General features: G+C 38.1%; 1 protein-coding gene across 7 annotated transcripts; it reads right to left on the bottom strand.

The window, feature by feature from the left end:
• Window positions 1-18,104: 18,104 nt before the first annotated feature.
• LOC114402508 lies at window positions 18,105-52,329 on the bottom strand. 7 transcript variants are annotated; one of them, XM_028365108.1, is made up of 13 exons: window positions 52,200-52,329; window positions 51,296-51,545; window positions 43,705-43,914; window positions 28,857-28,937; window positions 28,669-28,755; window positions 28,478-28,573; window positions 28,294-28,347; window positions 27,741-28,167; window positions 27,555-27,656; window positions 26,481-26,748; window positions 26,254-26,305; window positions 26,110-26,149; window positions 18,105-18,576 (listed from the first exon to the last, which is right to left on the bottom strand). In XM_028365108.1, the coding sequence occupies exons 2-13, from the start codon at window positions 51,536-51,538 to the stop codon at window positions 18,419-18,421; spliced, it is 1,818 nt and encodes a 605-aa protein (XP_028220909.1). In that variant the 5' UTR covers window positions 51,539-51,545; window positions 52,200-52,329; the 3' UTR covers window positions 18,105-18,418. The 7 variants fall into 7 exon arrangements, with proteins under 7 accessions (XP_028220909.1, XP_028220911.1, XP_028220907.1 ...); XM_028365110.1 differs by having other exon boundaries at window positions 26,254-26,302; XM_028365106.1 differs by lacking the exon at window positions 52,200-52,329 and adding an exon at window positions 52,150-52,194.
• Between the last annotated feature and the right edge of the window lie 19,760 nt (window positions 52,330-72,089).

Below are 72,089 nucleotides of genomic sequence, written 5' to 3'. Positions count from 1 at the left end.
CCCCCAGGACGTTTATCTACGAGGCCCTACAAAAGGGTGGCGTAATTCCCCACGTTGGGCACGGAGAGGATTCCTGTTTGATGCATCCCGGCGAGCTACATAACATGGAAGCATGTTTAGCAGTGGAGGACCTGTTGCAACAGATGATAGATCAAGGCTGACTGGAAGTTGGCGATGAGGGGAGGGAAGAGCAGCATATATGTATGCAGTTCGTAGATGAGAGAAGTTTTGGAAGGCCTAAGCCTTTGGTGGTATATTTCACCAAAGACGCAGCTCCCAAAAAGCCTTGATACCCCTCGGTAGTTAAACCTGTTCCATTTCCATACCGAAACAGCCACGCAGTCCCTTGGAGGTATGCACCTCCAAGTGAAAGGAAGGAAGAGGCCACCAACATCAGCTCATTGTCAGCCAAGGTAACCAATATCACGGGGCTGAGCGGCGTGACCCGCAGCGGTCGTGTGTTTACACCCCCCGACCTGCCGACACAACCCGCAAATGTTAAAGGGAAGGCATAGATGGTGGAAGAACAAAATGACAAAATGACCCTCACTCCGAACGAGGATATTCCAGTGAAAGGTCTTCCGGAGAAAAGGGATGGTTGTGGCAAGAAGGAAGTATTGCTAGAGGAGGCAGGCGAGTTCCTCCACATTATTCAGCAAAGTGAGTTCAAGGTCATTGAGTAGCTCAACAAAACCCCGACCAGGGTCTCTCTTTTGGAATTACTCATGAGCTCTAAGCCTCATCAGACTTTGCTAGTAAAGGTCTTGAACGAAGCTCATGTGGCCCAAGATATCTCTGTAGAAGGCTTTGGAGGACTTGTCAATAACATCACCGCCAACAACTATCTCGCCTTCGCCGAAGAAGAAATCCCTGCCGAGGGGAGAGGACATAACAGGGCTTTGCATGTATCAGTCAAATGCATGGACCACGTCGTGGCCATGGTGCTCATCGATAATGGTTCCAGTTTAAACGTAATGCCCAAAAGCACGTTGAAGAAATTACCCTTTAACGCTTCCCATCTAAAGCCAAGTTCCATGGTGGTCCGTGCCTTCGACGGCACCCGCCGAGAGGTTAGGGGAGAGATCGACCTCCCTGTACAGATAGGCCCCCATACCTGTTAGGTTACCTTCCAAGTAATGGATATTAACCCGGCTTACAGCTGTCTTTTGGGACGCCCGTGGATTCACTCGGTGGGAGTCGTTTCCTCTACACTCCACCAAAAATTGAAATTCGTAGTAGAAGGGCATTTGGTTATTGTGTCGGGCGAGGAAGACATCTTGGTAAGTTGCCCATCCTCTATGCCATATGTGGAAGCCGCGAAGGAGTCATTAGAAATAGCCTTCTAATCTTTTGAGGTAGTAAGCATTGCCTCTGTAGATTCCTTCTTTGGACAACCTTGCCTGTCCGATACGGCGATGATAGTGGCCCGGGTGATGTTGGGGAATTGTTACAATCCCGGAATGGGTTTAGGCAAGAACGGCGGCGACAGAACCAGCCTGATAAGCACCAGAGGAAACCGTGGGAAGTTTGGGTTAGGCTATAAACCCACACAAGCGGACATAAGGAAAAGTGTTGCGGGAAGAAAGAGCGGAAGTCAAGGCTCGCAATTGGGACGAGAAGTCGAAGGGAGCCCGCCCTGCCACATCAGTAGGAGCTTTATAAGCGCGGGTCTAGGACACGAAGGCCAAGTCATTGCGATATGCGAGGATGACGCTCCGAGTGGGTCGGATTTGGTACGACCATGCCCTCCTGGTTTTCGACTAGGAAATTGGAAAGTGGAGGAGCGCCCTGACATTTACGCGACAAGCATAATGTAACCCTTTGTGGCTTTTAAACTCTACGGTTGGGCCTAGGCTTTAGAGTTTCCTTTTGTTAAGGCTTTATGTCTTTTGTTCCTGATTTTATAATATAAAGATCTTTCTTCATCTGTTCCTGCGTCTCTACCCATTCTCATTCATTTGCATGTTTATTTCTTTACGTTTAAAACGCTAGATCCGATGACGAGTCCCTCGAAGGTACTAATACCTGGGACCCGACCATCGATTTCAAGCAAGAAACAGATCAGACGGAGGGTGAAGAAGACGAAGATGTAGGACTTCCCCCGAAGTTGGAAAAGATAGTCGCCCATGAGGACCAAGAGATGGGGCCTCATCAAGAAGAGACAGAACTAGTGGACTTAGGAACCGGCAGTGGGAAAAAGGAAGTAAAGATAGGCATGGGTATGACCACACCCATCCGTGAAGAATTGATAGCCCTGCTAAAAGACTACCAAGACATCTTTGTCTGGTCATACCAAGATATGCCCGATTTGAGTTCTGACATCGTACAGCACAGATTACCTCTAAATCCTGAGTGTTCCCCAGTAAAACAAAAGATGAGGAGGATGAAGCCCGAGACATCCTTGAAAATAAAAGAAGAGGTAAAGAAACAATTTGCCGCTGGTTTTTTGGCTACTGCTCATTACCCAAAATGGGTTGCCAACATTGTACCAGTCCCTAAGAAGGATGGGAAGGTGCGAATATGTGTGGATTATCGGGACCTAAATCGAGCCAGTCCCAAAGACAATTTTCCTCTGCCGCACATCGATATCCTCGTGGATAAAACGGCTAATTTCGCTTTGTTTTCCTTCACGTATGGGTTCTCCGGTTACAATCAGATAAAAATGGCGTCGGAGGATATAGAAAAGACTACCTTCGTCACCTTGTGGGGGACGTTCTGTTCTAAGGTGATGTCCTTTGGACTCAAGAACGTCGGGGCAACTTATCAACGGGCTATGGTAGCTTTGTTCCACAATATGATGCACCGAGAAATCGAGGTCTATGTGGACGACATAATTGCCAAGTCTAAGACCAAGGAGGAACACCTTGTCAACCTACGAAAGTTGTTCGAAAGGTTTAGGAAATATCAATTAAGGTTAAACCCCGCTAAGTGCACCTTCGGGGTCAAATCAGGGGAATTGCTAGGTTTCATCATGAGCCAAAAAGGGATAGAGGTGGACCCTGAAAAGGTGAAAGCCATCCTTGAGATGTCGGAACCCCGTACCGAGAGGCAGGTCCGAGGTTTCTTGGGACGTTTGAATTATATTGTCAGATTCATATCACAGCTCACCGCTATTTGTGAGCCATTATTCAAACTTTTACGCAAAAACCAATTCGTCCATTGGAATGAGGATTGTCAAGAGGCATTTGGAAGGATCAAACAGTGTCTCATGAACCCTCCTGTGCTTATGCCGCCGGTACCCGGAAGGCCTCTCATCTTGTATATGACGATTTTGGACGAGTCGATGGGATGTATGTTGGGGCAACATGACGAGTCCGGGAAGAGAGAGCGCGCTGTCTACTACCTGAGTAAGAAGTTCACGGCCTGTGAGATGAACTACTCCCTGCTCGAAAGAACGTGTTGTGCTTTAGTCTGGGCGTCCCACCGTCTAAGACAATACATGTTGAGCCATACCACCTGGTTGATATCCAAGATGGACCCAGTTAAGTACATCTTTGAGAAGCTTGCTCTCACAGGGCGAATCGCTCGGTGGCAAGTTTTGCTATCCGAGTTCGATATAGTCTACGTCACCCAAAAGGTGATAAAAGGAAGTGCCTTGGCAGATTATTTGGCTCAGCAGCCTCTCAACGACTATCAGCCCATGCATCCCAAATTCCCGGATGAGGACATCATGGCCTTGTTTGAGGAAAAGCTAGATGAGGACCGAGACAAGTGGACATCATGGCCTTGTTTGGGGCAGTATTGGTCTCTCCAGACAATCAATGTGTACCTTTCACAGCCAGGCTGGGGTTTGACTGCACCAACAATATGGTTGAGTATGAAGCGTGCGCCTTGACCGTCCAGGCGACAATTGAGCACTCAAGGTGTACGGGGACTCAGCACTGGTGATCCACCAACTGAGAGGGGAATGGGAAACTAGAGACCCCAAATTGATACCCTACCAAGCCTATATCAAGGAATTGGCTGGTTCCTTTGATGAGATCTCCTTCCATCACGTTCCCCGAGAGGAAACTCAAATGGCGGATGCGCTCGCCACTTTGGCACCCATGTTCCAGCTAACATCGCACGGGGACCTACCGTACATTGAGTTCTGGTGTCGTGGCAAACCCGCGCATTATTGTCAGGTGGAAGAGGAGCGGGACGGTAAGCCTTGGTATTTCGATATCAAGCGATACGTTGAAAGCAAAGAGTACCCACTGGAGGCTTCCGACAACAACAAAAGAACATTGGGGAGATTGGCGGCCGGTTTCTTCATGAGCGAAAGTATCCTATACAAGAGAAACCATGGCATGACCCTCCTGCGATGCGTGGATGCCAAAGAGGCAAACCACATGATCGAGGAAGTCCACGAGGGTTCGTTTGGAACGCACGCCAATGGGCATGCTATGGCCCGGAAGATTCTTAAAGCAGGTTATTACTTGCACCCATGTAAGGAAATGCCATAAATGTCGAGCGTTCGCGGACAACGTCAATGTTCTGCCACATCCTCTAAATGTCATGTCTGCCCCTTGGCCTTTTTCCATGTGGGGGATAGACATCATAGGGGCCATCAAACCCAAGGCTTCGAACGATCATCGCTTCATTCTCGTGGCGATAGATTATTTCACCAAATGGGTCGAAGCGGCTTCCTACACCAATGTCACGAGGAGTGTGGTGGTCAGATTCATAAAGAGGGAGCTGATTTGTCGGTACGGACTCCCTAGGAAGATCATTACTGATAATGGCACCAATCTGAATAACAAAATGATGCAGGAAATGTGCGTGGATATCAAAATCCAGCATCACAATTCCACGCCCTACTGACCAAAGATGAACGGAGCCGTGGAAGCAGCCAATAAGAATATTAAGAAAATTATTCAGAAGATGACAGTGTCGTACAAAGATTGGCATGAGATATTGCCTTTTGCCCTACATGGGTACTAAACTTCGGTATGAACTTCTACTGGGGCAACACCATACTCCTTGGTTTATGGAATGGAAGTGGTACTCCCGTTTGAGGTAGAGGTCCCTTCCCAGAGGATACTAGCAGAATCAGGCCTAGAAGAATCAGAGTGGGCTCAAACACGCTACGACCAACTCAACCTTATTGAAGGTAAGCGCTTGACGGCCATGAGCCATGGGTGCCTGTATCAACAAAAAGGTGCGCTCGTGCAAGTTCCATGAGGGGGACCTTGTGCTGAAAAAGATGTCCCACGCTGTTAAAGATAATCGAGGGAAGTGGGCCCCGAACTACGAAGGGCCTTTCGTTGTAAAAAGGGTTTTTTCCGGAGGGCCTCTGGTGCTTACCAACATGGATGGCGAGGAGCTACCTTCACCCGTGAACTCCAATGTTGTCAAGCGATACTATGCTTAGGATTTGAGGCAATTGAGGAAGTCGCTGCATGTTCTTTTATTTTTGTGTGTTCTTCTTGGTTTCCCCTAGGGATTCCTATCCGCTGTAATTTTCTCGTTACAGTCTTTTAAAAGAAGAGAACATGGGATTGAGGCTTCAGTCCTCACTTTGTGCTTTAAACCATGTGCAGTTTGTGATAACCTAAGCCTTTTCGCTCAGTCCATGGGATGTCCGAAGCACTTAATTAAAACTGAACCTGACCAGCTTTCACTAAAAGGATTATTGCATTTGAAAACACTCATGCATACGCATACGCATGCATATTTTGTTATCAAATGTCGGGATGGGGCTAAAGGCAGAAACCAATCAAGGTAAAACGGTAACGTGGCCACGGTTTGCTGCGTGATGTCATTTCCTACTTTCATGTGCTTAGGGACGGACGCGAGTAGAGGCTAGGATCACGATCGATAGATCTTCATCTCATGCCCAGCTCTGGACAAGCGGGAAGCACAGCTGAGGGACAGCCTAGTATCCTTTAAACTCCCAGTAATTATTATTGTGGTGTCTTTAAGGTAAATATCGGATGCCTCATCTACCCTTAAGGGGGTTCGAGTAAGCGAACGTCGACCCGTAGAGAGTCGTACTTATGTCTTCCCTGAAATATATATATATATATATATATATATATATATATATATATATATATAATACAGGTTAGCTCACCTGGGCGAGCACCCCTGCACCTGGAAACATAACAACGAGGGAGGGGGAGTTTTTCTCCATCCAAAACTCCCCCCCCCCCCCGCCAACTTTCAAAAACGCCAAAGCTACAGGACTTGCCATTTTTGCGCCCCCAAGCCACCTTTTGTTGCATTTTGCTTTCATTTTTTATACTCCTACTCACTCCAACAAGTAAGTATCTCATTCTTGAGCTTTCTAGCTTTCCATTGATGTATCTTGGTCTTCTTTTGGTGCTCTAAATTGTGTGAATGTGCCCAAATCTGTGGAGCAATTTTGGCTTTGTTTCATGCTTGTTGGTTTGAGTTAGGGGGTTGTAAGGGATGGCCTTAGGCCTATGGAGCATTCTGAAGCAATTGGGCATGACACTTTGCCCCCATTCCCCAAATTTTCATGCCTAAACATGCGCCCACCAAGTGCTCGGTGAAATGCCTCAATGGCATTTGCGCATGGGTTTGTGAATTTTTGCTTGGGGATTTTACTTGTGCATATATGGATGCTATTTTTTAGTGTTCGGACAACTAGTAGGAGCTAGAATATGTGCCCGAATGTGATTGTAGGCCTAGGAACCCAAGCTCTTGATTTCAATACAAGAGGGCATGAAAGTGAGAGCATGTTGGTGAGGATTCCCCTTTTAGGCCAGCTTTTGGTTTGGGCTGCACCTTGATGTTTTCTTTGCGCCTAGATGCTGTGAACATGTTATTCACCATGTACATGTATATATAGAATAGGTAGCAAGAGACAAAGACCCTTCAAATAAAGCATGTATATGTTGAATAGGTGGTCAAGGGCTTTATAAATGTACACATGTTTGAATGTGGCACGAGAATGTTTCCCAAAATGAACATATGATATGGAATTGCCTTTCAAAGTGTAGATAGATGGCATGAAAATTCCTTTTCAAATAAATGCAAGTGTGTGCATGACATGAAATTGGCTCTCAAATGTTCATATATGTATAAATAAATGTGAATGAAACAACACAAAAAAAAAACTGTATTAATTTGTATGTTAATTTAAGTAGTAAGATACCTTGAATGTGCGTATGTAATTTTTGGTAGCAAAATACTTTGAATACGGACATATGTAATTTTGGCACAATACCTTGAGCATGCATATATGAATTCTTTTCAAAAAAATATGTGTGGGATATAAGTAGCTAGAATGTTTTGAATATCTTTGTATATTGATATAGATAGAAGGATATTTTGTGCGTATGCACGTTCATAAATGTTCTTCTTCAGGGAAATGTGTGCGCAAGTTTGTTCTAAGTCGAAAAGATTAGTATGTCGTTTTTGCTTTAAAATAGAATTTCCTTGTAAATTAAATTTCCAAATGTTTGTCCTCGCAGGAAATGGCTCCGAAAAAGCTTTTCGCGAAGAGGTCTAGGAGAGACGCTGCGGCTGAAGGGTCCAGTGCTGCCCCCGAGTTTGATAGCCACCGTTTCCGGAGTGTCGAGCACCAGCAGCGCTTCGAGGCCATCAAAGGATGGTTGTTCCACAGAGAGAGGCGCGTCCAGCTCAGGGAGGATGAGTATACAGATTTTCAGGAGGAGATAGCTCGTAGACATTGGACGTCGCTGGTGACTCCCACGGCTAAGTTTGACCCTGAGGTAGTCCTGGAGTTTTACGCTAATGCTTGGCCCACAGAGGAGGGAGTGCGAGACATGCGTTCATGGGTGAAGGGTCAGTGGATAACTTTTGACGCAGATGCCCTCAGCCAGTTCCTGGGTGACCCACTAGTGTTGGAGGAAGGCCAGGAGTGCGAGTTCAGTCAGAGGAGGAACAGGGCCGACGGGTTCGACGAAGAGGCCATTGCCCAGCTGTTATGCACACCAGGGCAGGATTTCGCCCGGACCGCTGCAGGGAGACGGGTGCGGATCATGCGCACCAACATGACCACCTTGACCCAGACGTGGATGACATTGATGCTCAGCAATGTCTTGCCTAACGATCATAACTCCGATCTCCCTCTGCCGAAGTGTCAGTTGGTGTATGCCATCCAGACACGGATGAGCGTCCACGTGGCCCAGGTGATTGCTGACGCCATCTATTTGTTTACAGGTATGCCACCCACCAGGCACCCTCTAGACCCGGATAAGTTTAACAGGGCCCTGGGGTTTCCGGCATTGATCACGGACCTCTGCCAGTCATTCAGGGTTCCCGTCACCCCTATTAAGGTGATCCGACCGCCGATCACCTGGGCTTTCATCAAGAAGTATTGCACACCTAGGCAGGCGCAGGGTGATGCACCTCAGGCCGCAGACGCAATGCCACCACCTCATCAGGCCGATCCCGCTTGATCACTAGGCATGGAGCGTTATCTACAGCACTTGGTTCGCCAGCAGGCGGCCAACCACCGGGGGTAGGTGCAGATACATGAGTGTCTCTACCTGTAACATCCCAATTTTTGTAATCTAGATTAAAAAGGATTGTTATTTATAAATAAATAGAGTTTTAGAAAAATGATGAGATTTTATAAATAAATAAATAAGGAGATATAATTATTAATTAAAATAATGATTTGAGAGAAAATAAAAAGGGTATTTCATTTATTTGTTTGATAGAAAATAAAATAGAGTTTGTTTTTATAAAATAAATAAATAAATAAATATAGAGTAAATGATAGGCTGAATACCCTAGGTATAAATAGTTATGTTAAGTCAGGTGCCTCTTTTTGACCTCATTTTCGTTTTTCCCCTTCTCCTCTCAAAACCCTTTCTTTTTCCCGCAGCCCACCAAACCTGTCTCAGAAAAACGACGATCTCGGACTCGTTCACCGTTGGATCGTCGTGAAATTTGAGTACCATGTTCGCAACCCAATTTCGAACATTCTCACTGTTGGGAATTTCAAAATCATATCTGAGCTTAGAGGAAAACCCTTCTCATTGTAGCATTTTAATTTCCCGCAGAAACCCAAAATTGTCTCGGTAAAACTATGATCCCGGTTTCGTTAACCGTTGGATTTTCATGAAATTTGGATATGTTGTTCGAAATTCAATTTCGCACACTTCCACCGTCGGGATTTTCAAGATAATATTCGTGGAGGGAGAAAACGGAATCGCATGAAGACAGTACAAGTTGAAGTTTCAATCTCTTATCCGTCTCTCTGACGTTTGGGAATTCTATCAGAGCAGTCGGAGGAATAACTGGAGGAATCTCAGGAAACCGCTAGAGATGTTACTATCACTGACTGAAGACACGTGAGAACATGTGTAGGGATCCTTAGAGGATTAAATTGGGGTTTTATTTTGGGATGTTTGTTAAATTGCAATTTTTCCTTTATGATTATAAATAAAATATTGATGTCCTAATGAAAATTGCTTGATAAACTGTGCTCTTGATATTTGTATATTTCGACCTATGATTTTGATATAATTGTGTAATATTATTTGAGGGGTTTTAGTCCTCATGTTGTGATAGTCTTTTATATAAATTGTTATATTGAGGTTATGAAATGATGATTCAAACTGTGAGTATGTGATAAATTGAACATGTGACAGATGATGAAATACATGTGTATTGAGTTATGAACTATGAACTGTGCAATCACACAATTGTAAGACCCTTTAAGGGCGACGAGTATTGTGATGGGATCCACTGTGGGAACCCGACGAGTTAAAATGATTTTGAAAACAATTGAGTGGATGTGTGTATTGCATAGTTCATAGGTAAAGTGTATATGATTCATGAGGTGTGATAACATGTTAAATTGAGATTATACCATTGTGATTGGGATTAAGTGTATGTGATAAATTGAGTATGTATATGATTGAGATATATATGTGCATTGAGTTGTGAACTATGAATTGTACAATCACACGATCATAAGTCCCTTCAAGGGCGACGAGTTAATGCTAAGTCCCTTTTAGGGCGACGAGTTGATGTTGAGTCCCTTTTAGGGCGACGAGTTAATGCTAAGTCCCTTTTTGGACGACGAGTTAATGTTAAGCCCCTTTAAGGATGACGAGTTAATGATAAGACCCTTAAAAGGCGACGAGTTAAAATTATTTTGAAAACAATTGAGGAGTCGTGTGTTTTGTACAGTTCATAGATAGAGTCTGTGTGCTAAAATATTTTCTGGGTTGGACCTGAATCAGGAGGGAGAGGCCCTGACGGACTCTTCGGAGTGTAGGCCTTGGGGGTCACACGGTTTGAGTGCTCCTTTAAGCCTATGTTGAACCCATATGGTTGGAGCATTCTCGCAAAACACTGTGACCCTGACTGGTCTCCCTATGATATTACCTAGTGAGAGTGACTTGACTTACTATTGTGTGGTTTGTCTTGTCATGTACTCCTAGGCGCCCGACGAGGTTTTTCACTGACATGGTACCACATTGCATATAGGCTTGAGTCTTAGCATAAATTGTCTCATGCGCTTGCTAATTGTTTATTATGAAATTGAGATGTTATTATGTCTTGATCAGAACGTGTGATTCTTGTGTAATGTGATTGATGATTGAAAAGTGTGATTGATAGATGAAAAGTGAATTTTGAATGACAAAGTGATGAAATAATGTGAGATATGCTAAGTAAATTGTATTTGGCTACTATATGTTGTTTTGTTTCTCTCTAGTAGTTAGGAATGTGATAACTCACTCCCGGTTTGCTGTTTGTGTTTGGATCCTGTGATGATCTTGAACCTTGTGTTTGGGGGAGCAGATGGCTAGGTGAAGTGCTTAAAGGAACCTTGTGCTGAAGGACATCGGGACACAATGCTCTGATAGGATGTGACAATGGGGCATGAGTTTTATATTAATTGCATAATGTTAGTCTATTTTATTTTATCTCACTGATTTAACAAAATATTTTTGTAAATTTTGACGGCCTTGTTTCGAGCCGAATATAATTTTTAATAAGTTTTAATTGATAATAGTGAAGTGAATGTGAACCTTTTACCCGTGTGAATTTGTTTACCGATATTTTTTATATATTTTATTTATTTATATGTCGGGGTAGAGGATGTCACACTACCAGTTCAGCCTCAGTCAGCAAGGGCAGGGTTTCACTCCTTTTGCATGCCCTACTCCAGAGCAGTTTGGGGCTGAGGTCGCATGGCCCGGAGACTGGTCCGAGGCCCAGGCAGGGAGGTGCCTGCAGGATCCCCCGGCGATGCAGAGGAGGCCCGTATGGATAAGGAGATGACGGACTTGCTCGGTTTCTTGCGAGGAAGCGGAGCCGCGTGATCGAGGTCACCACACCTTTTTATTGACATTACTGTTTTCTGTTAGTTTGCTATTGACATTTTCTGTTATTGTCTATATTGTTGTTGACATTACTGTTTTCTGTTTTTATCTATATGGCTACTAACGTCGCTGTTATTATTTTTTGTTTGGCGTTATGGCTTTCAGTTATTTCGTCATCGTTTTTTTGCGACTTACCATTTCGTGCGTTCTTTTCGTTTACCTTGCGGTTAGACGTAAGTAGGTAGTGTGCGACCCCGTCCGCACGATCTTTTTAGAGAGAAGAAGGAAAAAGGGGGAGAAAATGAATAAATGATAATAACTTAAAAAAGAAAAAAAAGGAGAGCAAGCAAGAAAAGAAAGAAAAGGAAGAAAAAAAGAAAATAATAATAAAAAGTTGTCTAGCTAAAAAAACAACATGCTTGTGAAAGGAGATAACTTTCAACTTTTCTTTGAAAAAAAAATTCATTGATCATAACCAGTTTTTGAAAAAAATGTGTATACACTTGAAGGATGAATGCTGTGAAAGTTTTCCCGAACGCCCAAAAATAGACTCGGATGAATGCACAAATTGATAAAAAAACATATTTTGGAAACACTGGGTTAACTAAAGTAGAGAAAATGAATCATGAGCCCTAGCATCACATGACCAAAAAAAATTTCGACACTTGAGTGTCCCCATAGGTGCATGCATGACTAGTTTTGTATAAAATTTCCTAATCATCATTATTGCATGTGTATCATGGAAATAATGTGGGACATCCCCTTTATCCCCGAACCGCTGGCCAAACCCTGACATATACCATGTCCAGTCGTTCTACAAGCCTTGAGCCAAAATCCCAACTTATCATAAACCTTGACCCAGGGTGAGGATGTCCATCCTTGCTCTCGGAAGAAAACAAAAAAGGAAAAAAAAAAAGAGAAAAGGAGAAAATTCCCAATCAAAAAAAAAATCAGAAGAAAGCAAGAGAAAGAAAATTCCTGATCAAGGATCAGAAGAAAACAGAAGAAACGCTGGTAATCAATTACCATTATAGTGTAATCGATTACACATCAACAGATGTGACTCTTCATGTTTAAATTTAAAAATCAAAACATTTAGAAACATTGGTAATCGATTACACAAGTTTGAAATGATATGAAAATGTTTTATCACAAGTTGTGACTTGAAATTTGAAATCTAACGTTTTAAAACATTGGTAATCGATTACATGCTTATGGTAATCGATTACAACTTTGTAAATCAGTTTGAAAAGAATGTTGGCTACTGGTAATCGATTACTGCCTTCTGGTAATCGATTACCAGAGAGTAAAACTCTTGGTAAAAGATTTTTCTTTGAAAAAATCTTTTGAACAAAATTGTGTTATTCAATATTTTGAAAAAACTCTTTTAATACTTATCTTAATCGAGTCTTCTCTTAATTCTTTACTTGAATCTTGAATCTTGAATCTTGATTGAACAACTCTTTGATTCTTGAAACTTGCTTGACTATTGATTCTTGACTTGAGTCTTTGGCATCATCAAAATAATCTTTGAAAGCATTGCTTCCACAAAAATGATTGCCATAGACTTGACAGATACAAATTATGCGATGCACCGACGAATCTCCTGATGGTTGACTTCTAAGAGGAAAGAACGTCATGCTTTGTTGTTGAGATAAGGATACAAGGATTACATTATACCTTGATGAAATGACATATCCCATGTCGGTTATATCCATCCACTTATCCATAGTCACCTGAATGAAACAAATATACAAGTCAAAATTAATTTTAAAGTTAAGTCTTAAAAATCAAAAACATAAATTACATACCTTGGTTAACCCATTGATCGAGGTCGTACTCGAATCAAATAAACATTAAAATGCAGTAACTAGGAAGTGATCCTAGGTCGTTTCCCAACGAGCAATGATAAACCAAATGTTCATAATATACTTGCAGTAACAGTAACAATTGGGGGGGGGGGTTATTTTGTGAATTTAAGAACAAGCAGATTGGAATACGAAATTAATAGTATTAAAAACGTGTTGTTTCCTCTTATTCATAAGCTATTCTCTTATCCTAGGTTGTGAGGATTTCACCCCTAGCAGTTAACCACTTAATCCAACCCTGATTTAATTTACTAAGCGAGAATCAATTTAGGGTTTATCAATATGTGATTAAGTAACACATACACCAATTAACCCCTTGTTCATTAAGCACGAACGTAATTTAAGCACAGAGGCAATTTACCGAACACGAAGCTTGCACAGATTAACAGAACCCATGTGGGTTAATTGGTGAAGGGAAAACCGATAAGAGAGCAACATTAAAAACAGAACCTCAAAGAGAATTACACTTCATCCTCATAGGGAAACAACACTAGAATTTTAGCCTTCCTCAAAAGCAGCAAACATAAATGAAACTAGAAGCAGAAACGTAAATGAAGCTAAAGGCAAAAAACGTAAATGAAGCTAAAGGCGGAAAAAGGAATAAAAACGAAATTGAAATTAGAAGCAGAGAATGGAAAATTGCATTTACGTGAACAGTAATATCAAGCTCAAAATGTAAAACCCTAAAACTCCTGAATAATAGAATAACAGAATAACCTCTTTACACGAATCCCAAGGCTACTATTTAAAAGGGTCACTCAAAGTCACTGGGCCCTATTACATTATTTTGGCCTAAAACGAAATAAAAATACTAAATAAAAGTTGAACACCATAAAATGAAATTAGACGAAATCTAATAAAATTGTCTTCTCTCTTCAAGTCCAATCTGGCTCGGCCCAATTGCTTATAATTATCCTAAAATTGAATTAAAAACATCAAATTAGTCAAGTGAGCCCAATTGATAAAACTAAATAATAAATTTAACAATTAGAGTAAATCAGTAATTAAATTAGTGACAAAAAGGGTTAAGAAATAGGAAAAAATAATGACACATCACCCATCAACAAGTAGTGACATCCTTAATTCCTCAAATCTCTCCTTGCCACCAAAGAGCTTCATATACTCATCTGAGAATTTCCCAAGTTCTTTAAGCAGATGGGTGTGGACCAATGACCATGAGTCTTCACCCATACCTAATAAATCGGCAACCAACCGATATCCACAGTTTCCATCAGCTTTGACATCAACAATGTTATGACTGAAGTCGTGGATAAATGGCTAAAATAGATCCAACATAGGCATGATTGTTCTTGGATTGGGCTGCTCAGAAGATGATGCACTACGCCTCACTGACAAATTGCTATTTTGCATAGAATCAAAAGCATCTACATACTCCCAGTAAGATGGATCGCGCTTTGTTGACCTTGGGTTTCTGTTCATCGGTTTCTTCGATACACCTTTTGTGTTAACCTTTGTTGGAGGATGACACGTCGAATTTTGATCAGGGTATGCAATTTCCCGAAGTTTAGTCTTCAGAGTAAACTTACCACAAAATCAAGTTCTTCAAATCTTTTGGATATTGTTTCCATTTCTTCCTTGATGCTCACTTCGAGCTCAGATAACCTTGGTCTGAAAAACTGAGTCTCCTCCAGAACATATGGATTGAATCCAGTGGGATGCAACCAACAACATATTTGGATAGCTCACAAGCACAAGGAAGACCGTGCGTGGTTCTCATCACACAACCACAACTAGAAGGATTCTTGCCAGCATACTGAACACGCTCAAATTCAGCAGCAATCTGATTTAAAACATACCTTGAAATCATTCCAAGAAGCCTATTGTATAAGGTTTTTTTGAAGACATGTCCAACGACATGTGTACTTGTTTCAAATGATGCTCTAATTTTCGCGTGCTGTAGCATCATCATATTGTTCATCGCATCCCAAACACTGCATAAGTCTCCAAGGCTATTTTGTAACACTCTTTTTAAAGCCTAGTGAGCAGATTCAACCCTACATTTCATATACACAAATAACAATAAACATAAACAACAATAAAGTTCCATCAATTCATCAACGTTAATAGAAATAATTGAACAATTTCATACTTGTTTGTTGTTGTGTTACCTAAGTGCATCACCTTATTCGTCCACGCGGTAACAAATTTTTCCTTGTGTGGGATTATCTATGTATCCTTGACATAGTCAACAAACATTGGTCAAGGTGAACAAACCATTTCAAACTTCTTCAGTCACTCATCAAACTATTGCTCCGAAGGACAATCAACAAGAGTTCCCCAAACATCCATGACATACTCCCAAGCATTTCTTTGACCAATTAACGATTTACATTTGGCCTTCATATTCTTGTTTATGTGAAAACTGCCCAACAAATTTGTACAATCAGGAAATACAGTTTTTACTGCATTCATCAATGTTGGGTCTCTGTCAGTCACAATAACTTCAGGGAGGACATCACGTCTTAAAAATATACCTCGGAAGCGTTCTAAAGCCCAAACCACATTATTAAGACGTTCACCCTCCAGATATGCAAAATCGGCAGAGAATGTCATCCTAGTTGGTGTCACCCAAACAAAATCGAGCAGTGAGAGTCTGTACCTGTTTGTTTTGTAGATATTGTCTATCAAAAACACCAAATTACATGCGTTGACTAACTTCACTGCATCAGGGTGACACCGAAAGATATCACGAACCACGCCTTCATCCTTTAATCTGTGCCAATGAATATACTGATCCCGTTCAAGAAACTTCATTAGATGTTACATTTTAGTATCACTTCCTCTTATGGAAGAACGGTATGCACTTCTTGCATTGTATATTTGTTTTATGTCCGTACAACTATTGACATTGTGCTTTTTCAGAGTTAGCAGAATGTTTCTTGGTTTGACCATTGACTTCGTCATATCAGCAATAAGTGTCTTTTCAGCTTTACTCAATCTTCCGACATATGGATGTCCAACTAATGACTTGGTCAATTCATGATTATGAATCCCACACATCAACTTCACTATCCAGCCTTGTCCTCCAACCACTGGCTTGCCACATTTCCTAGTCTCAATATCTCTTCTAACAAATTCTTTCTTCTTACACCTATACTCGTCACTCCTTTCACAGTCAATTAACACAAACGAAGTCTTTCCTATACTACTAGTGTTTGTGTCAAACCTTATACCTGAGAAACGGATCGAGCCCACCGCAAAACATCCTCTCGGCTGTTAAACACCTACTTACCAATCCAGATAATTTCAGTTTCCTACAACATATTCATTTTATTAAATCACTCACAATCATGAACATTATTACCTGAGAAGTATTGAACACATCCAAACAATCAACATGTGGTTCATTCACACCACATTCTTCTTCATTTTGATAATCCATATCCACTTCTTCAGACATTATACTTTCATACATCCACTGATCTTCATCCATCTTAACAATAAATAAAAAAAATTCAACACAGGCATACAACACCTAACCGAACTATACATAACATATAAAACTATACATAATAACCCATCATTAGTAAAAAGCCAAAACCCTATATCATTCTACACGTATAAACAATTCAAATAAAAAATGACAATACAAACAAAGTAATAATTAAAAAACAAAATTAAACTTAAATAAAAGTTATATAAAACTATGCATAATAACCCATCATTAGTAAAAAGCCAAAACCCTATATCATTCTACACGTATAAACAATTCAAATAAAAATGACAATACAAACAAAGTAATAATTAAAAAACAAAATTAAACTTAATAAAAGTTAAAATTTCAAAAAATATAGCTTGTTACGGATCAAGTTGATCCGCAAAAGACTTACGGATCAAGTTGATCGCACGATCTACGGTACACTAGAACACACACCCAACACTAATGTGTATCTTGTATGTCGCCGACGACCACCGCAACACTGAACACCAGTACCTTCACCTTCACCGAACCTAAATGTTGCCAAGGAACTGAAGAAAATATGGCACCAAAGAGAGAAAAGCGAGAAGAAGAGTGTACAAAAATGGCTAGTGTGGTTTTTTAAAAAGAAAACAGCTTTTAAAAGGAGAAAAAAGGCATGAGCAGTTTTGGCATTTTATAAGAATGTTGGGTGCACCAGCAATAATGTTGGGTGCACCTAGCAACTCCCAGTGAATGATTTTAAATAATAGTCTGCAACCACAATTGCAGCCACTATTGTTTTTGTGGTGCTTTTTGTAACCACATCAGCCCACAATTGTGCTGTGATTTTTAAATCACATGAAATACCACAAAACATCTGCAAAGTAGTTGCACTGGAACCACATTAGAGTTGCAATAGAGCCTAATACAGTTCTATTCTATTTGTTTTGTAAAATAAAAAATAAAGCTAATTTGAACTTCAAAGTGGCAATGGTCGAATGAGTATGACCTTATGGGATGTTAAAGAATACCAAATCTTAAAATGAGTGAAAGTTATGCTATATTATAGATAAAAGATATACCAATAATTAAAATAATTGTAAGATTCTTTCTTACATTAAGTGCAAGCATAATAATTTCAAGCCGCTACTGTAATTTGCATTGTAGCAACCGCAATACTCACAACCACAATGACAACAATCACTATCACAACTACAATTTAAAACCATGGTAGGTGTCTTTAATTAGGTGTCAAGTAATTAGGGTCTAGGTTTTAGGAACAGAGTTTGTTTACAGTCTAATCTTACACATTATAACGCGATAGAATAATTATAGATAATTACTCAAAGAAAAAAAAAGAATATATATATATATATATATATATATATATATATAATTTAAGTTATAATTTTGAGGGTGTTACATGAACCTTTTGATGCCTCTCCGAAGAATTCGTCGTATGAGATAATTGACCAGTCAGTTTTCAGTTAGAGATGACACTTTGGGGCACACCCTTTTTATTTGTCTCCTATCCTAACATTCTTTCTCAAATACCAATCATAAACAAAACAACACTTCATGAATTCCTTTTATTGAAGAAAAGTATTTACATTCAACAAAATACAAATGAATGTCATCTTGAATTGCACAATGAAATAACTCGAATGTTACACCGATAGTATACCATGTTTCTGTTTGTACTTAAGTGTAGTTCTTTTTCCTTCCCCCGATATTTCCATGTGTTCAATTATATCTATATGACAGTTACTAAAAATACAAAATGTCAAACTTTACTAGCCCAAATATCATACAATGGACATCTTACGATACAACAACGTACAATTTTGCTTTGCCTTTCAGAACTGTTTTCTGGGCTAGCAAGTTAAGCTTGTGCTTGATTCAAGGGTTGCCTTAGCAAGCCACAATAAGCCAGGATCATTCCGTTTCAACACCAAGTAAGCATTTTCCTTTCCAAGATTGTCAAACATAACATCTTCGCTGAAGCCAACCAAAAATAGAATTTCCAAGGCAGCTGTAGCAGTAAACATGAAAAAGATAATGACACCCAAATTTGAGCATATAAAATATTAGCATCAGCTGCTTGAAAACGTTATTTTAAGAAATTGTAATAATTGCTTATACATTGTTATCTATAGAAATATATTGTATGAGTTAGGATACAAGGAGAAATGAGAGTTAGATAAGATAGTTAAACTATTAATGAGTTAGTTAGTTAGAGAGTTTTATTTTATATATATATATATATAGGGGAAGAAGGATAAGAGACAGGGGGATCTCTCATTTTGTACATTGAGCATTAGTATTCAACAAAATGGAGAAATCCTTAGTGAAGGAAAAACCCTTGAAGGAGACCGTGTTTTGCTCTTTTCTTAGTATTCAACAAAATCTATCTTTTCTTTCCATTCTGATTCTTGGCTCCTAACAATTGGTCCAACTTGCTGGATCTTCGAGGGAGAGGCAATTTTAGAGATGGAGGAAGCGCAGGTTAAGGGGGAGCTGCCAACATTTGTGGGGAAGACCCAATTGGTTGGATTACTAAGGCTAAAAATTCTGAGGTACAAGAAACTCTTTTATTCCATAAGCTGTAATATGCATTCATGAGCATGGCAGGTGTTGCAATGCATTGATTCTACATTTAGAGCCAAAAGAACTCAGATTCAGATCAGGAATCATTTTTCACGGCTTTGATAAAAAAAATTCGGAGACGGTAACCACTTCTTTGAAAGATTTTGAGTATCTTGAAGCAAGAAGAGAAAATTGAGATGGAAACCTATATCAAAAAAGGGAGACTCCCATAGAGTTATTGAAGGAGAAGCCCGACATTTCAGAGTCAAAACATATGCGCAAGATATTGAATGAAGAAGTTGATTCCCATGCCACTCAGCAAGACAAAAATACATGGAAGAAAGTGGTCAGAATGCAATGAAGCATAGGCTAGTTCTTTGGACAAGAAAGGTGGAACTACCCACCTTTGATAGAAGCATAGAAGGGAGAACTGATTTAAAGGATAACAGTTTTTAGTGTGACAATGACCCATTGCAGTTCTTGAAATCAGAAAACATAAGTAAAGAAGGTTCAATTATCAAGAATCACACCCTTTGTGGTGGAGAAGAAACAAAAAATGACAGAAAAATTAGCAAGCGAGACAAAGATTGAAAAGGCTTTGATGGAGGAAGAAGTTGATCCATCAATAAAGGAGAAACACAAGGAAAATAGAGTGACGAATGTGGGCTACGAAGATGATTTTCTTGATAAACCAATAACAGATCTGATCAAGAAGGAAGTTGAAGGTGGAGATGCAACCAAGCCTCGTTTTCAAAATTCAGATTGCCATAAAAATATTGTTACAATGAAACAAATTATTGTTGAATCCAGATTTCATCATGAAGCGGGTTGGAGCATCAATGGCATTGGAATCTTGGAATTTCAACTTGCTGGGTGAGCCTTTAGCATTTGACTTTGTTATGTCCATGCATGAAAGCTCAACAATGGAGCCAAGGCAGAAGGGATGTATAGAGGCAGTCATGATGATTCAAGTTATACGGAGTCCACTCTCTCCCCACCACCACCGAAACTGTTGGACCTAAGTTTGTATGAAGTGGCCAATGGGTTCAGAGTTGATCCCCCATGGAGGGACACCAAGGAGGCCTACCCTGTTAGTGTAAATGATTCAGTTCTGAAGGATGAGAAAAAGGGGGTGTTTTGGAATTCTGCAAAGGAGGTCCAATATTTTACATCGTGGGTCAGCCCAAATGGACTGTAGAAATGGGATTCATAAAGGAGGAGAAACTTGGAGTTCAAACTGGGTGGAAGGATTTTGATAGAGGGGGGAAAAAGATGGGGAAAGGTGTATGTTAGAAAATATCATTGGAAGAGTTAGAGAGCTGTCAGTTTGTTAGGACAGCTAGGATAACTAACTGTTAGTTATAACCAATTGTTAGTAGTTAAGTAGCTAAAAATAGAATTGGGAGGGGTTAGTTAGAGGTTAGATTGAAAACTGGAGATAGTAGGAGGGTGATGAGACCTCGAATTCATCAATGTGTAACCATTGTACTGATAGCATTCAACTCAAATAAAAATGATTTTTCCTTTGTTCTGGTCCAATTCTATCAACTGGTACCATAGCTCTGATCTTGGAGCATAGAATCGTTAATGGTGTCGAAGGAGAACGCAAGAATGGAGACACGCATGGAAGCTATGGAGAAAGCGATAGAGGAGAATCACAAAGCAGTAGAATCGCGGTTGAGCTCGATCGAAGGGATGATACAAAGGTGGCGGCAGCATGGGAGAAAAAATCTCCTATGATGAATGTGCACACAGTTGACGTGAGCGAAGGAGATAAGGGTACAGCGACGCATGACGGCAATCGGTGGAGGAATTCAAAAATGCCCAAATTCGACGGGAAGGATCCTATGGGCTGGTTGACAAAGATTGAGTGATATTTTTGGTTGCAAGCTGTAAGGGAAGAGGACAAATTGGAGGGAAAGCTCTGGATTGGTTCCAATGGTGGGAATCTTAGAATACAAACCATTCTTGGGATGGGTTCAAGATTGCTATCACCCAAAGGTTTCAGGCTTCGAGTCTGGAAAATCCTTTTCAAGCGTTGCTGGCACTGGAACAAGAAGAGACAGTGCAGGGATTCATAGTCCAATTTGAGAACTGCATTGGAATGGTGATGGGGTTGGAGGAGCCATTTCTGGTGGAAGTGTTCCTCAAGGGGTTAAAGGAAGAGATTAACACTAAGGTAAGACATCATGAACCAAAGAAGTTGATGGAAGCCATGGTTAAGGCTCGAAGAGTGGAGGATAAGAACAAAATTTTAGGGAAGTTACAGTAAAGGGAGTAATTTTCAAAAAAAAGTTCATTTGGGACAGAAATGGGTAAGGGATTAGCAGCAAGCAAACAATAAAGTGACTGACCTTCATAATACTACAAAAACAGGGACAAGTGGTTGGAACGGTAGAAGAGCGTTCAACAATTTGTCTCCTGCTGAGGTAAATGAAAAGATGAGGAAGGGAGAGTGTTTCACATGTGAGAAGTATAATCCTACACATGTGTGCAAAAATAAACAGTTTAGATTGATGATTATGGAAGAAGAGGAGGAAGGAGATCCTTAGAGCCAGCAATGGGAGGATAGGGAATAAGAGATGTGGGAGTTTCATGAATTATCCCTGCATGGTATTGAAGGCATTACCACCCGGAAATCTCTTAAATTGTGGGAAAAAATTAGAAATAAAAAGGTGATTGTGCTAATTGACTGTGGAGCCACTCAGAACTTCATATCAGTGAAGTTAGTTAAGGAACTAAGGTTAGAGGTAACCCCTACAAGCCCATATTTTGTAGAAGTAGGAGATGGACACAAGGTTAGGTGTCAAGAGTGTGTAGATCCTTGCCTATTGAATTGCAAGATTTATAGTTCACACAGAATTGTTACTTGATTAAATTGGGTGGTGTGGATTTGGTGTTAGGGATGGAATGGTTGGCTGGATTGGGGGAGATTGAGGCCAATTTTGAGAAATTGACATTAACAGTGCCAGTGCAGAACAGAAAAGTCACATTAAGGGCTGAACCAGAGTTGATAAAAGCTGCCATTCGCATGAAAATCATCAAGGGGACCATGTTGGAGTCTGAACTAGGGTTTATGGTGGAATTAAAAAGGGTGGAGGGAGAGAAGTGTGTGGAAGCAGTTCCTGACCAAGTGGTACAGTTGCTGACATAGTTTGAACAAGTTTTTCAGGAACCTCAAGGGCTACCACCACATCGGGAAAGAGATCATGCTACCACTATCCAGGAGGGGACCAAGATTCCCAACTTAAGGCCCTACAAATACCCACATTAGCAGAAGGACGAAATTGAAATGATGGTAAGAGATATGCTAACTATTGGAATTATTAGAACTAGTACTAGTTCATATGTTAGTTCAGTTATTTTAGTTAAGAAAAAGGATGAGAGTTGGAGATTTTGTGTAGACTATAGAGCACTCAACAAAATTATTGTGTCAAAAAAGTTCCCTATACCAATTATTGAGGAATTATTGGATGAAATTGGGGGGACTCAACGGTTTTCCAAGCTAGATTTGCGTTCGGGTATCATCAGATTCAAATGAAGTAAGAGGATATCCAGAAAACAACTTTCAGAACTCATGAGGATCATTATGAATTCTTGGTCATGCCTTTTGGGTTGACTAATGCACCATCCACCTTTCAGGACTTATGAATGAGATGCTTCGACCCTTCTTAAGGCAGTTTGAATCAGTATTTTTTTATGATATACTAGTATATAGTAGTAGCCTTGAGGACCACCACATGCATTTGAAAGCAGTCTTACAAGTTTTGCAGCAACATGAATTGAAGGTGAACAAGAAAAAATGCAACTTTGGTTAGAGTTCATTGGAATATTTGGGGCATATCATCTCAGGAAATGGGGGTGGAAGCTGAACCTAGTAAATTGACAGCAATGGCTGAGTGGCCTAGGCCTAAAGATGCTAAAGGATTAAGAGGATTCCTAGGGTTAACAGGGTATTATAGGAGATTTGTGAAGGATTATGGGAAAATTGCATAGCCCTTGAATGCACTGCTCAAGAAGGATGCATTCTATTAGAGGGAAGAAGCCACTCATGCCTTTGAAGAACTTAAGGCAGCAATGAAGAAAATTCCTATTCTGGCAATACCAGATTTTTCTAAGAGTTTTATCTTGGAAACCGATGCATCAAGAACTGGACTGGCAGCAGTATTATTGCACGAAGAGAAACCTTTAGGTTTTTGGAGCAAGGCACTCTCAGACAAGGATCAACTCAAGTCAGTGTATGAGAGGGAATTGATGGCAGTGGTGTTAGCAGTGAAGAAATGGAGCATTATTTGCTAGGTAAGAAATTTTCAATTAGAACTGATCAAAGGAGTTTGAAGTTCTTAAATGAGCAGAGGCTTATGAGTGAAGAACAATTCAAGTAGGCTACTAAACTGATTGGTTATGATTTTGATATTCAGTATAGACCAATAAAGGAGAATATAGAGGCTGATGCCCTATCTAGGCAGTTTTCATTTTCAGCAATTTCATTGGTGCAAGAGGAGGAATGGGCTGATTGGGAGGAAGAAATACAAGTTGATCCTCAATTATATGGAATTTATCAAGGGATTCTGACTAAAACAAAAGCATAACTTGGATATGCCATTCATGGAGGAGGTAAACTATACTTCAAGGATAGACTAGTTCTGTCAAAAAATTCCACTAGAATCCCTCTACTTTTGAAAGAATTGCATGACTCCCCTTCGGGAGGACATTTAGGGATTTATAGAACCTTCAAGAGAGTGACTAATGTGGTGTTTTGGCAAGGAATGAAGAAAACTATAAGGGACTATGTTGCTACGTGTGAAATCTGGCAGAGAAATAAGGCCAGTACATTAGCCCCTGTAGGGTTGCTGCAACCCCTGCCTATTCCAACTAAGGTGTGGACTGATATCTCCATGGATTTCATTGGAGGTTTATTAGAAGCTCAAGGGAAGGACACTATATTAGTGTTAGTGTATATGCTGACTAAGTATGCTCATTTTTTGCATTAAGTCACCCTTATACAGCTAAGCTAAGGAAGTAGCTGAGTTATTCATTAAAGAAGTGGTGAGACTGCATGGTTTCCCTGCCTTAATAGTATCTGACAAAGACAGACTTTTCATGAGTCTCTTTTGGAAGGAATTGTTCAGGAGACCAGGCACCCAATTGAAGATGAGCACTGTCTATCATCCTCAAACAGATGGGCAAACTGAAGTAGCTAACCGATGCTTAGAAGCTTATTTGAGGTGTTTAACTGGAACCAAACCAAAACAGTGGCCTAACCACTTGGCCTGGGCTGAATTCTGGTTCAATATCTCTACCAAGATGTCTCCTTTTAAAGCTTTGTATGGACAGGAACCCCCTCTTTTAGTTAAAGGAGCTGACATTCCTTCCAGATTGGAAGAGGTAAATCAATTGAGTAAGGACATGGAAGAATTATTGCAGGAACTGAGGAACAATCTGCTCAAGGCTCAGGATCAAATGAAAAGATTTGTGAACAAGCATAGAAGGGAGCTAGTCCTGCAGGAAGGAGATTGGGTCTTTTTGAAACTGCAACCTTATAGAATGAAGTCTCTAGCAAGAAAGTCAAATGAGAAGCTAAGTCCACGATTTTATGGACCCTACAAGGTGATACAGCGAATTGGGGAGGTTGCTTATAAACTGGAACTTCCAGAGGATAGCAAGATACATCCAGTATTCCATATATCCCTGCTCAAGAAAGTGGTTAAGCCCACGAGTTCCCCTCAACCATTACCAACAACCCTGAATAAGAATTGGGAACTGCAGGTCCAACCAGAGAAGATCATGCAGAGCAGAATTTCAGAAAATGGCAGAAAGGAGGTTCTCATCAAATGGCAAGACTTACCCCACCATGAAGCTAGCTAGGAACTTGCTGATGAAATGCAGATTGTTTTTCCTCGATTTGACCTTGAGGACAAGGTCCATCTTGAAGGGGGGGTATTGATAGAGGGGGAAATAGATGGGAAAAGGTGTATGTTAGAAAATATCCTTGGAAGAGTTAGAGAGCTGTCAGTTTGTTAGGACAGCTAGGATAACTAACAGTTAGTTAGTTATAATCAATTGTTAGTAGTTAAGAAGCTATAAATAGAATTGGGAGGGATTAGTTAGAGGTTAGAGAGAAAACTGGAGATAGTAGGAGGATGATGAGACCTCGAATTCATCAGTGTGTGTAACCATTGTGCTGATAGCATTCAACTCTAATAAAAACGATTTTTCCTCTGTTCTGGTCCAGTTCTATCAGTTTATGCTGCTAAAATTGGATGTCCATGTAGCTGATGACATGTTAAAAGAGCAGAGGTGGAAAGAGATTACAGCATCATATGTGGAGGTACAGTTTATTAAGAATTTGCTTCCATCCCAACCTCCACCGGAGCCACCGAACTCAACCCCGCATGCAGGGGCAGTGGGTCGTTCCCAGTGAAGATACAAGGGGTACAAATGTCTTCTAGCAATTGGAGAAAACTTGAGGAGGTTTCAGTGTGCAATTCCAGATTTCAAATTCCAACCTTGAGGACAAGGTTGATTTTTAGGAGGGGTGTTTGTTAGGATATAAGGAGAAGGGAGAGTTAGTTAAGATAATTAGATTATTAATTAGTTAGTTAGAGGGGTTTATTAAAAAATAGGGGAAGAAGGATAGGAGAGAGGGAGATCTTTATCATTTTGTAAATTGAGTATTAACTTTTTGTGAAAGGAGAAGTCCTTTGTGAAGGGGACACCTTGAAGGAGAGTTTTCTCTCCAATGTTTTGTTCTTTTCTTACTATTCCATAAAATCTATCTTTTCTTTCCCATTCTGATTCTTGGCTCCTAACAGTATGATATATTAGTTCTAAATAGTCCATAATCAGGTGGTTACTACTTTTTAAATTTTACCAGAATCAGATGTCTAATATCTAGGATCTTTCATTGTACATAAGAAACTCAGTTCTACACAACAAGCTTTACTAAATTAAAACCCAATGGTCAGAAGATGCAAACCTTTATTATTTACAATATTCCTCTCAATGACTGGATTAGCCTGCAATCAGAATGTTCGTTAGATAGAAATAGAAATTTTTTTTAAGGGAATCTTAAGATAAAGCATTGTCTCAGGTAGCATGGATAGAGATAAAGATTATATACCTTCCGTAATCTCTTGTATTTTTCCACCTCAGGGTGTTCAATCACATTCCTGCTATCAGATAGAAATTATATATGGAAAAGGGAAAGCTTAAAGTCATAACTACATGTAAAATTGCTAAAAGTACTTTTTGAAACTTCTCAAATCTAAAATCCTTAAAGCAAGAGAATGTCCATTCAACTCATAAAGGGTATCAATGATCACTCAATCAACATTTGCATAAGCATACCTGATTATTTTTAGGAGAGTTTGGAGGATTGAAGTAGCTTGCATTGCACTAACTTCACTTCTTAGCATTTCCAGAGCCTCAGACAAACGGTTACAAACAGCAGTCGTGGTGTCATTTATCCTCTGAAACTCTTGATCATCAGGATCAGGCTCATCGGTTTGCAGAGTAGATAAAATTGGTGTGGAAACCACATCATTGGGATCGGGTTCTGCCATCACATTAATTTCTACATCAGATTCACCATGAGCAGGCTCCTTATAAACATTTCCTTCATTAATTCAACATCCAACATTAAAGGAAAATATGGAACCAATTGAATAAAGCAACAGTTAGGACAACAGGGGTAGTAGCTTGAAAGAAAAGGGAAGACATAGTAATTAATTAGTTTGTTAGAACAATTAGTTAGAAATTAACAGAGAGATGGAGTTCAGGGAAAGTTTTGAGAAGACTGGGCAAGTGTTCCATTATGTTATGAAGAGGAAAAAGCCTCAGAAGAGAGATCTCTCTCCCTATTCTGTTAATTTTCAATAAAACATTAAAATAATTTATTTTCTTTATTTGAATTCCTAACAGCAACAGACAGTTTCTGATAGGCCATGTTCTGTTGGACCTGCTCAGAGAGATGGCCAGAGGCCATTGAAGGCATATGTTAGGAAAATTTTAAAACAGACCATGCAATTTCTATTAGATAGTTATATTCGTGTTAATTCAGAATTAGGCAATTATGTTTTATGGCATGACTGTTATAGTGTTATCTGTGTGGAGTGACAGACCTATAGGGGAGTTAATGTGTGAAACTTGTTTTTTGTGGTGAATTGAAGGTGGAAACACCTCAGTAGGGAAAAACCCTGTGTAGTTGTACTGTTCTTAAAATATGGTCTATAAACCAGATTACTCTAGAAAAAAGTAATTATGATTTATGTGTGTGTTCAATCCTTGAATTCAATAGTTTCAATGTTTTAAATTGTTTTTTTCTGCTTCACAGTCATCATCATTGTCAGGTTTATGAATGCAGAATGCCCATCCTTGACAGGAGATGCCTACATAGACTACTCATTACAGGCGAACAATTACCTAGAACTGGAGCAATAGATTTTGTGGATCTTTCTAAATTATCAATGGATGTGTATGTCGCAGCCATATACTCAGCACCTGTCTCCGAATGAAAAAGTTGCGCTACACCAAAATTATTAGGTTTTTGTTAGAATACAGTCTTGCTATCAGTAATTCCTGAACTAACATCATGACCAACAACTTTACCATGATGAGAATCTTCTGGATCAGCCTCCTGTTTCATTCCATTGATAATATGATCGTCAGGGTCAGGCTTACCATTAAGTCCTTTCTCAACATTGATGGCCATGTCAATATCTTCAATTTCTTTGGAGGCAGATATCACACAATCAGATTTTTCAGTCGTATTAAAATAAGAATCAGGATCCAGCTCTTGATTTACTTTGGACCCTTCCAACTTGTTTGCAGAAACATTAGTCAGCCGATAGTAAGCAGCAGCAACAGAAGATTCACGCGCACTTATTAGCTGATCTGTCCTGTTACCTCCAAGCTTCTGAGGATTACTGCTAGTCTCTGCTATAAAGTTGTCTTCATAGATCGCAGTATTCCTTACTCCGCTGAGAGTGTGGCTTGCAGATCTAGTCCAATCTAAACTAGACGCTTCTTGATTTAACTGTCAAAGAAACAAATTAAATCATCATAAGGCACTAAATCAGATAATAATAATAATAATAATAATAATAATAATAATAATAATAATAATGGACTGACAGCCCAACATTTAAGCAAGTGCACGCACCTGCTTATACAGAGCATAAAAGTTCACATCATGTTCAGAGTATACCATGTGTGCCTGAAATAAAACATTAAGTTAATTCAATAACTTCCATTTATCAAATAGACAGTTCTATTTTATGATCAATAAAAAAAAATACGTAAGATCAATAAGAAAAATGATACTTCCAGTGCGTGTTATAGCTTACAAGTTCATGCAGTAGAGTTTTCTTGATACTTTCATATTTCCTAAAACCTTTGAGGTCATCAGTTCGAAGGCGCAATGATATTTCCTCTCCGTGATTCTGTAAACAAGAATGAGAACAAAGAGAGAAATCAACAATAGGATAATGCTGGATACTTAAAATATCATGTTTTCACATCGTGAAGAATCCAATACCTTGTTAAAACCAAGAATGCATTTTGGGCTCACACCAACATAACCAATGGGAGCCATCTCAGTCATAATTCCTACATGCCAACGATGCTATACAAGATGCAAAAAAATAGTCAGAACATGCAGCATATTGTCATTATAGCACAATTACATATCACATAAGTCAATTAACTTGGGGATGTGTGGTGTACCTTGTTCATGACAGCAACAATTCCAGGATCTGCAGCAAGCATGTGCATTCTTTTAAGTGCTTCGGAAGGGGGAGGATTCAGCTGAAGACAAAGGAAAGTAAAATTCATCCATGATCAGTGGGCAAACCTCCATTAAAAAATTTACATTATGAGACAGGTGGCAAAGAATATAATGGAAAATCAATAACCAGTAAAAAAAATCAGTTAATGAGGCAAAATGTCATTTTTTTTTTTTATCTGCAAAGATAAATATATATATATATATTAAAGGAAGTACCAGAGGTACTGATTACAATGTTAGACACCATAAAAATGGTTCCTCAAGCAGACAGCATAAGTCTGATTGGGAACCAAAACTATGGTTAGATGAGTATACATGTGTGTTGAACCGAAAATGTAATCCCTACTACTGCAAAAAATGATGTCGGAGGTTACTCGACCATTGATTAAAATGCAATGTAAAATCCTTCTCCAAATTATGAAGCCAAGTCCACATAAGGAAAATCGCGTCTTCAAACAGTTTGTTTCCATCAAATGCTGCGTCGGAGAATAAGATTCTGTTTCTAAGCTGCCAAGTAGACCATGTTATAGCCAACCACCAATATTGCCATCTCCTTTTCCTAATTCCTTCAACCTGCAAAAAGGGGTACTGCATGAAGTGATGTTTTGTGGTCAATGGAGAGGCACCCTTCAAGTTTATCCAAGACATTGATTCCCACCATAGAGGTTGGACCTTAATGCAATGGATAAAAAGATGGGATGCATCCTCCTCCATCCTTCTGCAAAAGGGGCATGATATATATCCGAAATCTGCACTTGTCTAGCCCGCAGATTTGACTTTGTAGGAAGCCTGTCCCTAAATAACCTCCATGCAAAAACCGCTATTTTACTAGGAATCTTGATTTTCCATAGCTCCTCAAAACATTCCTCGAGACTGTCCACAGCTGCTTCCTCCCAAAACATTGAATAAGCACTATTTGTAGAATAGATACCCGACGGATCTGCTGCCCAGTCCCAGCTATCAGACCCATGATTGTGAATAGACTTACCTTCAACTTCAGAAAGAAAAGTGATAGCCAATTCAATTTCATTGTCGAACAACGGTCTCCTCCAATTAAAATACCACTCCCAACCAGAGTTATTATGCTTCCCCATTTGTTCAATAAGCTGGTGTTGTTGAGAAGAGATCAAGTGGAGCCTAGGATACTTTTCAGCTAGTGATTGCTCATGACAAATCCACCTATGCTCCCAAAATTTCACCTTATCCCCAGCTTGTACCTTCCATTTGAGTTCATGTTGTAGATTCTTACCATGATGTGAATGGTGAATAGCTCTTTTTAAATCCCTCCACCATATTGATTGTAGGTTTGAAACTCCCTCTTCAGTTAAACCCCTCCATCCCCCGTATTTAGCCTCCAAAACTGTAACCCATAAAGCCCCTTGGTGCTGCATAAGATTCCACATCCATTTACCAAGGAGAGCCAAATTAAAAGTGTTGATATCTTTGATGCCTAAACCCCCTTTGTCTTTGGGTAGACACACAGTCTCCCACGAGATTCATGCAATCTTTTTGCTGTCATGTCCCCCTCCCCAAAGAAATCTTCGCTGTATTTGGATTAGCTTGTTGATCACTGTTTGTGGTACCCTGAAAAAGGAAAAGTAATAAATAGGAATTGATGTAAGTACTGATTGAATAAGTGTCACTCTCCCCACAAAAGAGATATATCTCTGCTTCCACCTAGCTAGCCTTCTCTCACATTTTTGGATAGTGGGTTCCCACACACGAGCTCGCCTCGGATTGGCCCCTATGGGTATGCCACGATAGACAAAAGGAAGAGCCAGCTGACTGCAGTTCAAATAATTAGCTGCCACTTGCTTCCACTGATCACTCATGCCAAAAGCACCGAAAGAACTCTTAGCAAAAATGATTTTTAAAGCAGAAACCAATTCAAAGGTTCTTAGGATAGCTTTGATAGCTTTGACATTATCCATAGTAGCCTCACCAAAAAAGATGATGTCATCCACATATTGCAATATGCTAATGCTTACATCATTGCATCCAACACTAAATCCTTTGTACAGATTTGCCCCCACAGCTGTCCTCATCAAACCATTCAAGGCTTCTACTACCACATTGAATAGAAATGGAGCTAAAGGATCTCCTTGTCTAAGACCCCTTTGGGGTATGAATTCTGCTGTGGGGCTGCCATTTACCAAAACTGAAATTGAGGCAGATTTCAAACACCCTTCCATCCACCTTATCCATTTAGAGTCAAAGCCTAATCTCTTCAACATATATAGCAGAAAATCCCATGACACCGAGTCGTACGCCTTTTCATAGTCAACTTTGAAAATAAGACACGATTTAGTGCTTCTTTTAGCTTTGTCAATTACTTCATTAGCTATAAGTACACTCTGAAGTAAGTGTCTTCCTTCGATGAAAGCAGATTGAGCTTCATTAATAATAGAGGGCAACACTCTCTTCAATCTCTTAGCCAATAGCTTCGCCACGATCTTATACATACAGCCTATAAGAGATATAGGTCTATAATCATTCAAGTATTGTGGGTCAGCCACCTTGGGGATTAAGGCAAGGAAGGATGCATTGCACCCCTTAGGAAAGACACTATTGACATAAAATTCATCTAAAAAACGTAAGACATCAGGCTTGATCAGCGGCCAAAACATCTTGATGAATTTGAAATTAAATCCATCAGGCCTGGGGCTCTTGTCACTACCACAGTCCCATATTGCCAACCTCACTTCCTCCTCTGAAAAAGGTGCAACTAGCATGTTGTTCTGCTGTTGGGAGATGATTTGAAAAGTAATGCCATCCAGTGTGGGCCTGTGAGGGTCTGGTTCAAGGAATCTTTGTGAAAAGAAAGCCCTAGCTTCCTCCCTCACTTTATTAGGCTCAACTGTCCATACTCCATCCACCAACACCCCTTTTAAAGAGTCGTGCCTATGATTTGCATTTATCATCATGTGGAAATACCGAGAATTACAATCACCCTCCTTGATCCACCTTGATCTCGATTTTTGTCTCAACAAAGACTCATGGGCTTGGGCTGCTGCCCAAAGATCTTCCTGCAGCTGCTTTCTTTTCTACTCTTCTTGTTGGGATAGTTGTCTTTGGATTGTGTCTTCCTCCAATTTGTTTAATTCAGATTCAATCCTTTTGACCTTTGTAAAAGTATCTCCAAAATGTTTTCTATTCCATCTCTTCAAGCTGTGTTTTAATTTCTTGATTTTTTCTTTAAGGATGTAACCTCCCCACCCTGCTTGCTGATTGGATGTCCAGCTATGATGCACAGTTTCCTTAAATGACCTATCAAGTAACCAACAATCCATGATCCTAAAAGGTTTTGGGCCCCAATCAATCTCCTTAGAACGCAACACAATTGGACAATGATCCGAAAAATTCCTTGCAAGTGTAGCTTGAATACTGCTGGGCCATCTAACAAGCCACTCATGAGAAACTAAGAACCTGTCAAGTCTGCTTCTAGATGCGCCATTAGGTCTATACCAAGTAAACTTTCTGCCCAGCCAAGGAACCTCCATAACCTCCAATTCATCTATCCACTCATTGAATTCTCTGATACAGCTATCCTCAATCATTCTTTGAACATTGGCAAACCTTTCATCTGAGCTTCTTATGGAGTTAAAATCTCCCAAAATGCACCACAGCCCCCCATCCATTGATTGTCTCAACTGTTTTACTATATCCCACAAAATTCTTTTATTGTGTATGTCACATGGAGAATAAATAGTAACAAGGGTGACCAATTGAGCTTCTTGGACCCATTCCCCAACCATTAAAATAAAGCCACTACCACTGATTTTCCTCTATAATCTAAATGAATTATAATTCCATAAACATAGTATGCCACCTGCTGAATAGATAGGTGGCAGCAATTTCCAACTTACATCTACATGTCCCCATAAAGCCTGACACATAGCTTTGTCCACCATTTCTTTCTTTGTCTCTTGAAAAAAAATCATATCCACACCCTCCTGCTTAACCAATCTCCTTATTGCTCCCCATTTTAGACCCCTACCTAGGCCTCTAACATTATAGGAAATTATATTCATTGATTCATGTTGTTGTCATCCCTTCTATTTGCTTCTACTCTGTCCCTATCCTCCATTTGCTGGAATTTTTGAATGATTGCCTCCTTGCTTCCCCCACCAATGAGACCCAATTGTTTGGCCATACTCCATAGTTGAGTTGCCTCAGGAATAGACTGATTGTCAGACTCTAGGATTGCCTCTGAGACTCCATTGCTGACCTGTGGCTGAGGGGAAAGGTCCTGAATAACCTTATGTGTTTCCCCTTGCAGTGTCGAAATGTTTGTGTGCTGAGGTTGTGTGTCTCCAGTATGTGATACAGCTCCTGAAATAGATGGAAGAAAGCCCAAATCTGATTTCTTGTTGCACCTTCTCTGCCGGGAATAAACCTGCCAAGTGTTTTCACCCCCCGTGCTTGTGGGTTAAGGCCCAAAGTGGACCTTTTGTCTTTGGGGGTACAATTAGAAATATCCTGGTCCTGAATTGTTGTATGTGCTGCTTCTTCATAATTAGGGCCCTCCACCTTCTTATATTCAAAATTTCCATGTGTAACCAAGCTGTCCTCAACCAATGCCACGTCACTATCTTCTGCACCGTAAGCTTTTTGACCCTTTTCCAACCCGTTAGACTCCCCAGTACCTTCATTTCCATTTTGGTGAAAATTCTGTGAGGCAGCATCCCTGTTGAGCAAGCTGACCCACTGCCTGACCCCCTTTTTGGCTATACCAACAGTATTGTTGATGGCCGATACCTGCAAAGTGGAATTCAAATTTGGTCCATGCAGGGATGTCGACTGGTTTTCGTCGTTGATCCGAGGATTAATATCATTATCCAGTGGGTAATGGCAGTCATTGTGACCAGTGGGTAAACGAGAAATCTCGTGGTCTTCGACGCCGGCGACAACCATCGCCACGACCTCGTGACGGGCTAAACGCAATTCTATCTCCGGCGAGTGCGGCAGTTGTGGCACCCCCTGGTCATCGACGCCGACAGAGGACTTCGTCTTGACACCCAAAACACCACGCGCTTTCGACTCTGACAAGTGTGGCACGTATTCCGCAAGGTCCCTGTTGATATGCGAGGAGCTATCGAGGAAGCTATCATCGGAGTTAATCTCCTCCGATGACCCTCTCACACTTCTCCCTCTCCGAATACAGTCTTGGTAACCACCGCAACACTCCTCGACGACGTGAACCATGAACTTCTCGTGTTCGATCACTACCTCCACCGTGTGTTGAATTAACGGCCGCCAGGGAGTTTTAATGAGAATCCGCGCTCTGTCCAATCTTCTTTTCTCCTCCACTGAGTCATCCAAGTCCACCAGCTCTCCCATAACAGCAACAATCTGGTTAATATATTTCGGATTCCAGGCCTGGATAGGAATCCCCCAGCATTGAATCCATGTAAGCCTACATCCTGCTCTCAAGCTCAGATTCCACCTTTCGATAGAGGAGAATACCCTTGTACCTCCTCCGCTTCCACCACTCATGAGTTGATCCGCTTCAGTGTCAGTGAGACCCAGTAAGAGGACTTGATCGTCACCCATGTATCTAGGGGTTACGTCCATTCCATTCCCCCAGAGAAGCTCTTCCTCCAATCGTTCAAACATAGTTGGATTTTTTAGGCGCCCTACCCACGCTTCCTTTAGCCACGAAGTGTCTTCTAGTTTGACTTCAATAAGAACCGAGGATGATGAGGTTTTATGGTTAACAAGGGTGTTTGATATCTTCTGATTTCCCGGTCTTCTGATGTTTCTTGTCAGCGCATCTGCGTATGATGTTGGCTTCATATGTTGATTTTGAAACTCAGCTCTTTGCTTTCTGACCGTGCATGCCCGTGTTTGGGTTGTCGCCGCTTCCTCCTTCTGCGCCCCCCTATCATACTTTGGGAGGTTGACAAACAATTTCAACCCCCCTATAACGATCCTGTCAAGCTGCTTCGCCAGGTAAGGGATATCATGCACCCCTATGAACCTAACAAAGCCATACCGTCTTCCCGTGAAATTTCTTCTTTTTGGGATGAAAATTTCCCTAACATCCCCCCATTTTTTGAAATGGTACCAAAGTTCTTTCTCTGTGATGTCATCAGCGAAACGGGAGAAATAGAAGGATGTAATATCCTTATGATCTCTCCAGTTAGTCACCGAATGTGTAAGCTTAGCTCTTCCTATGTTTCCGGCATAGTGCCGTCGGGATACCTCCCCGAGGCTCGCTCTATCTCGCCAGACTCTCTTACCTCTCACTCTATCTCTCCCCCACCCAGTGTTTCTCTCTCTACTCACTCTCTCTCTACTTATCTCTCTCTTCTTGTCTTGCCCAATGATGGGGATTACTATTATGAGGCAAAATGTCATATTCATAGACTATGCTTTCCCAGTCATCACATCACTAGTCACAATGCAAATGCCAGTATAAGGAGCTATAATAGATAAATTATAAGATACACATGATTCTTTGCTTACCACAGACTAATAATTGGTAGAGTATATGAAAATATCCAATAGTATCTTTATCATATCATAGAGCATTTTAAATTGTATTTAGGACTAGTTTCCTTATTTCCTCATTATCTTCTATTCGCTTAGTTTTCATGTTTTCTAATATTTTATGATTTGTTTTCCTTAATAAGGGTTGATGCTTTTGATTTTACATATCATATCCTCATATTTTAAAAAATCACATCACATCATGTCAAGTCAATATCAATTTCATAGTATTTTTGTCTCTATTACTATAGTTAAAACTCTAATTTTAATATGGTAACAAAGTGGTACTGTTATCTTTGATGTGTCCCACCATTACGCTATTGAGTTATGAAAATCCAGAGCTTCATTTTATTCCCATGTTTTTATTCCTTATAGCAATCTCTTTTTCTTGCTTTGTCTTGGATTCTCCTTTGTGCCTTCATTGCACAGATTTTCTCTCACAAGTGTTTACAATAATAGCATCCTCATCTTCATATTCTGGAATGTCAGCACCATGCACTACCTTCCCAGCCTCCATTCAACCTCAAACTTGTCCCTTGTTTAATTGTTGATGATCACCATTTCTGTTTTAACCATCATCAAGCCCAACCACACCTATTACAAAAGTCCTTATGCAAAAAATCTTGTCCACTTTCATAGCAGTTTCCTATTAAGAAGGTATATGTAAGATCCACCTTGTCCTGAAGGTGGAAGTGAGGAAAGGTTCCCTGAATTGCTACTACTAGTCCCCAACTATTTTCACATTCTGGTAGGTGTTGCAACTTAATGAGCACCTCCACCACTCTTGATGCATATCTTCTAGATTATAAAACTGCTTCAGGCTGGACTTCTAACTCCTGCTTTTTTTACAACACTTGAGGCAGCAGTTGGGGAGTTTGACCAGGAAGAATGGCTCTCTTCAAAAGGGAGACATGGAAGACGGGATGCATGCGATTCCTGGCTGGTAAATCTAGCTTATATGTGTAGAAAGAGACAATGGAGAAAGAGAGAGCGGCATGAGTAAGCAGTAATTAGGTACTCTACAATGTGTAGCTACCCTCATATTTATAATACTAGGTTAAGCATATACAAGCACTTGGGCCAATACATACTAAAACCCATTTATTCTAAACAGCTCTAACATAAACGACTCTTAACAATATGCAACATTCGGCCCAATCTTTTTCGGCACTTGATATGGCCGATAGAAGCCCAATACAGCATCAAAACCTTCAGATTTTGGTAAGCCCACAATGAAATTCATGCTGATGTCTTCCCATACAGCATTTGGAGCTCTATTTTATTCTCATTCTTTCTTCCTTATAGCAATCTCTTTTTTGCTGCTGCTGTCCATCACTAGTCACTTTGTCTCAGATTCTCCTTTGTGCCTTCATTGCACAGATTTTCTCACATTTTTACAATAATAGCAACCTCGTCTTAATGTTCTGGAACATGAGTACCATGCACCACCTTCCCAAGCTATGTTCAACCTCAAGCCTGTCCCTTGTTTAATTGTTGATCACCCTTTCCATTTTGACCATAATCAAGCCCAAACACACCAATTAGAAAAAAGTCCTGATGCAAAACTCTGGGCCACCGTCACGGCAGCCACCTAGCAATACACTTCATTGTATTAGAATATTAGAGCATGTGTTGTATAACTGTATAAACAGATTTTGTAATTTTGTGTACTTGTAAGGGTTGTTAACCTTTGCTAACAGCACTTCTCTAGCCTTAGATATCTGATAACAGATTAGTTAGTTTGTTAGTTGATTCAGTTAGTCTATTTGTTAATTCAGTTAGCCTTTGCTGTTAGTTAGTTAGATTGTGTTATTGCTAGTGTAAAGGTTCAGAGGTCTATGTATACCTCTCATTGTAACCAACTCAGATTAACTTCTCAGTCTAGTAATAATATCAGTCTTTTCTCTCAATTTACTCATCTTCTCAAATACTTTCTCACCTTCTCAAACACTTTATCACTCAGTTTTATCAAATATATTGCAGCTACAATTATTATCAAATCAGAACTACAGCCAGAATATTCCATAATATCTCTATCCTATCTAAGAGTCTTAGATTATCATTCGGATTAATTTCCTTATTTTCTCATTATCTCTTACAATTGGTTTTCATATTTTCCTATATCATGATTTGTTTTCTCATTTAACTGGGATTGTGATAGAACTGGACCAGAACTGGGGAAAAATCGTTTTTATTTGAATTAACGCTATAGCACAATGGTTACACATACTGAGGAATTCAAGGTCTCATTGCCTTCTTACTATCTCCAGTTTTTTGTCTAACCTCTAACTAACCCCTCCCAATGCTATTTATAGCCCTTAACTAACTAATAATTTGTTATAACTATTATCCTAGCTGTCCTAACAAACTGACAGCTCTCTAACTCTTCCAAGGATATTTTCTAACATACACCTTTCCCCATCTCCCCCTCTATCAATCCCCCCCCCCCCCCCCTTTCAAGATGGACCTTGTCCTCAAGGTCAAATTGAAGGAAAAAGGGTCTGCATTTCCTCAGCAAGTTCCCAGCTATCTTCATGGTGGAGTAAGTCTTGCCATTTGATGAGAACCTCCTTTCTGCCATCTTCTGAAATTCTGCTCTGCATGACCTTCTCTGGTTGGACCTACAGTTCCCAATTCTCATTTTGGGCTGTTGGTAATGGTTGAGGGGAACAAGTGGGCTTAACCACTTTCTTGAGCTGGGATATATAGAACACTGGATGTATCTTGCTACCCTCTGGAAGTTCTAGTTTATAAGCAGCCTGCCCAATTCATTGTATCACCTTGTAGGGTCCATAAAATAGTGGACCCAGCTTTTCATTTGGCTTTCTTGCTAAAGACATCATTCTATAAGGTTGCAGTTTCAGAAAGACCCAATCTCCTTCCAGCAGGACTAGCTCCCTTCTATGCTTGTTTACAGATATTTTCATCTGATCCTGAGCCTTGAGCAGATTGTTCCTTAGTTCCTGTAACAATTCATCTCTGTCCTTACTCAATTGATTTACCTCTTCCAATTTGGAAGGGATGTCAGCTCCTTTAACTAAAAGTGGGGGTTCCTGTCCATACAAAGCTTTAAAAGGAGACATCTTGGTAAAGATATTGAAGTTGGTATTGAACCAAAATTCAGCCCAGGCCAAGTGGTTAGGCCAGTGTTTTGGTTTGGTTCCAGTTAAACACCTCAAATAAGCTTCTAAGCATCGGTTAACTACTTCAGTCTGCCCATCTGTTTGAGGATAATAGGCAGTGCTCATCTTCAATTGGGTGCCTGTTTTCCTGAACAATTCCTTCCAAAAGAGGCTCATGAAAAGTCTGTCCTTATTAGATACTATTGAGGCAGGGAAACCATGCAGCGAAGACTGCTTACAATCTAATGAGGGGGGCAGGAATGGAGGGGATACAGGATAGGGCTTTTGAAGAGTTGTGGAAGCTAAAGGTGCCAATCAAATTTGCTGTATTCGCTTGGAGGCTCCTTAGAGATAGGTTGCCTACTAAAGTAAATTTACATAGAAGACAAATAGTGGTCCCAGATAGGAGCTGCCCATTTTGCAGAAACATGGAAGAGGAAACAGGACACTTGTGTTTTCATTGCATGAAAATCATCCCTATTTGGTGGGAAACGTCATCATGGGTGAACACCACTGGAGCTTTTCTGAAAGATCCAAGGCAGCACTTCCTCCAACATGGTATGATAATGGTGGATGGGATAAGATCGACTAGATGGAAATGTTGGTGGTTGGCTGCTTTTTTTTTTTTGAATTGCAAAGATAATTTATATTGATAATTAGAAGTACCAGTGGTACTACATGTTACAATGAGAAATAACATCTGAAGATTAGTCATACAGGCACCCATCAAAATACAACACATAAAACCTGCCCTTCCTAATAGTGTTAAATAAATACTAAAGACATTGCTGAGGACCACTGTGTAAAAGGGACAGTGAAGTCCTTTTCCCACCCCTTCAGCCAGGTCCACATAAGGAAAAGAGTGTTATCTGCCAATTTAGAGATATCAAAAGGTTGATTCTGAAAAATGATATCATTCCTGACTTTCCAGATTGAGTTTGTAGCTGCCAACCACCAGATTTTTCATCTTCTACCAATAGCCTGAGTTCCTGCAGTAGGAGCATGTTGGAGAAAATTATTCATTGGTCTACAATGGATGGTTCTGTCTTCCTTCACCCAGGATAAGAATTCCCACCACAAAGGCTGAATTTTGTCACAAGTGAAAAATAAATGGGAAGCAGACTCAGGCTTGCTGTGGCAGAAAGGGCATAAATCATTGTTAGTTTGAATTTGCCGCTTAGCCAGGTTGTCCTTAGTGGGAAGTCTATCCCATAACAACCTCCAAGCAAAGGACAAGGCTCTCGGGTGGTTGGCTGTAACCTGGACTATTTGGCAGCAGAGGAATAAGATGATTTTCTCCAATGACTCTTTTGATAGTAACAAACTGATTGACGACGCATCATTCCTATTGTGGACATAGTTATCGAACTTTGAGAAAGGCTTCTCAACACACCTTAATCAGTGGTCTAGTAACATTAGAGAAGGGTTCTTGTACTAGTAAACATTAGAAATAGTTTATCTATATCGGGTCAGCCTGTTTTGGTTCTGTTTTAGACTCTTATAAGTCTCATTTGGAACCATCTACATGGCCACCCAACCAGCTGTAATTCAGTACCCCTGGTACTCTGTTATATTTATAATATCTATCTTTGCTTATCAAAAAAAAAATGCAGCCTCACCACTTCTTTAATGAATAACTCAGCTACTTCCTTAGCTGTAAAGGGATGACTTAATGCAAAAAAATGAGCATACTTAGTCAGCCTATCCACTACCACACAGGTTTCACATGCAGCAACATAGACCCTTATAGTTTCCTTCATTCTTGCCAAAACACCACATTAGCCACTCTCTTGAAGGTTCTAAATAACCCTAAATGTCCTCCCAAAGGGGAGTCATGCAATTCTTTCAAAAGTAAAGGGATTCTAGTGGAATTTTTTGACAGAACTAGTATAAAATTGTCCAAAAAGAGCCCTGTCTGAGAGAGCCTTGCTCCAAAAAGCTAGAGGTTTCTCTTCCTACAATAAAATTGTCCCCAGTCCAGTTCCTGATACATCAGTTTCCTAAATAAAACTCTTAGAAAAATCTGGTATTGCCAAAATAGGAAACTTCCTCACTGCTGCATGAAGCTCTTCAAAGGCATGAGTAGCTTCTTCCCTCCAATGAAATGCATCCTTCTTGAGCAGTTTATTCAAGGGCTATGAAATTTTCCCATAAGCCTTCACGAATCTCCTATAATACCCTATTAACCCCAGGAATCCTCTTAATCTTTTAGCATCTTTAGGCCTAGGCCACTCAGCCATTGCTGTCAATTTACTAGGTTCAGCTTCCACACCCTTTCCTGAGATGATATGCCCCAAATATTTCAATGAATTCTGACCAAAGTTGTATTTTTTCTTGTTCACCTTCAGTTCATGTTGCTGCAAAACTTGTAAGATTGCTTTCAAATGCATGTGGTGGTCCTCAAGGCTACTACTATATACAAGTATATCATCAAAAAATACTAATGCAAACTGCCTTGAGAAGGGTCGAAGCACCTCATTCATAAGTGCCTGAAAGGTGGATCGTGCATTAGTCAACCTAAAACGCATGACCAAGAATTCATAATGACCCTCACGAGTTTTGAAAGTTGTTTTCTGGATATCATCTTCCTTCATTCAACTCTGATGGCACCCAGAATGCAAGTCTAGCTTGGAAAACCAATCAGTCCCCCCAATTTCATCCAATAATTCCTTTATAATTGGTATAGGGAACTTTTTTGGCACAGTAATTTTGTTGAGTGCTCTATAGTCTACACAGAATCTCCAACTCCCATTCTTTTTCTTAACTAAAATAACTAGACTAGCATATGGACTAGAACTAGTTCTAATAATTCTAGCAGTTAGCATATCTCTTACCATCTTTTCAATTTCATCCTTCTGGTAATGTTGGTATTTGTAGGGCCTTAAGTTGGGAATCCTGGTTCCCTCCTGGGTAGTGATAGCATGATCTCTTTCCCGATCTGGTAGTAGCCCTTGAGGTTTCTGAAAAACCCGTTCAAACTGTGTCAGCAGCTGTACCACTTGATCAAGAACTGCTTCCACACACTTCTCTCTCTCCACCTTTTTTAATTCCACCATAAATCCTAGTTCAGACTCCAACATGGTCCCCTCGATGATTTTCATGCGAATGGCAGCTTTTATCAACTCTGGTTCAGCCCTTAATGTGACTTTTTTGTTCTGCACTGGCACTGTTAATGTCAATTTCTCAAAATCGACCTCAATCTCCCTCAATCCAGCCAACCATTCCATCCCTAACACCAAATCCACACCACCCAATATAATCAAGTAACACTTCTGTGTGAACTATAAATCCTGCAATTCAATAGGCAAGGATCTACACACTCTTGACACCAAACCTTGTGTCCATCTCCTACTTCTACAGAATATGGGCTTGTAGGGGTTACCTCTAACCTTAGCTCCTTAACTAACTTCACTGATATGAAGTTATGAGTGGCTCCAAAGTCAATTAGCACAATCACCTTTTTATTTCTAATTTTTCCCAACAACTTGAGAGATTTCCGGGTGTTAAAGACTTCAATACTATGCAGGGATAATTAGTGAAACTCCGCCATCTCTTCCTCCTTATCCTCCCATTGCTAGCTCTTAGGATCTCCTTCCTCCTCTTCTTCCATGATCATCAATCTAAACTGTATTTTTGCACACATTTATAGGATTATACTTCTCCTTGCATGTGAAACACTATGCCTTCCTCATTTTTCATTTACCTTCGCAGGAGACAAATTGTGGAACATTCTTCTACCTTTCCAACCATGTGTCCCTGTTTTTGCAGCATTATGAAGGTCAGCCACCTTATTGTTTGCTGGCTTCCAATCCCTTACCCACTTCTGTCCCAAATGAACGTTTTTCTGCAAATTACTCCCTTAACCATTACCCACGGGTAACTTTCCTAAAATTTTGTTCTTATCCTCCACTTTTCAAGCCTTAACCATGGCTTCCATCAAGTTCTTTGGTTCTGAAGCCTAACCTCAGTGCTAATCTCTTCCTTTAACCCCTTGAGGAACACTTCCACCAGAAATGGCTCCTCCAACCCTTTCACCATTCCAACACACTTCTCAAATTGGCCTATGAATCCCTGCATTGTCCTTCTATCGCAAGAATGATTTGGATTCCAAGATTCCCACCATTGGAACCAACCCAAAGCTTCCTCATCCATCGTGACCATTACAACCTCCAGCTTGTCCTCTTCCCTTACAGCGCGTAACCAGAAGTATCGCTCGATCTTTGTCAACCAGCCCATAGAATCCTCACTGTCAAATATGGGCAATTCCAAATTCCTCCACCGATAGCCATCATGTGCCACTGTACCTTCATCTCCTTCGCTCGCATCAACTACGTGCACGTTTGTCGCAGGAGATTTTTTCTCCCATGCCACCCCAACCTGTGGATCATCCCTTCGATCGAACTCAACTGCGATTCCACTACTTTGTGATTCTCCTCTACCACTTTCTCCATAGCTTCCATACGTGACTCCATTCTTGCGTTTGCCTTTGTCACCATTCACGATTCTACGCTCCAAGATCAGAGCTCTGATACCAATTGATAGAACTGAACCAGAACAGGGGGAAAATCATTTTTATTCGAATTAATGCTACAGCACAATGGTTACACACTGATGAATTCGAGGTCTCATCACCCTCCTACTATCTCCAGTTTTCTGTTTAACCTCTAACTAACCTCTCCCAATGTTATTTATAGCCTCTTAACTAACTAACAATTGGTTATAACTAACTAACAGATAGTTACCCTAATTGTCCTAACAAACTGACAGCTCTCTAACTCTTCCAAGGATATTTTCTAACATACACCTTTCCCCATCTATTTCCCCCTCTATCAGATTGTTATTAGAATAAATATGCATTAATGCATTAGGTTTTATATATCATATCATCACATTGTAACTAGTCATATCATATTATATCATATCAAATCAATACAAATTTCATAGTATTCTGTCTGTATTCTCTCCCTCTATACCTGAAACCTTATCATTTCAATAATAATCATATAATCATATAGTAAAACAATGCCTATACTCTTGGAACATTTTACCCAAACACCATATTACTAGTAACAACGTAAATTCAGGAGTATAAGGAGATATAAAAGATAAATATCAGAGATGCATGATTCTTTGCTTGAGCACAAACATCAAGAATCATATAGCAAAATAATACCTCTATTCCTGGAATTTGAAGTGTACGAAAATCACAAAATATATACTGCCCTTGTGGAAGTTTCAATGAAATATGAGGTCCATGGGAAATTCTCTGTTTCTGTCTCTTCTCCTCGTCCTCAAATCCAGCTATTCTTAAATCTGTTTTTGCATTTTGTAAAACCTCTTCAACCTCATTTGTTGGTACACCCATCATTATAATTGACCTGGCCTGCAGAGTAAAGATAGTGTGACTTAAGGGAACTGTACACCAATTTAGTCAACAAATCCACCATATCCAGTGGTAAAATAGTGCTAATACAAGCATACATAAAATGAACAAAAAAGACTTCTTATATGAATAAACAATTCAATGAATCCTAGTGAAGAAATGAATTAGGATAATAAGAAAAAGATTTCTGCCATTTCACTGTAGAGTGTTCCTCAACAGAAAGGCTAATGGGAAGAATGAATTATATTTTGACATTTCAATTGAATAACCTAACATGAAAAGAATTTTTTTTCCTTTCCATATTCAAAAAATTTAGAACAATTGCAACCCAAGATGGAAGGAATAAATAAAATGATAAAATAGTTAGTAGAATAGTGATAGGAACTGAAACTCAGAGTCAAGGGAAACAAAAAATAAATGGATAATCATGTTATTAATCAAAGTAACAACAAGAGAAGTAGAGAAGAACTATCTCGGCTGAGATATTCCCAAAAGCAATGCTCGTCACAGTGAATAAATCTTCCTCAACAACGGCTACAGCTAATGCCCAAGATATTTCCAAATTCCACTTTCCCAACATATCTGTAAGACAATAAGTCTATAACTTACACCTCTCTTCTCACTCACAATGTTCCCCCAACAAAATAACCAACTTCTCACTCACAATGTTCCCTCCCTGCCAGCTCACTGTTCTTCTTTCTTAGGTTAATTTGGAACTCATATCACCATTTCACCACCTCTTCTACTCAACTATGCATGACATTGATCAATGGGTTCAAGGCTCAGACTCCTATCAAATAGCATATCAAAAGAACCACAACCACTCAAGTCTGCTGAAGAATGTGGGTCAAACGATCAAATTCTATCCTGAGGCTTGAAATCTCAGAGTTCTTAGGATAACAGAAAGAGGAAATGAAAAATGGGAAAGGGAATTTTCATTAACCACTTAGCAGTGATGTACAGATAGGTATTTATAGACTGTTCTGTCTTTATGACAGCTGTCACAACTAATTCTAACTACCCGAGATTGCAGTTTAAGAACTGCATCGCTTACAATACTCTAATACTAAGCAGTCAATTATAGTTTTATTCAAATAGGAACTATTAGGGAAAAGCAGCTACTACAATGCAAAGATTTATAGAACCACAAAACTATATCCATATGAATGAGACACTAAGAAACATATTTTTCATCTAAAACTACTTCTTTCATGGGTAGAGAGAGAAACACTGGGTGGGGGAGAGATAGGCTTAGAGATCATGTAACAATGAGAGACAGAGTGAGCTTAGGGGAGAATCTCCGACGGGTATACCTAGGAAACAATGGAAGAGACCAGCAAAACGCCATCTCTAACTAGAGGGATCACAAGGACATCTCAACCTTCTACTTCACTCAGTTTTCGGACGACATTACAGAAAAGGAGCTGTGGCATTATTTCAAAAAGTGGGGGGATGTGAATCTTCATACCCAATCGAAGAAACTACAATGGAAGGCGATATGGTTTTGTCAGATTCAAAGGGGTTAATGACTCTCACTACTTGGCAAAACAGCTGGACAAAATCGTTATTGGGGGATTGAAGTTATACGTTAACATCCCAAGGCATGGTAGGGGGATGCCAAGAAAGGTGGCCTCAGGAAACAAACAACAGAACTACGCTGGGAGTAATCACAATGAAGCTGATGGAGCTGCAAAACAGCACTGTGTCAAGCAGGGCTCATATGCGGCGGCACTGGTAAGAAACATCAGACCCACGGGACAAAGGCCGGCTTACAATAGCCATGCCCAAAGACATCAAGCATCCTTATACTCAATGCACCTCGACATAGGACCAGAAGACAACAACTGGTTGAAGGAAGCGTGGGTTGGGCGTTTAAAAAATGTTTCCATGTTTGATAGATTAGAGGATGAGTTACTATGGGAGACAGGAATGGACTTATCACCCAAGTACATAGGGGATGATCTACTCCTTCTAGTGGGTCTCACTGATGCCGGAGCAGAACAAGTCATGAACGGCGGACAATACGGCAGTGCATCGATGTTCTATTCAATAGAGAAATGGAGCCCAAGCTTACACACAGGCTTCAGGCTAACTTGGGTGCAATGCTGGGGTATCCCACTTTAGGCTTGGGATATGAAACATATTCAGAAGATATTGGTAGCTTTGGGGGAAACGGTGGATATGGATGACGACGCAGAGGACAAACGCAGGCTAGACAGAGCTCGGGTGCTCGTCAAGACCCCATGGAGCCCGACAATCAAGCACACCGTCGACGTCCATATAGGTGCCGAGTGCTTTAAAGTGTTTGTAGTGGAGGAATGTGGCGGTGGCGACCATCACTACCGTAGAGGACGCGGCAGTTTCAATGGATCGTCGGAGGAGATTGACTTCGACAACAGCCACCTCGGGAACCTAACTCCCAGATCGGCAACTTCTCTTGAGAAGGTAGGAGACATGCAAGACCCACCGGCGCCGACAATGGCAGCTGAGCCATGCAGGACGCCCAACTCGCCCACCGCCGGCAGCGTCGACCATGGAGTAAGCCTATTATCCAGTGGACAACGGGTGCGCAACCACCCACTGGGTAAAGCCATTAGCCCGCAGATCCTACGCAGCACTCCACAGGTCACATCAGCTGATCAGATGAGGTTGGTAGGGTGTTAGGAAACGGTCACCTACCTTCCAGACAAAACATCCAAAATAGGGGTGATTCAACGTGAAGGGAGCGCAAAATGTGAAGTCAGGGAGAACCAAAGACAAGATAAAGGAAAAAGTGAAATGGGAGAGAGCAGTGGGGCGGTAGAGTCATGGACTGCACCAGGAAAAGAAATTTGTGACGTGGCAGCAACAAGTGAGGTGGCAGTCACACAAACCTTGCATGGCGGAAGTGAAAATGCTAGAGACAAAAATTGTAAAAGGCAGGAGATCTATGTGGTAGCACAAAAAATTGACTCAAGTAAGGAGGGAGATAGCAGTCACGTGGAGGAAGGTAGGCCCAATAAAAGGGTGGGGCTTTCTATTTACACCCCTACACAGGCCACACAAGTTTTGGACCTTACTCCACAAAACAGCAAGGGAGGATCTGAAAGTTATTGTCAGGTATACTCCAAACAGAGGAGGTATCAAAAGAAATTAAATATGGGTCATCTTGCCAGAAATAGAAACAGGAATGGTTAACTTGCACCCTCTGCAAATAGAGGATATGACTCAACACGGGCCTGCTGTCAACACCAACAATGTCCCGAATCCAGAACCAGCACCACACAGTGAAGGCCAAGAAAAAATGTTGGAAACACAACAGACTGAAGAGGCTATCAATATCTGGAACATGGCTAAGCAATTGGTGCTACAGGAGGAGATGCACAGCACATAATCATTTAGAAATTAAAGGAAATGGAGGAAAGAGATAAGAAGGAAGCAAAGAGGTTGGGAATCAACAGCAGCTGTCCATGAATATTGTATCATACAATGTCAGGGGTTTAGGGAGGGGAGTAAAATGGACAGCCATTCAAAGATTGATCAAGAAGGAGAATGCAGACATGGTATGTTTGCAGGAGACAAAGAAAGCGCCGATTGATAAAGCCACGTGTCAATCATTATGGGGGGAAGCTGAGGTTAGCTGAGAGATTCAACCTGCTAATAACACAGTAGGAGACATCTTATGTTTGTGGAGTGAAAAGATATTCAAGCTACAAAGGAAAGTCATCGGCAATGGTTTTATTCTACTGACAGGAGAATGGATTAGGGAGGCACAGCAAGTCAACATAGTTACTATATACTCCCCAAGTGAAACTCAACATAAGAGGACACTATGGGATCAGGTAAGGCAGCAGAAACACTCACTGTCTGGGGATCTTTGGGGCATTTTTGGTGATTTTAACATCATCAGGGAACCAACTGAAAGATTTGGCACAAGTCAAAGGGACCCAGGGAATAACAGCATCAAAGAATCCAATGATTGGATAGATGATTTGGAGGTTGTTGAGGCACCATGGCTGGGAAGAAAATTCACCTAGGTCAAACCAAATGGGACCTCCAGGAGTAAGCTTGACAGATTCCTGCTTTCCCCTGAGTGGCTTGACAAATGGCCTGCAAGCACTCAAATCACTTTACCCAGGAACTTTTCAAACCACTGTCCAATCTTGCTTAGGTCTATATCCGTCGACTGGAGTCCTAAACCTTTTAGGATTCTAGACTGCTGGTTATCAGACAATTCTTTCAAAGAAACTGTGCACAATTGCTGGTCCTCCAATCAGTAATCAGGATGGGGAGGTTATGTTCTCAATGAAAAAATAAAGAGACTCAAATAAAGGCTGAAAATTTGGAATAAGGAGAACTATGGAGATACTTACAAGAAGGTCAAGAAGATTGAAGATGAACTAAACAAAATGGAGGAGGATACAACCCAATGACAGCTATCTACTCAAGAAAAGATGAAAAGGAGACAATTACAAGAAGCTCTATGGGTAGCTGCACAAGCTCATGAATGGCTATTGAGGCAGAAGGCGAGATCAAGATGGCTCAAGCAAGGAGACTGCAATTCACGTTACTTTCACTTGATGATGAATGCTAACCGAAGGCACAACTCTCTAAAGGGAGTCATGATTGATGGAACATGGATTGATGACCTATATAAGGTGAAGGAGGAAGTTAGATCATTCTTCTCACAAAGATTTCAAGAAGCAGATACACATCGACCTAGGCTGGATGGAATTTGTTTTCAGTCAATTAGTCAGCAACATAATGACATGTTGGTGGATCACTTTCAAGAGGAGGAAGTAAAACAGGCTATATGGGATTGTGGGAGTGATAAAAGCCCAGGTCTTGATGGAATGAATTTTAAATTCACCAAGCAGTTTTGGCAGCTAATTAAATCTGATGTTCTTCGTTTTCTAGATGAATTTTATGCCAATGGCGTCTTCCCAAGGGGTTACAATGCATCCTTCATAGTTCTAATTCCCAAGGTAGCTAATCCTCAATTCTTGAATGACTACAAACCTATCTCACTAATAGGTTGTATGTACAAGATAGTCTCCAAAAGTGCTGGCTAAAAGACTAAAGAAGGTGATGACCTTTATCGTAGATGAGACCCAATCTGCATTCATTGAGGGAAGACATCTACTACATAGTGCCCTCATTGCAAATGAGGTGATTGAAGAGGCCAAAAGAAGTAGTAAATCTTGTCTTGTGTTCAAAGTAGATTATGAGAAGGCATACGACTCGGTGTCATGGGATTTTCTATTGTACATGCTGGAAAGAACAGGATTCAATTCCAAATGGGTCAAATGGATTGCGGGGTGTTTGAAATTTGCGTCTATTTCGATTTTGGTCAATGGCAGCCCCACGACTGAGTTCTTCCCCAAAAGGGGTCTGAGGCAAGGGGATCCACTAGCACCTTTCTTATATAATGTGGTAGCTGAAGCTCTGAATGAGCTGTTGAGGAGAGCTAAGGAGGAAAATTTGTATAAGGGCTTCCAAGTAGGCTCCAATAATGTGGATATTAGTATCTTACAGTATGCTGATGACACAATCTTTTTTGGGGAGGCAACTATGGAGAACGTAAAAGCAATCAAAACTATCCTGAGGACGTTTGAACTTGCATCAGGCCTAAAAATAAATTTTGCAAAGAGCTGTTTTGGAGCTCTTGGTGAAACAGATCAATGGAAGCAACAGGCAGCCAAATATTTGAACTGTGGCTTGCTGACTTTTCCTCTAGTTTATCTGGGTATACCTATAGGGGCCAACCTAAGGCGACGACAGATGTGGGATCCCATTATTCAAAAATGTGAGGAAAGTTAGCAAAGTGGAAACAGAGACACCTATCCTTTGGGGGGAGAGTGACACTAATACAATCAGTGCTAACATCGATTCCCATCTACTTCTTTTCTTTTTTCAGGGTACCTAAAGCGGTGGTGGATAGGCTGGTGAGAATACAACGTCAATTCCTATGGGGAGGTGGACCTGACCAAAACAAGATGGCATGGATCAGATGGGACATAGTGTGCTTACCAAAAGAAAACGGAGGCCTGGGCATCAAGAACATCAGCAATTTTAACTCTGCATTGCTCGGCAAATGGGAGTGGAATCTTATGCAAAACAAAGGAGAATTATGGGCTAGGGTATTAGAATCCAAATATGGCGGATGAAGGGGTTTGATTGATGCAACTTCAGTAGCCCATGAATCAATTTGGTGGAGAGATTTAAAAAAAGGTTCTTTTTCATTCACATCAGGGGCAGCTTATCCAAAATGGTATGAAGTGGAGGGTTTGAAGTAGAGATAAAATTAAATTCTGGGAGGATAGGTGACTAGGTGGGGAGGATACATTCGCAGGAAAATATCCTAGACTTTATTTGATATCATCACAGCAGCATCAGCTTGTCTAACAGATGGGAAGTCACAAGGATATAAGCTGGGAGTGGAATTTCACCTGGAGAAAGCCACTGTTTGACAGTGAAATTGACTTGGCTGTCAATTTTCTAAGAGAAGTTGAAGGTAAGGTCATACAACAACAAGGATTTGATGTTTGGGAGTGGACTAGAGACCCAACAGGCCAATATTCAACACGCAATGCCTATAATATGCTAGGGGAGGAAGCAGCAGTGGGAAGTCAAGAGGAGTGCTTTGAGAAAGTGTGGAGATTAAAGATTCCCAGCAGAATAGCGGTCTTTGCGTGGAGGCTACTTAGAGATAGGCTGCCTACAAGACAAAATCTGCAGAGGAGACAAGTGCAACTCACAGATACGCTTTGCCCATTTTGCAAAAATGAAGAGGAGGGTGCATCACACTTATTCTTCCATTGCAGCAGAATCCAACCTATTTGGTGGGAAACCATGTCATGGCTGAATATAAAAGGTGCTTTTCCGTTAATTCCACAACAACATTTTCTTCAACACATAGGTGTTCAAGTTGATGGTGTAAGGATCCAGAGATGGTAATGCTGGTGGTTAGCTTTAACATGGTCTATTTGGAAGCTCCGAAATAGTATAGTGTTCTCTAATGCAACCTTCAATGCTAATAAACTGTTTGAAGATGCCACATTCCTCATTTGGACTTGGCTAAGGGGCTTCGAGAAAGATTTCACAATTCATTTTAATCAATGGTCAAGTAGTATTAGACAAGGTTTTTTGTATCAGTAGAGGATAGAACAGTTTGGAAAGTAACACATGTAAATTTCAATTATAACCTTACTTTGGTTCTCCTTCAGACTATGTTTGTCTGATTGTGGAATCAGTAGTATGGTATACCTTATCTGTGTAATATCAGTACCCCTGGTACTTCATTTTTACATAAATACAATTTTATCTTTGCCGATCAAAAAAAAATATTTTTCATCTAGCTAAATCTTAACCCTCATGATACAGAATGTGTAAATGACAGTACCTCGGTAATTGAAGTTTCCTGCAGACTTAAAAGTGCATGTTCCTTGGAAAAGGGGGCCAGAAGTTTTGACGTTCTGGCAGAAATCTGTGGAACAATGAACCGCATGGTATCTTCTTTGATATTTGTTAACTTTTGCAATTCCTGCCCTAGATCCTTCACATTGGCTCCTATATTCATCTCGACAACAAATTTCTTTCCCCTCCATGTAACAGAGATGTTAATCTGGCTAAATTGAGGTTGCATATTTGACCTACAAGAACCAAAACAAGTCTTGTTATTTTCCAGTGATTATATTTTTTATGGTACAAAAAGTGCCCCAAAAGGAATATTAGAGACAACTAACACATCTTTGTGTACAGGGATATCCCTTAAGGTGAACTTGCCGTGTAAGTTAACCCCAACCAAAACAAGCTTTAAAAAATTCCCCTTCTCATGTGAGTGCCAATATTTGGAAAACTAAAATTGAACAATTCTTATAAGGGCAATCTCAAACACTCTGAATGCAGCTACGGATCCCAGCAACAACAAAACAATGCAAATTAAACCATAAGGCATAAGCGAGTAAAGTCAACAACTTCACGTAGATATGCATATGCAGCCAAATTTGACAAAAATTAATCATACCAACAAATTATTTCAAAATGAGTATCAGTAATTTGACAAGTTTTAAAATAGATTCACAACTTCCATAACAAAATTCTAGAAAATTGAAGAAACCCAAGCGAGAATTCGTAATTCGACGCCGACATCAACCACAAAACAGATAAAATGAAAACAAAAAAAACAAAAACAAAGCAACAATTTTGTAACAAAAACAGCAACAGGAAATAGTATAGAGAAAAGAGAAAATTGACATGATCAGAATTGAAATTGCATCGACTAAGCAGGAAGAGGATTGGGTTACCTGACACAAAAGAGTGAAAGATTGAGGAAAGGTCAATTAAGACGGGGAGATTGACGTGTGCGCTAACGCATATTCACACCACGTCGAAGAATCTAGATGCGTATTTGTATTTCGTTATTAATTAATTTATAAAGTAATCTACTATGTCTACCACTACAGCGTTGGTATGGGAGAGCTTCATAGGTCTCTCGTTCTGGGAAACTTATGAGAGCCGTTGGATCTTTTTATTTTAAGGGAGAGTCGTTGGATTTAATAATTTTTTAATCGTGTGGATGCGCTTTTGAAGGCTCCCTACCATGAAAGTAGCATAAATTGAATCTATCTATATAAATCATATATAAAAAAAAAGACTTTATATAATTGAAAACTTTCCCGTGTTATTTTTTCACTTATTTTCGAATTAAATCTAATTAAATTAATTTTAATTAAGTAATTAATTAAATTAATAAATAATAAATACAAATTTAATTATTGATTTAATATATTTCGTTCTTCATTTTTAAGTTGATTTAAGTTTTTATTAAATCTTAAATTATTGGATTCAAATAAAAAAAAGATAAACATGTTAACACTTATTTTCTAATATACATTTGAATAATAATTAGTTTTAAATGACATAAACACTTACTTGTTTGCTGCTAATTGGAACTTAGTTTTAGAATGTGCAAGACACAAAAATCGAGAGCTTATCATGAAAAGTAGATGCATATTCAATTTGCAATCGTCTGAAGTAAGCTTGCCTTGTCCTAATTTCTTCTTTGTATTGTTTGATATACAAACGCAACTACGAGCCATAATTAGAGAACTCTCGTTCTGAGAAGGTTGGGCTCTCCTCAAGATCTTCATGATAGATGTCCTTTACATGGAAGGATTCCCTAAACTTAGCACAATTGCAGGGAAGAACCACATTGAAGATGACCATCAAACCTAGAAGTTGTTGAAGGTCTAGAGGAGTGGAGAAAGGCATTTCATCATAAGCAACCTCTCTACTTCTCCATATTGTAGCTCCTGGAGGGTAGACCTTCATGTCAGATGGTGTATGTTCAAAGATTATGTTGTTGAGATTTGGCGGAGAGGGATTCCTTTAAGGAAACCCCCTTATATGACTTGCTCTTCCAAAATAGTTGAAAAGAGCATGGACCTCTTCTTCTAAGGTCTCTAAGGATGAATAAGAGAAGGGATCATCAATCCCTAGCACACATTCTGATGCAATCCTACCCCGCAAGGGCATTGGATAGAAGACTCCAAGTAGAATGGGCCAAAGATGCAAGAGAAGGCCCTAGGGTTCTTATGAGCCTTAGGGTAGATTTCGGGCCCATGGGCTAAGTACGAGCCCACTTATCTTTGTACATATTAGAATAAGGTTTCATTAATTTTGGGTCTTGTATTTTGGGCTCCATAATGTAGGTAGGGTACCCTAGAAATATATGATTTTTCAGCCCTTGTATTTTAGGGCACCTAGACTAGTTTTTGTATTAGGGGTAGTTTTGTAATTTCACATGCACTAAGTGGATATTTGATGTGTGTGGTTTGAAATAAATTTAATTGAATTGGTAGAAGCCCAATCCAATTAAATTTTAGAGGGGGAGGTGAGCATTTGCTTACTACACCCCATTGCCACATCATATAGTCACACTTTGTGCATGTCCTTCATGCTTTTCATGCCTCATGACACCTAAGCACACTTAGTGGAGAATCTTAGAATTGATCTTGGATTAGTGGGCTGAACCATAACTAAAATTCACTAATCATAATTAGTGAAATTTTGGCTCCAAAGTTTGGCTCCACAAATTCAATTTCAAATTCAAGTGAAATTTGAATTTCCCTCCAATTTTGTGTGACACTTAGGCTATAAATAGAGGTCATGTGTGTGCATTTTTTTCAACTTTGATCATTTGAATATTAAACTTCAGATTTCAAAGCTCATTTGGAGTACAAAATTTCGTGCTCTTCTCTCCGTCTCCCTTCATTCATCTCCTTCTTCCTCCAAACTCTTATCCATGGCCTCCTATGGTGGTGAGCTTCTTCTAGACTCATCTTTTCCTTGAAGTGGCGTCTCCTCTCTCTCTTCCTTCTCCATTCCGCTGCCATTCATCTTCCAAGAAGCAAAGGAATCCATTGATGAAGAAGATCCTAGGCCTACAAGCTCCAATGGAGCTTGCATCACATTCTTTCCATAGCTTAACCAGATTCAATTTCTAAAGTTCAATCTTTTGCATTTTTAGATTCAAGCATTGGGAGCCAAAGTCCATCTTCTCTCTCCATGTTTGGTTGATAGTCTACCCCTCAAATAGTCTGTATCCTCTGAAACCAAGATAGAGTCTGACATTTTTGTCTGAAATAACCACTCGTTCAAGTTGGGTTTGAGGTTGAGGTCTTGCGGGCAACAACCAAGCTGTTGAGTCTTCATTTGGTCTATTTAGACATTGATGTAATTTGTTTGAAGATGTTAGATAAAAGTTGAGGTGCAGCTGTAGTTTCAACTCTCTTCTTGATCTCTAGTATGACCTTCATTACATTGAAGGTCACAGACTCAATAACTCTTAATGTAACCTTAATTTGTGGATCCAATTTTTAGCATCAACAAACTCATGGACCTATTTGGGGCTTTCTGAAATTAGTGAAAATAAAAAGGAAAAAGTAGGATTTATAAAAGGAGATGGAAAGAAAAACACCACAATCTTAGAAGATTGATAAGTTAAGGATGATTCGCCACAAATAATAGAATTCTTTGATAAGAACCTAAGGTTTCACACAAGAACCAAGAGAGACACTCTCTTAACTGTATCTAATCGGAAATTTCATCCAAAACTGCCAACAAAGTGTTTAAGAAGTTTATTTATAACTCTTACTAATAACCCTAAATTAAGTCCAAGGCCCAATAACTAATATAATAATTAAAAAACTTAAAATAATAATAAAAAGGTAGCAACCCATTACAAATCCAAAAATAGGCCTAAAATAAAATTAAAAACAAAAAATAAATCTTATTTTAAAAGTTGACTAAAATTTATGAGCTTCGCTTCTTTTTCTTTTTCCTCCATGAGAGAGTTTAGTCTCTTGTCAAGCTCTTATTGAAATCTCTTACTCCTTACTCAAGTGATTGGTCCATCTATGTTGAGCTCACCCAAGCCAAACTCTTCCTTCTTGGATAGTCCTCTATCAACTCCATAGATGTTTTCTAGTCTTGAGATGTTTGCTTCTAAAATAGGTTAAGTAAGAAAAGCATCAACAATAAGTGAATCATGCATGTTTTAATGATGTTGAAAACAAATCACTTAATTGTCATCATAAAAAAGGGGGAGAATGTGAATGTATGATGATATTGGTGATGCTAAAGAAGAATCAAACAAGGTTGCTACATTTGCTTCAAGATTAATACAAGATTGCTTCAACAAACAAAGCCTTGATTCAAGATTTCTTCAAGATCAAGCCTTGCCTCAAAACAAAGGGTTTCAAAGTCATGCAAGGCTCTGGTAATCGATTATCAGGAAGTGTAATCGATTACCAAAAGGGAAGGTTGAGAAATAGCTGTTGAAAAGGGTTTTGAATTTGAATTTCAAGAGTTTCGTTGCTGGTAATCGATTACAAACATATGGTAATCGATTACATGTTCAAAATTCAAACTTAAAACCCTTTTCAACAACTATTTCTCAACCTTCCCTTCTGGTAATCAATTACACTTCCTGATAATCAATTACCAGAGCCTTGCATGACTCTGAAATCCTTTGTTTTAAGGCAAGGCTTGATCTTGAAGAAATCTTGAATTAAGGCTTTGTTTGTTGAAGCAATCTTGTATTAATCTTGAAGCAAATGTAGCAGCCTTGTTCGATTCTTCTTTGGCATCATCAAAATCATCATACATTCACATTCTCTCCCTTTTTGATGATGACAATCAAGTGATTTCTTTTCGACATCATCAAAACATGCATGATTCACATTCTCCCCCTTTTTGATGATGACAACCATCTATAGGTTAGGAGCAACAACAAAAAATATCTATTTGCGTATAGTTTACTTCCCCTTGGTTTTGCAATGATTGCTTGTATGAGACAATTGAAGATTTTATATTTTTCATATATAATTTTTCTTACTATTTTATCTTTTATCTTTCTCTCCCCCTTTGTCAACATCAAAAACAAATCATGAATAGAGAGGAGAAAAATGTTATCACTTGTTGCAATGTATAAGAGTCAAGTGATATCAAAAGGCATTAAAACAAACTATTTTGCACCCACAAAAACACATATCCAATATAAAGCAAGAAAAACCATCAAAAGTAATCAATAATCAACATAACCTTCAAACACAATCATCAAAGACAATCAAAACTCAATCAAGAACAATCATAAAAAACAATCAAAACTCAATCAAGAATAATCATCAATATTAATCAAGCACAATGACACATCAATCAAAAACACAATCAAAAGCAATCAACAAAACATAATCAAAAACAATTATCAAAGACAATCAACATAACTATCAATCATAATCATCAAGGACAATAAAAAAACTTAAGCAGAAAACAAGCATCAAAACTCAATCAAAAGTTAACAATCATAGACAAAAATCATCAAAAGTAATCAATCAAAGACAAGTGACTTGTTGGTATCATTTGATATCACTTGTTGGGCTTGTTGATCAAGTGGTCTTTGTTTGTTGTCTCCATAAATCACATATTCACTTTTCTTGGGGAGAAATGTGGCCTTTGTTTGTTGTCTTCATAAATCACATATTCACTATTTTGGGAAGAAACATGAATAAACTCTAATGCATCTTCTGTCATGTGTTTGGAGAAATTGCTATTAATGTATCAACTTTGTTTTTCTTCGTTTTCATAGTCTTGCAACATGAGACCCAAACTTATGATTTTATTCTCTGAATCACTTGAAGAATTTATGACATTATCTTCCCAAGTGATGTATGTTTTTTTTTTCTTTCTTCTCTTTGAAATTCCTCTTGTCGGATTTTTCCATTCTTCTTTTAAAGACAGGACGACAATCGAATCTCATGTGTTCATGTTGATCGCATTAATTGATTACATGTTCAAAATTCAAATTCAAAACCCTTTTCAACAGCTATTTCTCAACCTTCCCTTCTAGTAATCGATTACACTTCCTGGTAATTGATTACCAGAGCCTTGCATGACTTTGAAACCCTTTGTTTTGAGGCAAGGCTTGATCTTGAAGAAATCTTGAATCAAGGCTTTGTTTGTTAAAGCAATCTTGTATTAATCTTGAAGCAAATGTAACAGCCTTCTTTGATTCTTCTTTGGCATCATCAAAATCATCATACATTCATATTCTCCCCCTTTTTGATTATGACAATCAAGTGATTTATTTTCAACATCATCAAAACATGCATGATTCATACAATAACTTCATCTTCAATTATGATTGTACGAGGTTGAAGAGATGCAACCCCAAGGCTTGTTTCAATAGCAACATCGGACCCTTGCAACGATACTTTAATAACAAACTAAAGTATTGCAGCAACTAGAGCTTCCATTTCTTCCTCATTTATTTTCTCTTGAACAATAGTTCGTTGGAGCTTTATGTCTCTTTCAACATAAACTACAGAAAAGATCTCAACACTTGTTTCCAAAACTAATTGGATTCTAGCATCCACCTCGATTTTATGAAACTCCTCTTCAGAAACTTTGACAACTTCAAGCACCACTTCTTCTGTTACTTGATCACTTGTAGTTGCATTTCTTAACTTCTCTTCCCTTGTCGAGGTCTTCAAAGATTAAATGATTATATCTTCTAGAATCTCATCTAAAGCCCATCCTTCAAGGGTAGCAGCTTGCTTTGTTGCTTCTTCTTCCTTCTTCTTCTTGGGCAAGGATTTTTTTGCTCCTTCTTTCTTCTCAGCGTCTGTAATAGAATTCCATTTTTTTATTAATGGCAACAACTTCAGCCTTACTTGAAATAAGGTTGTAAGCGGGTCATTTTGAGTTGGGTTTGGTCATGACCCAACCCAATCAAATTTGAATAGGTTGGTTTAGGTCGATTTTCTAAGAAAAAAATGAAACTCAACCCAAACCAACCTGTTTGTAAACGGTTTATGTTGGCTTGGTCCAAAGGATCAAAACATTTAATTTTGTATGTTCTTTTTTAAAACATAATATTTTTTATAAGTTAAAATTTTTACTAAATGAATTAGACACAATTGTTTCTTGTTAGATTTTTTATTAAAAAAAAAACTTTGTGATGCTACCACATCCCACTCCACTAACTCCTATCTATCTATCTATCCATGGGAGATGGGAAATTAAGCATACCATATTCAAGATAAGGAGTTTCAATAAGTATAGTGAGGATTCAAACACTTTTTTCTACCAAAACCAATGAGACATTACAAGGCCTACTCTTTGTAAATAGATTCGAAATATTTTTATAAGCCCATCTAAAGTGACTTTAATCAATAAAACCCTTGTCGCTTTGATCGTGAAGGTTAAAGATCTGTTGATGCGTACTTAATTTAGGTTGATAAGTCTATATAATCAATAGTCAATAGTATATGATTTTTTTAAAATTTAAAAATATATATTATACATTACATATATTAATAATATTAATAATTTAATACAAATTAACGGGTCAAGGGGCCAAGTCAATGGACCAATGAGTTCATATATTAAAACCTGTGATCCAACCCAAAACTCAACGAGTTTGATTGATTTGGTTCAAATCTGACCCAAACATAAAAATTACCTAACCCAAACTGTTTAGGTTGGTTTGGGTCAATTCGGGTTCATAGGTGACTCGCACCCACTTAAATAAATTGTGTTATTGTTAAATATTTTTTATAAATACAATGCATTTATTGCCATCATATACACCCACTTTCTCTTATTCTCATATATCCCTCTTTAACTTCTTCTTGACGTTAGTACCAAAGCCTAAAAACCATGGAATCTACAATTACTCATCTTATTTGGAAACAACACCTTCATAGATATATAGAAGTATGTAATACATTTTGTTTAATTGAATGCTAATTATGGTATGATTTGAAAATGTTGATGTTGCTATTATTTTGATTTCTGCAAGTAACAAATGATGTAATCCAATCATATGTTCAAGCTATGCCTTATCCAGGTCCTAAAATTGAATCTTCATTGATTCAAGTTGAGTTTTTAGATATTGCAAAGCTCAAACAAATTAAAATCGACGATGCTTTAGTGACGACTGCTTTGGTTGAAAGGTGGAGATCGAAATCACACACATTTCATCTTCTTGTTGGTGAATGCACAATCACTTTGGAAGATGTTGCTCTTCAACTAAGTTTACGCGTTGATGGAAAACCAGTTACCACTCTAACATATTATGATTGGGAACAAATGAGCACTAAATATATAGTTGTTGTTCCCCAAATAATGCACTAATGGGATCAACACTAAAACTAAATTGGTTAAAAGAAAACATGTTGACTCTCCTAGTAGAACCCACACCACCAAAATTGGTAGTACATTGTAAGACATACATTTTCGGGCTGATTGGTGGGGGTGTTGATGCCAAACAAGTTAGGGAACAGAGTTCACCTAATGTATCTACCTCTATTAGTAGATCTTGATTGGATTGTATGGTACAATTGGAGTTCGACATATTTAGCACATTTGTATAGAGAAATGTGTAGGGAAATTTATCCCACATCCAAAAAAATGAGAGGATGTAAAATGTTGTTGTAGTCCTAGGCACAATATCGCATGTCATTCATTCAACCAAGTGTCGAGCATTAATCATCAAATTCACTTGCAACTAGGTAAGCAAAAATTTATCACTCAAACAAAGACCATGTTTGGTAATGTATTTGACACTAACATATCACATTTCATTAGATGGAGTGACAAAGGACTATGATTTTCTGGAATCCCATGCGGTGATGTTATAGGCTATAGATCAAGATTCGATAACATGCGTAACAAGTAGGCTGAACCATTTGGTTTTTATTTTATTTATTCAAACGTCAATTACATTATTTTAAAATTATTAACAAAAATTATCTTTTAAGTTCCATTGGATGCCTTACAAAGGGTTTGAGTTATTTCTGCCAAAACATGCATACAAGGATTCCAAAATATGGAGTGCTTGTGTTGCTTTAAGTTGTTTCCCAGTGGTAGTATGGAAGCAAACCAATAAAATCATGCTCTAATTTTTACTTTGTCAAGACATACCAAATCCACCACGTAATCTTGACAAAATCCATCATACTGACATGAGAGGACATAGTGACACAAATTGGCTAGAGGAGCATCAACAATGGATAATTATGGCCTCAAACACTTCAAGAATAATTATGGCCTCATCAAACTCTCTCTTTCCTGAAGGAAACTTTATAAATAGGCCTTCTATTTTTAATGGTGATGGTTATCATTATTGGAAAACTTGCATGCAAATCTTTATACAAGCCATACATTTAGATATACAGGATGTTGTAAAAAATGGTCCTTTCATCCCTAAAAATAGAATAGGAGATCAAATAATTGATAAACCTAGAGATAGGTGGACTGATGATGATAAAAAGAAGGTACAACATAATTTAAAACCCAAGGAATTGAAGAATACTTTAGAGTATCAAATTGTCAAAGTGCAAAAGAAATTTGAGACACCTTAGAAGTTACACATGAAGGAACGAGCGAAGTCAAGAAATCTAGAATAAACACTTTCACAAATGAATATGGACTCTTTGGAATGAATCAAAATGAAAGCATTCAAGATATACAAAAGAGGTTTACCTATATTGTTAATCATCTTGCCTCATTGGGAAAGTCAATTCCAAATGAGGATCTTATTAAGAAAGTGTTGAGATGTTTAAACAGGTAATGACAACCAAAAGTGTCAGCTATTGCATAATCAAAGGATTTAACCACTATTACTCTTACCACTCTCTTTGGAAAACTTCAAGAACATGATTTGCAACTTACAAGACTTTGTGAATGTATGTATACATGATTTTGATGATGCCAAAGAAGAATCAAACAAGGCTGCTACATTTGCTTCAAGATTAATACAAAATTTCTTCAACAAACAAAGCCTTGATTCTAGATTTCTTCAAGACCAAGCCTTGCCTCAAAACAAAGGGTTTCAAAGTCATGCAAGGTTCTGGTAATTGATTACCAGGAAGTGTAATCGATTACCAAAAGGAAAGTTTGAGAAATTGTTGTTGAAAAGGGTTTTGAATTTAAATTTTGAACATGTAATCGATTACCATATGTTTGTAATCGATTACCAGCAACGGAACTCTAGAAATTCAAATTCAAAAGTCATAACCCTTCAAAATATAACTGTGTAATTGATTACCAGAAACCTGTAATCGATTACCAGTGAGAAAACTTCAGAAAAGCTTTTTGAAAAGACACATCTTTTCAAATCATTTTGAAAAGGCATGAAGGGCCTATATATATGTGTGTCTAACTTCAAAAAGCAATGAGAGAGATTCCAAGAGAACTTCATTGCCAAATGCTCTCTCAAAAGAAACTCTTGGGCAAACACTTGCAAATCCATTAAGAGTTCATCCATGGACTTCAATTGTAATATCCTTCTCTTCAAGAGAGAATTCCTCTTCTTTCTTCTTATACAAAGAGATTGATTAAGGGACTGAGCGTCTCTTAAGTTATAAGAATTCTTGAACACAAGGGATGGGTTGTCCCTGTGTGGTTCAGAAGTTGTAAAGGAATTTACAAAGAGAAAGGAAAATCTCAAGTGGGTTGCTTGAGTACTAGACGTAGGCACAGACTTTGTCGAACCAATATAAAACTGTGTTTGCATTCTCTCTTCCCTTATCTCATTTATTTTGTTGCAATCAATTTTGTCTTGCATGTTTAAAGAACATTATTAAATTGATTGTTGCTTATTTTGCATTTTAAGCCTATCCCTCTTAAGTTATTGATGCCACTGGTCTAACAGACTTAGTCAACATGAAGAAAATTACAAAATAAAAAAGGAATTGCACTCAAAGTTTCATCTTCCCCACATGAAGAAAGTGATAAAGAAGACATTGAGGAACAAGATGATATGAATGAAAATGATGATTTCAGTCTTTTCATAAAAATGTTTGGTAGATTTTTAAGGAAAAAGGCAAATCAAAGAAGACCAAATTTCAACCCTAAGAAAAATTTCAAGAAGGATGAAGAATCCTCTCCAATTCCAAGATGTTATGAATGTAATCAACTGGGACACATGAAAATGGAATATCCTACTTACAAAAAGAAAATGGAAAAACTTGAGAAGAAATCTCTCAAAGAAAAGAAAACATACATAACTTAGGAGGAGAATGACATGGACTCATCAAGTGACTCCGAAAATGAAGTTGCAAATCTAAGTCTCATGGCTAGAGATTGTGAAAGTTATGAAGAGGAAACATCCTCCAATCTTGATTCAACTATTTCATTTGATGAACTTCAAAATGCATTTAATGGTTTGCATAAATAGTCCAATAAGTTTCTCAAACTTAGAAAAAGAAATTGGTTTCATCCAATAAGAAAGTCATCTCAAACTTAGAAAAAGAAACTTCAAAATTTAACACAGAATTAGAGGAACTTAAACTTGAAAATGAAACCTTAGGATTAACTAATGCAAACTCATCATGTACTAAATGCTTAATGTATGAGAATGATATTAAATCCTACTCATGTTTGTCTTGCAACAAGTTTGAGAAAGAAATAAATGATTTGAAAAACACTCTTGCAAAGTTTACCTTTGGTAAAAATAATTTAGACATCATATTAGGAAAATAAAGATGTGTTTTTTATAAGGCTGGATTAGGATACAATCCAAAAAGTCAACAAAAGTTTTATAAAAATTTCTTTGTATCATCTAAAATGACTAGTTCTCCATTCCTAACATGTTTTTATTGTGGAAAGAAAGGTCATATTGTATCAACCTTTTACATTAGAAAGAATGAAAATACAATAAGAAAAATGATATGGGTTCCAAGGGGCACATTGCCCAAATCTAACATTCAAGGACCCAAGGAAGTTTGGGTACCTAAATCAAAATTGTGATATTGAATTGGATGATATTTTGAAGCAAAGTTGATACATTAATAGTGGATGTTCTAAGCACATGATGAAAGAAGCATCAAATTTACACACATTACTCCCAAGAATAGTGGACATGTAACATATGGAGACAAAAATAAAGGAAATTTTTTTGAAGTTGGTAATGTCAGTAAAGATCCATCTACCTCTATAGAAAATGTTTTACTTGTTGATGGTCTTAAACATAGTATGTTAAGTATCAGTCAATTATGTGATAAAGGATATTGAGTATTATTTTATTCACTCTATTGCTTTATTGAAAGTAAAAATGATAGACAAATAAAGTTTATAGGACATAGAATAAATAATGTATATATGATAAACCTAAAAGATATTCCTCCAAATCATGCACACTGTCTTATGAGTAAGGAAAATGATTCATGGTTATGGCATAGACGAATTGCACACATTCACATGGATCATTTGAATAAATTGGTTTCAAAAGATCTTGTAATTGGTCTACCAAAACTCAAATTTGAAAAAAATAAATAAACTCTGTGATGCATGTCAAAAGGAAAAACAAGTAAGGATCTCTTTTAAATCTAAAAATGTTATCTCAACAAATAGACCTTTACTACTATTGCATGTGAATCTTTTTGGTCCATCAAGAACTATAAGTTTTGGAGGTAATTACTAGGCTCTAGTAATTGTGGATGATTACTCTAGATATATATATAAACTTTATTTCTTGCTCATAAAAGTGATGCATTCCATGCATTTAGAAAACTTGCAAAAGTTATTCAAAATGAGAACAATCTTAATATTGCATCCATAAGAAGTGATCATGGTGGGGGATTCAAAAATATGTATTTTGAAAACTTTCGTGATGATAATGTAATTTAGCATAATTTTTCCACCCCAAGAACTCCACAACAAAATGGAGTTGTTAAAAGGAAAAATATTTTAGAAGAAATGGCAAGAACTATGCTCAATGACTCAAGTCTCCCTAAATATTTTTGGACGAATACAGTAAATACTGCTTGTTATGTTATGAATATAGCCTTCATAAAACCTTTATTAAAGAAAACCCCTTATGAAATATATAAAGGAAGAAAGTTTAATATTTCACACTTCCATGTTTTTGGATGTAAATGTTATGTTTTGAATAATGGTAAAGACACGATGCTAAATCAAATGAAGGAATATTTTTTGGCTACTCATTACATAGTAAAACATTTAGAATTTATAATAAAAGAACTATGACTATAGAAGAGTTTATTCATGTTGCTTTTGATGATCTTGTAGATGCCTTGGAAAACATTTATATTCATGAAAATGTGTTAGAGACCAAGGAAGAGGAAAACAAAAAGGAAACTTCATTTCAAGAGGAATCAAGAACCACTGATCTCCCAAAAGAATGGAAAGTTTCAAAGAATCATCCACTTGTCAACATCACAAGTGCATGTAATAATATGGTTTTTGTTTCTGTAATTGAACCAAAGAACATTGATGAAACCATCATTGATGAACACTGGATTATTGCTATGCAAGATGAATTAAATCAATTTGAAAGAAATCAAGTTTGGGAATTGGTTCCTAGACCTAATGATCATCAAATTATTTGCACTAAATGGGTTTTTAGGAATAAATTAGAAGAGAATGGTATTATAGTTAGAAAGAAAGCAAGATTAATGGCTAAAGGAGATAACCAAGAAGAAGGAATTGATTATAAAGAAACACATGCTCCTGTAGCAAAACTATAAGCAATTAGAATGCTACTTGCTTTTGCATCTATCATGGATTTTAAAACTTTACCAAATGGATGTCAAAAGTACATTTTTAAATGGTCTCATTAAAGACGAATTGTATGTTAACCAACCTTCATGTTTTGAAAGATTTGATTTGCCTAATCATGTTTTTAAATTGAAAAGGACTTATATGTTTTAAATAAAGCTCATAGGGCTTGGTATGAAAGGTTGAGCAAATTTCTTTTTGAAAAGGATTTTTAGAGAGGAAAAGTTAACACTACTCTTTTCATTAAGCGAAAGGAGCATGATATACTCTTGGTACAAATATATGTAGATGATATTGTTTTTGGTGCCACTAATGAATCTTTGTGCAATGATTTTTCAAAAATCATGCAAAATGAGTTCGAGATGTCTATGATGGGTGAATTAAATTTCTTTCTTGGACTCCAAATCAAGTAAACCAAAAATGACATTTATCAATCAATCAAAATACTACAAGGAGTTGCTAAAAATATTTGGAATGGACATTGGAAAGGAAATTGCTACTCCCACGAGCACTGCTTGTTACTTGGACAAGGATGAAGGAGGCAAGTCAGTTGACATCAAGAAATATAGAGGTATGATTAGAACCCTCCTCTATTTATCTACTAGTAGACCTAATATAATGTTCAGTGTCTGTTTATATGCTAAATATCAAACCAATCCTAAAGAATCACATCTTAGGTAGTCAAAAGAATTATGAGATATTTAATAGGCACTATGAATATAGGTTTATGGTATCCTAAGGGCACCTCATATAGTTTAATATGGCATCCTAATTATAATTCTGATTTTGCTGGGTGCAAAATTGATAGAAAAATTACTAGTGGAACATGTCACTGGATTGGATCTACATTAGTTTCTTGACATAGTAAGATACAAAATAGTGTAGTATTGAAGCATAATATATTGCTACTGGATGTTGTTATGCTCAAATACTTTGGATGAAACAACAACTTTCAGACTATGGTATAGTATTTGACTATATCCCTATAAGACGTGATAACACTAATGTAATTAATTTATCTAAAAATCCCATTTTGTTCTCTAAGAGTCAAGATATTGAAATCAGAAATCATTTCTTAAGAGAGCATGAGCAAAAAGGTGATTGTGTTTTAGAATTTGTAGAAACTAAAAAGCAATTAGTAGATATTTTTACTAAATCGTTACCCAAGGAAATTTCTTTTATATAAGAAGAGAACTAGGAATCATTGATCTCTCAAATATATAAATTACAAAGCACTCCTTATTTTGTTATGATGGTCGTGGATATTTTACTTTGGTGTATGTTTTATGCCTTTTGGATAATGCCAAAGGGGGAGAGATATGTATAAGGTATGAATATGTTTGCTTCATGGATATTTTTGCTCAAATTTTAAATAAAACCTATGCATATTCTTAGGGGGAGTGATTGCAATATCTTGTTATCACTACTAAAAAAACTACATTCTATGACAGCGAAACCACGATGGTTCCCAAAAATCGTCTTAGAATGTCTTTGTGGTGATAATTTTATAATATGGACAACTCCGACGATGATGATTTTATAAAGACTGTCTTAGAAAGTCACTTTCTAAGACGGTTAATTATATAACCATCGTAGAATGCTTTTGAAATTATTTAAATCTGCAAGTGAATCCCTCTATCTCTCTCTCTCTCTCTCTCTCTCACACACACACAAACTCATCTCCAGAACTCAAAATGGTGCCACGTTCCTTAGCACCATCATTATCATAACTTTCCACAACACTACCACCTTTCAAAACCGCCACCACCTTCTCACACCACCAATCAAAATTGCATCGACGTCACCGTCATCGATGTCCCTTTCGGACAGGGGAACAACTTCCACTGTGCCAAGCACCCTCAGGTGCTTCGCAAGGTCCCTTGCAAAGGCATTGAAGGAATCGTCGTAGGACTAGCTCCCGACGCCGAAGATGATGAAGCGGTAGTGGGAGAGGAGGAGGGAGTCGGCGAGTGATCGAGTGAGTGAGTGAATGTCTTTTAGTTTCTATTTAATTCTATTCCTATTAATTCTTGTTAGGTGGGAGACCAATAGTTGCGACTATCACAACGATGATGGTCTACTCTACTATGGACATTGCAAGGGGGAGGAATTTGGGCCAACCTATACATCCAAAGGCGTAGTTGGTGCCACATGACTGATGATAAAACTGCTCTTGTCATAAGTCAGATGTAAAATTAGAAAAGGTTAGGACATGTTCTTTTTTTTTTCTTCTGAAGATTCAAGGATAGTTGCCGCATGATTGATGATAAAATTGCTATTGTCATAATTCAAATGTAATCTAACTGTTCTTTCCACTCTTCTATATTTTTAAGTTGTGTTTGGATAAATTTATAATCTGCAAGCACTTATTATAGGAGAAGAAATTAACAAAGTAGAATGAATTGAGTTCCATTTCACCTATAAGCTTAAAATTGACTTATATGCATTTCAATTTTTGGACAAGTTAAATGAGAGCTTCTATAAAAATTAAATTGGTTTTAACGTATGGAAGAAGCTAAATTCATTTTAACTTCCTTTTTTTTCTCCTTCAAGTGCGTATTGCTTTATGCTTTTATCCAAACAAGAACAATGCCTTACTATGCCAAATTGGCTTTTATGCAAGAATGAGTCTTGATGTTTGTTTTTGTTTTAGAGATCTTGGAAGTCAAGCCTTGAAAGGGTACATGAGTGACCAGATTAGTCTTTTGTCTGACCTGGTAAACCTGTAAGTATCAGCTGCCAAATCCTTGTCTCTTTCAACTTAGACCACTCAATGATCAGCTTTGTACTTTCTACATAGCTTACTCTTTCATTTTGGTGGCTACTAGATATACAACATATATGTTATGATATGTTAAACCATCTAGATAGTATCATGTTCTAGTGTAAGCAACACCTGTTCTGCATTCTACCTCATGAATGAACACTATGGCCTCTGCAAGTGCAAGGATTTCAATGTTTCATACTTAGGCTATTTTTAAATGTATTGTTTGTCCTTGATATTGGCATTGAATTTCCTTACAAATTCCAGTGTAGGAATCAGTCTTATATCCATATTCTTTTTTAATAATTAACTTTTGCTCTTTGTTTGAATCCAGGCAACAATTTTGTATACATTTTTTGTTAATTTCAAATAATCTTTCATAGCCAATATATTTACTTCATTCAATTACCAAACCCATATTGTTAATATATTTTTGATTTATCTGGTGTTCATCTTTCATTCGTCAATTTGGCATCTTAATGCTCATTTAGTTGCTTCAACCTTATTTTTCTTTATGTTTAGGATGGTAACGATAGGTAACACTTGACCTCTAGTGTAATTTTCACTGGGTGTCCCTTTTATTTTGTGGACAAGTTATGCTACATACTTCTGTTCATTTTTCTAATCTATTCAATCATGCTAGGCTATTGAATGGTAACTTATTGGAGGGACGAGTCCCAGAGCAACTTTATTAAGTTGGTGTGCATGGTGGAGCTATTGAGTATGTCATTTTAATCTGCTAGTTCTACTCTATTTGATTTTGCATAATGGTGTGTTAAGATTGAAATGTTGGATAACTTTGCTTGTATATATAATACTCCCTAATCCCTATTTGGCTTATTTTTGTCTGTTGTGTGTGAGAACCTAACTTTAACTGCTAAACAAGGCACATCCAGACTCATGAGATGTCAATCATCTCAATCCTCATCAGCTTTGAATGCTAGACTTAGCTAAAATTAGTTGTTATCTAATTGACTTGCTATGGTAGTAATACAAAAAGAAATTTCATATCATACATTTATTACAATTGTATAATCAAATTATAAATAATTTATTTTTTATATTGAATTTGATTTGTTCTTTATTCAATCTCTCTGGCAACAAGGGATTGTGCGACATGCCATCTCTTCCATCATGTCCTATGTTTTGGGAGCATGGTAGTCGGGGTCAAATTGCAATAGCCTTGTCATGTCCTTTTGTTTTCCGTGTGGTACTGCTAGTGGCATATATCTACATCAGGAGGAAAAGGAACGATTATGATTTTGCTCTGCCTCATGAATTAATGTGTAAGTATGATTTCAATGAGATTGTGTGCTTGTTGAGCATATTTATCTATAATATTCATGTTAACATGTATTTATTTTTTGGGGTTAAGGTAAATTGTTGTTTGATTTGCTTTCTCAGAGTACTAGTTGTTATTTCTCTCTTTTTTTTTCATAAGAAATAACATTTTGAATATTGCAATTTTGTTTTCTCTTTTCAGATAAGGAATTCTATCAAATTAAAGAGAATTATTCAAAGAATACTTTCTTTAGGAAATGCTTTGAACCAAGAACTGCCAAGGGTATGTTTAAACAAATATACACAGTAGATAGATGCGACATGAATCATTAAAGTTTATAACACAAAGAAAAGTACCATAAATTTTAGAAAATATATGTAATTTATGGCCTTTTAGCATGGTACACTTTCTTTAGAGAGACTTTGTTTTTGTTTTATGTAATTTAAGACCAGTTTAGTGAAAACTAAACCAAATTAGATTGATGCATTTCTTATGCCCCAGACCTAATTAATATACTGATGCTAAAAATTTGGTTTTGGTATTTTGTCTTTCTTTGGATTTAAGTGTGCCCTCAAAATGTTACTTACGGTTAGGAGGATAGAATATAGATATTTTTTTGTATTCTAATAAAAAAATAAATCATCAATAATAATATTTTCATTATTTTTATTTTTTTGGTATTCTAAGAAAATAATATCTATACAATATTTTAATAATAATATTTTCATTATTTTAATTTTTTTAAAAAAAGACATTCTAAGACGATTCTCAAAAAAATCATCTTACAAAGTCTACTTTCTAAGATGGTTTTTGAGAAAACCATCTTAGAATCCTCAATTTTTATTTTTTTTTGTTTAAAAAAAAGATATTTTAAGACGATTATCAGAAAAATATAATAGAAAGTCTACTTTCTAAGACAATTTTTTCGAAAACCGTCTTAGAATCCTCATTTTTTTTTAATTTTCTTTTTTAAAAAATAATTTTAAGACAGTTCTTCCAAAAATCTTCTTAGAAAGCATACTTTCTAAGATGATTTTTAAAAGAACCATCTTAGAATTCTCAATTTTTTATTTATTTTAAAAAAGACATTCTAAGACGGTTTCGGGACAAAACCATCTTAGAAATTGTACCCTTCCAAGATGGTTTTTGTGAAAGATGGTTTTTCTAGTAGTGTATATTATTTGCTCCTTACCTAAAATGGTTGTCATCATCAAGAAGGTGGAGAATGCGATTATGTAATGTTGAAGGTTTTGATGATGCCAAAAAGCAAACAAGAGAAATGTGAAAGCAAAATAACATGAAGAATCTTGAACACGAATAAGTCAAGCAATTAGAAAATTCAAGACTTAGGTTAAATTGTTAAAAGTTTTTCCAATAAGCATATTTGACAATTTTATTAATTTAAATCAAGTCTTCGAGATTCTTTTAAAAGCCTTAAAATTGTTTTTCAAGTTTTGGAATCAATGTAATCGATTACCACAAGCAACAATATAAAAGTTGTTTTTTTGAAATTACTCCAAAAAAGTGTGTTTTGAAGAGTTACATCTTTTGGAAATGACCCCTAATGGTTTACATGAATTATACCTATAAATATTCATCATTTTAACACATTTATATACATGAGAAAATTTTGGAAAGATCTTGTTAACAATCATTTTCAATCATTAGGTTCTTGATCAAAAGATTGGCCAAATACACTTATTATTGAGAAATCTTCTAGTGCTTCAATTTTTAATATTTCCTCTAAATCAGAGAGTAAGTTCTTATATTCTGTCTAAACTTTTGAAAAGGGTGAGTCATTCCTTGTAAGAACAAAAGTGCGATATCTCTTGATTCTTGAGAGAGTCAAACACAAAGGGTGAGGAATCTCAAGGTGTAATAGTGTTTTGTTGTTGTATTTGAAAGATAGTGAAACTCTCAAGCGAGTTGTTTGGGGACTAGACGTAGGCACAAGAAGTGACCGAACCGGTATAATCCGAATTTTCAATTCTCTCTTCCCTTATCTCTTTACTTTTATTGTAAATTTATTGTATTCATTTATATTGGTAGAGATCTTAATTACTTGTTTTTTTCTCTTTTTAATTAAGGTTTTGATATATTATCATATCTATCTTATAAAAAAGAATTATAGTGTATTAACAAAGAAAAAAAAATTTATAAACTCAATTCACCCTGCCCCCTCTTGAGTTCATTGAGGCCACTTGGATAAAATTATCATAAGTGGTTCGTTGATTCCAAATGAGCCTAGAGGTTTTCATGACTTTTTGAATGACACTATGACCTAAAAAAATTAATAAGAACATGCAAAACATATATAGAAAGAATGTTATTAAATACACTATATATATATATATATATATATATATATATATATATATATATATATATATAATAAAATCACCTTGGTAAGCCTTGACTTTCATAAAATGCAACACCATGGTGGGAAGCTCATTGCCTCCAGGTATCAAAAGATCATTCACCTCATCAACATAGCCACCAAATAGTGTTAGAATTAATGTCTCATGTGAGAGACATGTGACTTATGTTGGGACTAATAAATAAATAATTAATAATTAGGGACTAAATTGTAATTGGGTTAAACAAGAGAAGTTTCAAAGGGTAACTGCTACTTGATGGGAGTAGTGGTTATAAAAATAGTTAATATCCACTAATGTGAAACAAGGCCCCCTTCCTGACGTAAAAGTGTTCTCTCTAATCTCTGACCATCACAAACATAGAGAGACAGAAAGAATAATCAAAGGAGTGAAATCTTGTTTCTCTCTTCTTCCAAGGAATTCTAGGAATCACTATTTGTAGCCCACCTTTTGCTATTCTCAATCCCACTTGTTTTTTTAATATTATTATTAAATATGATTAAAGGATTTAAAGTTTATTTCCTGGAATTAAATTAACGTGAATTCTTTGAAATTTTCAGTAGCAATAAATATGTATATACTACATATTTGCTTGAACGTGTTTGAATGCAAAAGGCAAATAAATGTGAATATTATTTTATGGCCTGGAATTAAATTAATAAAATGGCTATGAATTTTTAATAGTAAT

Source organism: Glycine soja, chromosome 20, assembly GCF_004193775.1.
Source record: "Glycine soja cultivar W05 chromosome 20, ASM419377v2, whole genome shotgun sequence".
Classification (NCBI taxonomy): Eukaryota; Viridiplantae; Streptophyta; class Magnoliopsida; order Fabales; family Fabaceae; genus Glycine; species Glycine soja.
Note: the sequence above shows the minus strand (reverse complement) of the source record. Positions and strands in the feature narration are given on the sequence as shown.

Excerpts from the sequence above, each read along its gene's own strand:
- LOC114402508 (XM_028365106.1), bottom strand. Across the intron at positions 26,749-27,554 it reads ATCTATTGCTCCAGTTCTAG|GAAATGTTTATAAGGAGCCT; the intron begins GTAATTGTTCGC and ends GAATTAATGAAG. Across the intron at positions 18,577-26,109 it reads GAATATTGTAAATAATAAAG|CTGCCTTGGAAATTCTATTT; the intron begins GTTTGCATCTTC and ends TTACTGCTACAG.